The 72089-nt window shown below is 35.2% G+C and overlaps 1 protein-coding gene across 1 annotated transcript; it reads left to right on the top strand.

The window, feature by feature from the left end:
- The first annotated feature begins 8929 nt into the window (after positions 1–8929).
- On the top strand, positions 8930–55826 carry LOC129253503 (cytochrome P450 4c3). The gene is made up of 7 exons (XM_054891914.1): positions 8930–9456; positions 42360–42475; positions 45265–45381; positions 45720–45879; positions 45991–46060; positions 54562–55124; positions 55184–55826. The coding sequence occupies exons 1-7, from the start codon at positions 9222–9224 to the stop codon at positions 55522–55524; spliced, it is 1602 nt and encodes a 533-aa protein (XP_054747889.1). The 5' UTR covers positions 8930–9221; the 3' UTR covers positions 55525–55826.
- Positions 55827–72089: the final 16263 nt, after the last annotated feature.

The following is a 72089-nucleotide window of genomic DNA, read 5'->3' on the forward strand; positions in this document are numbered from 1 at the left end:
GTTCACTAGTAAATCCCATCTTTTGGGCGAGATGAATTTTTCAATTCACTGAAAAAAGAACAACTAAAAAAAGTTTATCCTAAAAAATACCAAACTTATCGATTCGAGCTGGTCGATCGAATTACAGCTCATTACAAGTAGTGCTGCAAAGGTGCAAAATATATAATCAAATCGTTTAATCAAACAACGATGGCATTGAGCTAAGATCATATTATGAATGGGAAATAGCAATCGCATGTGCCCTTGACTCATTTCATTTCAAATTGCTAGATTCGGACCAGTTAGCAATACGAATGAGATCTTCATGAAGCCTAGCTATCAAATCTTTAACAAGACCCTTGACAGATAGATTTGTGTGTCATCAGCACAGAGATGAATCGATGAATTTTGGTAACACTCAACAATATCATTAATAAATTCGTGCAAAAAAAAACTACTTAAACATGAGTCGAATTGCCATGAATTTTGCGACCACAACTGCTGCGATGGGAGCTGGTGCGTTCTCGTGATGGAAAATGAAGATCACTCGACCTAACCTCGATACGCACCAGTAGTGCCATCGGACTTTCCAAACTTGCTTTCTATTGTGCCTTCAGGTGCACCTGATGTGAACGGCTTTAAGCAGACTTCTGAAACCCGACCAAATTACGCAGCAAACTATTCTTGTCCAAGTGGCAGGTAATTTTACGTGCCGAATATTTTTCAAATACTTTCGATAGGGCCGCTAAAATGCTTATTGGTTTAAAATGCTGGAGAGCGGTAGGACATCTTGTTTTTTGAACAGGTACTATATTTTTCATCTTCCAAACTCATGGGAATGTAAAGGAAGCTAGTGAAAAGTGAATTATACGCGTATGTGATGGTATTACAAATGGTAAGATAATTTTAAAGACTGCATCATATCCGCCTCTGTTGCAGATATAAATTCAAACTCACCGTTATCAGCATGCTTTCGTAGAGGAACTTTTAGAGGTATGTCGAGTGTAGCTCTGTTAGGCGCTAGAAAGTTGGTATTTAATATTTCCAGTCCTGAGATACCTAAGCAGAGTCCAAAAGTTGACAAATTTACGAGATTGATACTAATAAAAAATAATACTATACAAAATAAATGCCGGAAAAATATAAATTAACTTTGTTATTGCAAATAAACGAAAATGTTGCATAAAATTTGCTATTATTGCTAAAAATATAATAAATTGAATTCGAAGTAAAATGAGTTGCAGAAGCGTCGGTGTTATTCTACTGACTATGTTTTGGTACTTTCCAATGAGGTAGTCACTTCCTGCAGCTAAAATCGTTAGAGTGGCTAATAATTGTACTATTGAGACACCGCTTCAGAATCTGTATAATTTATATTGAATTCCACCATAATATACTAGAAAGCCTCTTTCAAACGAAAACGTTTCAAATCTGGAATGAATGATTTATAAATAAACTTTCTTATCTACGAGGCGTTTAGCGCATGCGCATCATGTAGCTACATCGGTTGGGAAGCCACAGACGCCATTACGGAACCATCCGATCGAGTCTGCATCTGTTTGCGTGATTTTAAAAGGCTACACTTATTGAGAATCCCGCCTACTGTGAAGTGCGTGCTGTAATACCGTTTCTCTGTGCTCAAGGCTTCAAACCAGTTGACATTAAGGCCTATAAAGATGGCCGCATAAGCATTCATGACGAGGAACGAAGTGGGAGACCTTCAGTCATTACCGATGAACTGATTCAAAAAGTGGACTGTAAAGTGAAAGAGAACAGACGATTCAGCATTTCGTCCTTAGCTTAAAAGTGTCCTGCTGTCTCAGGAAGTTTTTTTTTACGAAATTGTGTCCGAACGTTTAAATTATCGGAAATTGTGTTCACGCTGGGTGCTAAAAATGTTGACTGATGAGCACAAAACCGAAAGATTGGGCAGTGCATTGAGTTTTCTCGAACAACAATTGGACTACCCTCCATACAGTCCCGATCTAGCCCGAGCGACTACCATTTGTTTATGCACTTGGAGAAGCATCTGGCGGGGCAGCGCCATTCCGATGACAACAAATTGAAAACGACTGTGAAGCAGTGGTTGTCTAACTAGGTGGCAATCTTCTTTGACGATGGCATACAAAAGCTGGTCCCAAAATACGAGAAATGCTCAATAGTAATGGGAATTATGTAGAAAAGTAGAGTAAAGTATGGCCTTTCAAGTGAATAAATTATTTTTGGAAAACATTTACTTGTTGTTTTTTTATTGTTTATATTTTATTTTTTTATGTCAAAACGGTACTTACTTTAATAAGACGCCTCGTCATTTATAAATTGCGATCATTCCAAAGGATTACTACTATTCCTCAGCCGCTTCCTTATTTTTCATCTCCTTCGTTTTCACTTGAACTCAAAATTTAGTAGGAAAACAAAGTTCGGTCCATGTTCAGTTTAGCTTGATTAAAGTTATTTCTATTTTGATAATTCCATATTTATTGTGAATGGGAAATAAAAACCATTGTGAACTGAAAAGGCATTGGTATGTCTTAATTATAATATTAAGATAATAATATAAAATAGGTGTATGAAGATTTCTCTGAAGAAAAGCGACCCAGAAATTAATTTTCTCTAATTTTTCTGTCAACAATAAAACCAAATCTTTGTGGCATAGTTTTGACCTACGTAACGCGTGTAAATAGTAAAATTTCAGATTTTCTTTTTTTGTATTTTTTTATTTTTTAACATTTATTTAATTATTTCAGACATTTAAATATTTGAACATTTTTGATTATTATCACTGCGTAAAAACGCATGAAATTTTTGGGAACTAGTAATTGTTTTCGCAGATGAGAATCTCTCCAATCAAAAGAATTTTCATCCCTGCCTGTAACATATCCACGTACTACTACTTGCCGTTTACGGAAGTCATATATTTCTATGCTAGTTAAAAAAAGTAGATATAGAAACATTTAAATGATTTCACAATTTTAATTCTGTTGGTGTGTGTTTATTGCGCCTGCGCTTAGCTATGACTTTCAGCAACAAGAAATAACACTTAATTACAGCAGCTACAACAGCAATTCATACCGGGAGCCAAACACAGAGAATTACCAGCAGCTTTCGACTGCTGCTTATGTCTATTTGACTTGTATTGTGCCACGGATGGCACTTGTTGCGCTTTCCGCATTCTTGTACACACATTTTATTTAAATTGCCAAATTATTGTTTGTGAACTTAAGCACATACGTATGCACATATTTATACCTATATTTTTAGGTGTGCACGCTGTTCACATTAATTTGAAGCTCTGCTCACTTTTGGTAGTTGATGAGAATTTACAAATTGCAATCGTAGTGCGCAGATCTAGAAAAGAGATTCGCTATGAATGTTTGTTGTACAGAAAGTAAGCACTCATAATAAACTATAATGTTATGGGTAATTTTTCTTCTTTTATGGTAATATTCGTAGCAAATTTATGAGTTTGTTAAAAACATTTGAATAATAAGTATGCAAGATTTGGTGGATAACATTACTTTTAACTAAGTACCTATACCTCTACCTGCTGATACTCGTCATTCCGATGCACACGCCGTACAAAGTATAATTTCAAAGTTAACTATAAAGTTGGTAGCCTTATGAAAATATGATTTTAATAGAGGTTTAGATTGAGAAAGTATCTTTCAACTGGTTTAATTACTTAAGTCTTCGGAAAAGTTTACACTGACGAGGATGAGAACTTTTTATCGCAATTTTTAGCTACTTATACTGACGTAACAGTCCTTAGTCGGGAACGGTGAACAGATTCTTCGGTTTGACTCCTGAGTCAAGTGTTCCAAGTGGGCCAGTTGATTTTTCGAATTTTTGTGTGCCATTAGGTGAATTTTGAAGTCATGTTAGCATGATGTGAGATATTGTCACGAAAATGTTTGAGTTAATTTTTACTGTCTCGTGTTGTACTTAGCAGTTATCACTTGTCAACTGTGGAGCATAACAAAGGCTTGCTAAGAACGGCGGAGGAAAAAAAATTCAAATATTTTATTATTTGAGAAGTAAGGCCCGATTTTGTTTAATACGTTTTGCTAAATTATTTGTGAAATACCAATCTTATTTTGGAGCTGCAAGAATGGGGTATGGAAACCACTGTTCCAAAGAACCATTGCACATTTTTGGAGCCTCAAATCGATAGGTCTGCATGGCGACTTATCTTTAAACATACATACACATAACTTTTCAGATTAACATTTAGTTGGGTTGATGACCTACACAAATATTTGCTTATAAATCCCGAATGTGTACCCACTCTTCCCCTTATTCTAAACTGAAGTCCATAGCAAACATTACAAATTAACTGAACTTGTCAAGTGTATCTCATTAGCTCCACCTCTTCTTCCGCCATTATCGGTCACATCTAGCACTTCAAGTTGAATACTATTCCCGCTTAGTATTAAGTAGAAGACTTCAAAAGGTTGCGTTTTCATTTTAAGTCCGTGCAACCTTATCAAGATAACAGTTTCCAAATGTCGTCACTAATATTACATATTAGATCTGGTATCTATTCTCAGCAGATTCAGAGAAGCTTGCAGGTTTTCGGATCACTGCAGTGTTTAGCAGCGAAGTTGGTTCAAGGTCGGTTCAACAATGTCAAATATTTCTTTAATCCGTACTGGGTCAGAACTTCTGAAATCGGATTCAATTATTCAAGTTCCTCTAAGTTTTTTTTATTCATAAGCTGAGAAAAAGTTTAAAACAGCTGCGAACAGCAGTTGGACTAATCTAAATTCTAGTTCCGCTAAGATATTTCCAGACAGAAATATACGTAGTACAATGAAAATGTAAGTAAAAATTGTAATAAAAGCTCAATAAAACAAAGCATTTGAAATACTTCAATACTCAGTTGTTTTATTATTTTCTAATTATGTTATAACAGTAAGTTTGTAACAGTAACAGTTTGTTTTTTTTTTTTTTTTTTTTAAATAAATGTTTTACCAAATTTTTATTTTTGCTTGTCTGTTTGTATACCGCAGCTATCTAGTTCACACGTGTCAAATATTATTGATATACGAGGCCATTTGCAAAATTTATAAACTTTTTTGGAGGGTGATAATTTTCCGCCCCCTTGAATAGAAATATATGAGTTATTTGGCCGAGGGTTGGTTCCATATGTAGAAGTCCACGCAAGTGGGGAAAGTTACTGATCGCCATTCACTTGGGAGTGATTAGGAAGATTCTTCACATATGGTTCAAACAGCTCACAACTTCCGGGATTAGCCCAAGTATGCTCTGGGTAGCACCCGTTCGAGAACGAGCCAACGTGAGAATCCGCCAAGTAAAACACAAGGAGGACAAGGAGGGAATTTTTGGTCCCACTGTCGGAAAATTCCCCCTGCACAACGAAATATATCGTAACGGACAGAGGCTGCTCGACTTCACCGGTGCCCGAAATATGGTAGTCTGAGGCACCAGAATCCATCATAGAAAGATACACCGAGCTACCTGGCTGCTCCTGATCCAAAAACGCGAAAACAAATCATGTTGTGATAGATGGAAGACACACTTCTAGTGTTTTAGATGTACGTACGATTCGAGGATCCAACATCGACTCGGATCATTACCTTGTTGCAGCCAACTGCGCACACGCTTCAGTGCATCTAAAAACGTACATCTACCTACGCAAAGAATGTCCGACATCGAAAAGCTGCAATCACAAGAGACAGCCAGAAGATTCGCCACTCAACTCTAACTCCTGCTCTCAGAGAATACTTCCCAACAATCCGGCATGCATGAGCAATTTACCAACAGAGAGAAAAAAAATTAATAGAGACGTATTATCAGACAGAAAAACCGAGAGACCGAAAAACGATAGTACGAGGAGCTTAAGATGCTGGCCCGAAAATTGTACCTGAAAGTTCGGTCGTTTACAGGTTTTAAGACCGGGGCGTTTTCCTGTAAGAACAAAGACGGCGATTTGGTGACTGACATCCAGAGCATACTTAAATTATGGAGGGAACACTTCTCGAATCTGTTAAATAGTGATAGCTGCGCATGTCACAGAGAATACGAAGATGAATTGTCGTTCCGCTACCCGACCATGACGAGGTGAGAATAGCGACAATGCGGCTAAAGAACAACGAAGTCTCGTGTGCCGACGGACTGCCGGCTGAGCTATTCAAACATAGCGGCGAGGAGCTTGTAAGCTGCACGCATCAGCTCCTATGCAAAATATGGTGCTCTGTCTAATCCATAAGATCCTACAATCTGCGCTAATTACCGCGGGATTAGTCTTCTAAATATCGCCTATAAGGTTTTAACAAGAGTATTGTGTGAAAGACTGAAGGCCACCATCAACCAACTGATTGAACCTTATCAGCGTGGCTTTAGACCTGGAAAGTCCACAATCGACCGCATATTTACAATACGCCAAATCTTGGGTCTCGAAAGGAGAATCGACACACACTATCTTTTCGTCGACTTCGAAGCTGCATTCGACAGTTCGAAAAAAAGTTGCTTATATGCTGCGATGTCTGGATTTGGTATCTTCCCAAAACTAATACGGCTATGTAAGATGACGTTGCTCAACACCAGCAGTGACATCAAAATTAGGAAGGACCTCTCCAAGCCGTTTGATACCAAACGAGGTTTCACACAGAGTGACTCGCTGTAGTGTGACTTCTTTAACCTGATATTGGAAAGGATCGTGCGAGCCGCAAAACTTAATCGCTTAAGCACAATTTTGTATAAGGGCGTACAATTGTTGGCGTATGCCGATGATATTGACATCGTTTATTTTGTTACTAGTATTAACACCGATAACAATGTCAGCCTTGAAATCCAACATAGAATCTGTCTTACCAACAAGTGCTACTTTGGACTAAGTAGGCAAATGAGTAGTAAAGTCCTCTCTCGACGAAAAAAACTAACAAGGCTCTCATCATGCCCGTCCTACCGTATGGCGCAGAAGCGTGGACGATGACAACGTCCGATAAAGCAACGTTTGGAGTGTTTGAGAGAAAGATTCTGCTTAAGATTTTTGACCTTTGCACGTTGGCAATGGCGAATATCTCAGGCGATGTAAGGCTGTATGAGCTTTACGACGCCATAGACATAGCGCAGCGAATAAAGATCCAGCGTTTACGTTGGCTGGGTCATGTCGGCCAAATGGATACAAATACTCCGGCTCTGAAAGTATTCGATGCACTATCACCTAGTGGTAGTGGAGGAAGAGGAAGGCCTCCTTTGGGTGGAAAAGATCAGGTGGAGAAGGACTTAACTGCACTTGGTGTGTCCAACTGGTGGCGCGCTTTGTTAAACTCAGCCAAAATCGCGTAAGCGATTATCGCGCAAATTAAGAAGAAGAAGATTTGGCCCAGCTTTTCCTCCCATTTATGGTGTGCGTCTTGATGTTTTCCACTAATGTTTTATGCCGCTTCTGAACCGCAGATGGGTTTTTATGCGCAACTCTTTCATGACAGAAATACACTCTGAGGTTTACCATTGCCTGCCGATAGGCAGACACTATTAAAAACCTTTCGGGGTTTCGAACCCAAGCACCACCGAATGGTACTCCCGCACCAACCCATTCGCCTGCAGCGGTTGCTATAATTTAATAATTTACACTTTGATAAATATTCTTCGAGTGGGGGGAGCCCCCAAAACACCCTTCAATTCTAGCCTTTAAATTTATACACACGCCAGCAAAAGAATCAAAATATTTTTAGAATAGAATAAGAATAAGAATTGCCTGGGGCACGCAAATACCTACATAAGCACAAGCATCTTTTGGCTTTACACATAAACTTTGTAGGTTTTTTTATTATAATTAGATTTAATATTTGCATGTTTTGTTTTTGTATTTTTTTTGACTTGTTTTATATGGATTCCGGTTTGATAATTTGATTAATAAAATTTAAAATTTGTATAGGGGTTTTATGTTTAAGCTTTCTATACATTTACGTCACATACTCATAATCTAGCGAATTAGTAGAAAAATAAATTTGAACTATTAAAGTAAACGAATTTACAGACATGTTCTATTTTTATTCCAAGCGACGTGACAGGTCGTATGATGAATTTAACAAAAACAAAATTGTAAAATGCGTATTTCCATACGACAGTAACATTTCATAGGTTTTTTATTTAATCGTAGGAATTAGCTTTTTCTCACAATTAAAATTCAGTTAAATCTTTGTCATTGACGCAACTTAAGAGATGTACTACTGCTGTCCAAGAATTGCACATAGGTAAATAGAAAATTACACATCAAATTTCAAAGAGCAACCGTCAAGGGCAACCATGCAACATTAACAATAAAATATAGACGCGCTAAAAACGTCACAAATAAAAATCGGCTAAGACATGCTTGTATTAATGTCATTCTTCTTCTTCTAAACAATTGCGTTTGAGCTGGGCCGAAAAGCGCAGCATCACCCAGCATGGCTCAATCGTTCGCCCAGCGCTACGTGAGCAGCATCATTACTTCTACGTAAATACATACATACGCATAAATAAAACCACAATAAGCGACAGTAGCAGATTTTTGCTTCTATTTTCGGCTAACAGCAGCTATTTCGTGAGTAACCCTTCATTCAAAGCCACAACAAACGGCCGCTCCACGTTCCGATGTGAACTTCAAATCTCCGTCGAGATTCAAACAAATTACGATCGGTTCGACTCACCGGTCGCAACGGTCCGTCGCAGCCGATTGTGTCAGTTGGTGTGTGCTACGCTAAGCCGCCCAGCATTGTTAGGGGCGCAGCTTTACACATTTCGGCGGCATCGATTGTGTGCCCAGAGACCGGCATAAAATTTGTGCCATGCCGCTCACTGTACTCTGCTCACTGCTCTACGATAGCTGCGGCGGTACGGTACAGTCACGGCAAAACCATTAGGCTCAACCAATTTTTAATCACTTCTTTTAAATCTTTATGCATTCATTGAGATTTTGTTAGTTGACATTCAACTGGCGACGCATTAACATCTCTCGGTATTGGTTTAGAAAAAGAGGCTGGTGTTTATTTGGGAAGCTGAAATTTCAACGATTTTTTTAATTCAAATTGCTTCGGTTGGTGGAAAAAGTGTTAACTAGATTGCTATTGTGTAGAAACAATTTCTGGAAAAGTGAAGTGCAGAAAAATAAAAATATATAAAACGAAATGATAAAAAGTTATTGAAAAGTAAAAGCGTATTTGTTTTTTATGTTTAAAAGCGATTAAAAAATAAGAATTTATTTCCGAGTTTATTAAAGTGTTTTTATTCTCAAAATGCCTGATAAAGTACTGACCACTCTATTGGCCGAGAGCGTCTTGCTCACAAAAGTCACAAAGATTATAGCAGGATACTCGCCCATTACCATTATACTGGTAGGCGCCATCACTTGTTTTCTGGTAATCTACAATAAAAGGCGCGCTCGCATGGTGCATCTAATTGAGAAAATTCCAGGACCTGCGGCAATGCCATTCATTGGAAACTCGATAGAAATGAATGTGGATCACGATGGTAAATACTAATATAAAAATACTACGCCTTAAAAAATAAAGTCATAATTAGCAGATAAACAAATAAATAAGAAATTTAAATATTAAAATAAAGGAAATCCCTGTTAGAGTGAAATAAACCAACTACTCAAAAATAATTTATTTTATTTTCAACTAATTGAATTAATAAATGAAAAAATATATGCACAAACGATTATTAAACAAATATGTAAACATAGGGTGCCAATATATCAGAACATTTAATAATAATAATCATTAATTAAGCCCGATTTGTAAGAAAAGAATATTTGGGTTCTTAAAAAGTATTCAACTGAGCTGCTAAACGTGAAATTGTATTCAGTTTGTGAATCATCCTTATATTGGCTGTCAGTGGATGGATATTTAAAATATAAACTGTGTAGAACAGAGACTTATTGACATGCTTTGATAATTTTTGATTTATTTTTTTCCAAAAGTAGAATTCAATCTCTTACAAAAACATAAATATTTGCAACCTTTGCGCAATTAAAAAAATCCAAAAAACTTTCATCTAAAGGTTTAATCACAATTTGCAGAAATATAACATTTAGAAAAATGTTTAATCAGAATGTTTAGAAAATTTCGGGTAAGCATTTGAATAATCAATTAAACTTGGTATAATAAAATGCAAATTTTAAGTTGCTCAAAAATTTGCATAAAGTTTAACAACTGGATTTATGTACGTATATGGTTTTTGTCGGGTAATGAACTATATTTTCATTGAAAAGCTATTAAATTTAAATAAAAAACAAATAAATTGCTAAAAACTTGTTAACAAGTCCGAGTATTACAGTTATTTAACGCAGTGTGCGTGTCGGATTTGCAAATTTACCTACACAAATACACATTTAGAAAGGTGTGATTGGGATGGTCGAATTAATTTCCTAATCACTACTCAATGCTAGCCTTTAGTATTACTGTCGACTTTTAAGTAAGAATATTACATTTACAAAAATTTTAACTTAATGATTTTCAAACACATAAACTTTTTAAAACACGTTGTTTTCTACACTTTTCATTTAATGGCAAATTAGCTAGTTGGAAATATTTAACTACTTAATAAAAACTTCGTCTAATTTAAGACTAATGACACATACAACTTATTGCACGCTATTAAATATATATATTTTCCTACACTAAAACTAAACTTAATGTTCAAAGAGAGATAACAGTAGGCAAAATAAACTTTCAATTCGAACTGCCACTATTTTTTTATATGACTCGTTCTTCAAGCCAAGCCATTAAAGCCATGCAAATTTTTTTTGAGTGGTAATATTTTTTCTCGAGAACATCTTTAAATTTTCTTTTAATTTTTTAAGATCCAATATATAAGCGTAAGGTATTTTTAACTTAATATGATGGCTGAAAAGTCAATCGATAGGTATAATAATAGCCTTTAGTTTATGCTTGAAACAGTTTTTCCCCACATCAATAGTGTAAATAGAATACGCAACAGTTGGTCTAATATATTACTTTTTTATAAAAAAAATTTGATTTTGCTATTCAGCAAAAAAATTTGGTTCTGAGCTAAGATAATTAAAATTTCAAGTAGGAAGAATGACAATTCCACAGTATTTTCAAAATATGTTTTTTTTGTTCTGAAAATGCGAAAGATTTATCAGAGAACTGAAGAAACATCAGCTGGTAGCCTTGCGCTAGTGCTGTTGTTTAGTTTTTATGTGTATGGATATTAGGCTGGGTCAATTTGTGGGGAGGCAAAAATATCGCCCATTGCTCTGTGAAAATCATATTCTAGGGATCAAAATAAGAAACTTTGCCGAAGGAACCATACCTCTAAAACGAATTCTGATGTCCCCCAATTTGGGTCGAACTTTTTAGTTTCTTTTCTCATGTAAAGGCCAAAAATGATGATATTTCGAAATGATTGTATGGGGAACTCCCCAGGGGAGTTCCAGGGGGTGTACCACTGGCATGGGTGCATCGGCCGTCCAAAGTTAGTGGGGGTCGGTCATACATTTGGACTCGATTGGAGCACTCTAAATGGGTCAAAGTGGGATTTTTCGTTCGAACCGAAATGGGGGACATCAGAATTCGTTTTAGAGGTATGGTTCCTTCGGCAAAGTTTCTTATTTTGATCCCTAGAATACGATTTTCACAGAGCAATGAGCAATGAGCGATTTTTAAATCGACCCGCCCTAATATACAGTCTGTCTAACAGAAGCGTACTAAGAATAAAACTTTTTTTTAATTTTTTATATTTTTTACCGATTTCGATAATACTTAGCTACATTTAGTATTTTTAGGCTGTATTTTTTGCTTTTTATGGATATAGTATTATTTTGGTTTATTTATTTACGGAATACAATTTCATTCAAGTGGCTACCTCGAGTGGCTTCGCAAGAGCGCATCCTGTTAACCCTGTTTTCCATGGCCTCGGTGACGGTTTCTGGCTCTATCTCAGAAATGCCTTAATGCCCTTTACGATATTCGCCTTAAAGACCTAAATCGGTAATGGAGTGTTCGCATAACATTGAATTGTTCGCAAATAGAAGTTTAACAGTGTCAAATATCAGCTTCCAGGTAGCCCAGTAACCCGCCGAGATGACTGATCACACGATCACCGAATTTAGGGGGCGAAAGATTGTTTATGTAATTACCATACCTTCAATTATCGGCCATAAAAAAATAGTTCACCGTGCCTCTGTAGCGCTCACTGTGGAGTGAAATGCCATTTCCAGAAAAATTAGCAAATGACGCCACCGCTGCAAAATCAGCACCAAATTGTCTCTCCTAAAAAAATAAGGAAAAATAAAATAAATTCTAGTGAATAAGTACAACTTTTCTAATTTTTACTTAGTGATTTTCATGTTTGGAGATCCAAATACATAATAGATAAACTGCACTAAATTAGGTTATTTTGTTCCTTATTGTGTTTATTACCCGAAGAAACATTTTTCCTTGTTTTAAAATATTCTTGGAAAAGAGTTATGTACATTTGTCTTTTTGCATTTTGCGCAAAGACTAAAGTCATGGGAAAAACAGATGTGATTAGAAACCGCTTAAGTCGAAAAGAGTTTTGCAGTTGAATTAACATAATTTATTAAAGGTACTTCTACATTTTATTTTGAAATAAAAAACAACGAAATTTTCTCGTTTTGAAGAAGAGATTTTGATTTTATGAAAAGTTAAAAAAATAGGACTATGAATAAGTTCGTGCGGGTTTTTTTCGAAATTTGAAACTTTATTGACGTAAAATGGTTACAAATTTAATATTCAAAGTATTGTCCATCGCTTACTACTACTTTTTCCCATCTTTCTGGCAATTCACGGATTCCCTTTGTGAAAAATTCGGTCGGTTTTGCCGCAATCCACGAATCGATCCATTTTTTGACTTCATCGTAATTACGGAAGTGCTGGTCAGCCAGGCCATGTTGCATCGATCGGAAGAGATAGTAATCGGATGGCGCAAGGTCTGGACTATACGGCGGGTGGGGTAGGACATCCCATTTGAGCGTTTCTAAGTATGTTTTGACCACTTGTGCAACATGTGGCCGAGCATTGTCATGTTGCAAAATAACTTTGTCGTGTCTATCGGCGTATTGCGGCCGTTTTTCTCGCAGTGCTCGGCTCAAACGCATCAATTGTCGTCGGTAGACATCCCCCGTAATCGTTGCATTCGGTTTCAGTAGCTCATAATACACAACACCCAGCTGGTCCCACCAGATACACAGCATAACCTTCAGGCCATGAATATTCTGCGCCGATGTCGATGTTGAAGCATGGCCAGGGTATCCATACGTTGCCCGACGTTTTGGATTGTCGTAATGGACCCACTTTTCATCGCCAGTCACAATTCGATGCAAAAAACCCTTTCTTTTGTGCCGTTGAAGCAGTTGTTCGCATGCCATAAAACGGCGTTCAACGTCTCTTGGCTTCAATTCATACGGCACCCAATGGCCTACCTTTCGGATCATTCCCATGGCTTTTAAACGTTTGGAAATGGTTGATTGATCAACTCCCAAAGTTTTTGCAACCTCTTCTTGCGTTTGAGCCGGATCTTGATCGAGCAATTCCTCCAATTCGGTATCCATGAACTTTGGCGGCGCACCCTCGCGTTCTTCGTCTTCCAAGCCAAAATCACCACTTTTAAAGCGTGCAAACCACTTCTGGCACGTTCGCTCAGCTAGAGCATGCTCACCATAAACTTCCACCAAGATACGATGACTTTCGGCTGCTTTTTTCTTCATATTAAAATAATGAAGAAGAATTCCCCGCAAAAACACATTATTTGGCACGAAATTCGACATTTTCAAGTGTGGTAAAAATATTGTTGTTTACGCTTCAAATAAAAAACTTATACTGACGTTTGTGCCTTACGACAGTAGCTCTCCAATGAATGTTTGGAAATGTGGATCGATGGAATAATAATCAAGTTACGCGATCTGTTGTAAAACCGCACGAATTTATTCATAGTCCTATTAATAAAATTAAAATTACGAGGAATGTTGCCAATTTCAAAAAGCCAATAACAATTGAGGTGAATTTATTAAATGGAATTAAATTATTTGATCCTCTAAATATTATAGGGGCACATATATAGAATATATAATAATTGAAATTTGAAAGATGGATTTAGAGTATAATTCTACTTTAGATTCTGCGAAGATGGTGCGTTTTGAATGCAGGTATAAACACTGCTTATCCTGCTAGGTCTCGAACTCAATGCATTTTGATGCATTTTAGTAGCGTCATATTTTATTGATATGCCAGTACAGTTTTGTTTGTGTCTGACGAGACCTTTTTCACCCAATTGTGTTGTCTTCCAATGTGATGACCATGTTTTTTTCTCTTTAATGTTTTCTCTTTCAATTATTGATTATAAATATAACACAAAAATAAAATTGCGCTTACTTTAACGTAAATAAGTGTGTGTGCTCTTAAAGCGTGTTAAATGTTTCGACCGGTGATCGAAAGCACAACTAAGTATTTTACGTTCAATACACCGACTGTAAAATAAAGTGCTAATTAAAAGTTCATTTGAACAAAAACATGTGTTTACTACTCAGTCAATGCACCGCTGAAGTATGTGAATCACACGTATGTAAGTTTGTATATACGAGAGTATACAAGTAACGATTGTGGGGATAATATCGGAGTGATCTTTGTTTTGTTTACTTGTGACTGATAAATATATATACATAAATTCCACGTGCTCGTTAAACTCCAGATTTTATAATAGTAATACTGAACAATCAGTTTTTTATTCCTTGATTAATATAAGTTAAAAAAAAACATTAAATTTTCAAAGGACTAAATTTTCAATATTTACATAAAAATGTTAAAAAAGCTGTTAAAAAATTGTTCGCTAAGACAAATCTTGATTTTTATATCTACTGCGGATACTTTAAGAGGCATTTTAAATTTTTTTGTTTTTTTGAAAGAATAAAGCTGGAAATATCATCTATCGCTAGCCATCCACGTTAATATCATAGGCTGATTAGAAGTATATTAAACAATTTTTTTGAAATTTAAAACCTGTAGCGGTCATTTTTTCTAGTATAATTTATTATTAATTTAACTGTAATATTTTCTACTTGATTCAAAAGACTAAAAAATAAGGAACAAATTATTGTATATTCGTTTCATTCGTACTGTGAACAATATATTCCTCTCGTCATTTACTGAAATATCTTGTCGTTTTATTTTGTTGGCCATTGTGTTTAACACAACTTAGGCGCAAGTTGACTGCATTGAGTTTAGTTAAATCGGAGGTATAACCACCATAGGGAGCAACCACCTTCCTACAAGTCCTTTTAAAAATCAAATTCATGAGAAAATGGAAAGCTGAGCATGCAGCATTACTATATAAAAGCAATAGCTAAACACTAATATGAAATATTTATTGAATAGATTTTACTGTCGCACGGTGTTTCACATAAATTATACAAAATTAATATTTTTAAGTTAAATTTTAAGTAAAAAGTGAATTACCATCGCAAAGTGTCAAACACTGCATTTTCTAAGTGACTTCAAACTCCAGGCTTCTTCATTAACTTACTCTTCAACTGTTATCTTATGTATGCCTAATATGATAGCAGTAAGAAAGCACAGCTTTTAATTTTAAAATTTGTATAGAAAAATATTGTAGCATATTGTGGTACACATACAACCTGAACCAACAAACTTTTTGTATAACAGAGATTCTCCTCAGACCCCAAAAACCATCACGAAGGTCTTCAGGTAATGTAAGTCTGATTTCTCTCAAGTAATTAATTTAAAATTTTATCTTAATGTGAATGCTAATAATAAAGTTCAACTCGAGCGCCTAGACCTTCATCAATATCAAAATTAAAAAAAATTAAATATGAAACCAAAAAAAATTTAATTTGGTCTCTAAAATTTTTTTTATTAAACATTAAATTTATTTCCCAAAAGTTTTTTTTTAATTAATTTTATCTTAAAAAACTAAGAAAAAAAATAAAAATCTTAAACAGAACCTAAGATATTTCACTTTAAAAAATTGTACACCCAAATTACAATTTACAAAAATATTATGAAATTACAACAAAAAAATTCAATTTATTTCGTCTTATGCTCAACCCTACAAATTAACCAATTTGTAGTCGGAAGAATTGCCAAAATGCTTAGATAACTCACATAGAATCGGTCTGATGTTTACTTGAAGTATAATTTTGTAGGCTTCTCTCTCTCAATGCATGCAAAGAATTTATATTAGCGGTAGATATTTTCGTAATAGGGTTTACCCGATTAAAATCGTTAACCAGTTTTACAAAAGAAATTTTTGTTGTCTTTCAACTTTGAGTAAATATATTTTCCAGTTAGTTAGAAAAAAAGTTGCAATGTTGTGTTAGCAAAAAATAAACAACGAAGCAAGTAAAAACATTTTGCGGCTAGAGCATAAAACTCTCGAAAAGGGCTAACAATTTCAAGCTGGGGCAAAAGTATGCAGGTGCCAAATGCCAGGGAATACCAGCTGTACGAGGTGTGTTCAAAAAGTATCGGGAATTCTGAATTTTCGCAGGTTACGTATATTCGAATTTCGATTTTTTTGTGGCGATATGTTGGTACTCATGTCTCTCACTCCCTCTTAATTGTTGACAGCTGCTTTGCTTGCACGTGTTTCGGCTCGTCTTCGATTTTTACCTATTCATAAAGATGGATCAAAGAACCTGCATTAAATTTTGTGTGAAAAACGAAAATAAATAATAAATGCGCGGATGCATTCCGAATGTTGACTGTGTCATACGGAGAAGCTACTTTGGACGTTTATCGGTGGTACAAAATGATTTCAGAAGGCCGAGAAGATGTGAACGACGAAAAGCGTACCGGACGCCCGAGCACTTCAACAACAGACGAAAAAATTGATGAAGTGACGAAAATGGTATTGACCAATTGTCGAATCCCCGTTAGAGAAGTTGCTGAGGTCCTAGACATATCGATTGGCTCGTGTCATTCGATTTTTTTCAATGATTTGGGCATGAGACGGGTCGCCGCAAAATTCGTACCAAAACTGCTTAATTTCGACCAAAAGCAGCATCGCATGAACATTACTAATGAGATTTTGGACTCTGTCCGTGAGGACTCTAATTTGCTCCAGAGAGTCATAACTGGTGACAAATCGTGGGTTTATGGTTATAACGCGGAAACCAAAGTTCAATCATCTCAATGGAAGCTGCCGCACGAACCAATACCGAAAACGCGCTAAGTTCGGTCGAATGTAAAAGTTTTGCTTACTGTTTTCTTCGATTGCAGGGGCATGAGTTCTTGCCACAGGGTAAAACGGTCAATAAGGAATATTACCTGCATATCACCGCAATTTGTGCGAAGCAATCCGACAGAAACGCCCAGATTTGTGGAAGTACAAAAATTGCTCTTGCATCACGATAACGCCCCTGCTCACACATTGTGCGCGACTTTTTGGCCAAAAACAACACACTAATGATGTATTCCCCAGATCTGGTCCCCTGTGACTTTTTCTTGTTCCCGAAATTGAAGAGGCCCATGAAAAGTCGATGCTACGCTACGATTGACGAGATAAAGACGACATCGAAGCAGGAGCTGAACAAGATAAAAAAAAATGATTTTTTGAAGTGCTTCGAAGATTGGAGAAAACGTTGGCACAAGTGCATAATATCTTATGGGGATTACTTTGAAGGGGGCAAAATAGATATTAATGAATAAATAAATAATTTTTGAAAAAAACACAAAATTCGCAATACTTTTTGAACACACCTCGTATAGTCTGAAATATTATCTTTGCTTCTCCAATTGCTTCTGCAAATAAATCAGTGAAAACCAAAGCATTCGTTCGCATTCGAATTTTTTTTCTTTCGCCGGATAAAGTGTGACGAAAATTCTTACATTTAAAAATCAAGAATCTTGCAAACATTTTTGTACTGACCTATTCGACGCTATTAGTAATTACCCAAGTTTATTGAAAAAGCTAATAATACGTAAAGAGTCGTGAGTTTTTACTTATGATTCTTAAACGAATCATCAGTCCATGCTGATTATTTGTTCATGCTGATTGTTTGTCCATGGTGATTCTTTTTTCGATATTGAAGGTTAAACTATTGGTCAATATTACTTCACGCACTAACTGACCTCTGTGAAAAAATAGAAAAATATTTCCTGAATGCGGCTCATTTCTTTGCAAAATGTATCTTGCTCCAGTACTTGTATTTTGATTGATGCACCAATTTTACTACTCACACTGGAATCAACATCTACTGAAGGGCAACGAAAAAATGTATATATTATACATATATTTGGCATTTACACCGTTTATCGGTTGTTTGGCGAAGCTCCTTTCCTCTTCCTATTTGAGGAGTGCGTCTCGATTTCAAGATTGGGCCGAGACAGTCTAAAACCTGGATCTCTGGTAGCCTTAAACTATTGTACATATGCACATATCTATCAACATATTAAGTATATATGTACATATATCTGTACGTTATATCACGTACATTAAAAAAGAAACAAAATTTACTCCAATTATCATAGATGGGCACACTGCATTGTATGTATATTTACTGCCTTACAAATAGCAGTAATCAGAAATATTTTTTTCTCTAATCAGTAAAAAAATATTTTACTGCAATTTTTTTCCAGTAATGAGTAAAAGTTTACTGGTAATGCAAAGTGAATTGCAGTATGAGTAAAAAATTATATTTACTGCATTTTTACTGCTACTGCAAAGTTCCCATCTGCGCCAATTATACATAAAAAAAAGTATTATTCCGTTAGAAAAACCACCAACACGCCCCAACCCAATACTTTCATGAATGCCATGGCTAATAAGTAGAGGAAAAAACGAAAAAAATAAAAAAAAAATGAATTAACTTGTTTCATGGTTTTGTTGGCATTAGACTGACAAAAAATGCGACAAAGACCTTAATCTTGACATTTAAAAATTTTAGCTTACTTTGCATCTTCCGCACCATCTAAATTAAAACGACAAACGACAAATTTGCATTTCTACTAATCAATGACCTGGTATACGTATTGATTGACCCGCCGTACGTTGATCTCTAAAAATACAGTTCCAATTTTTGGTGCAAGTATGCCCATTTGAAAGTTATGTAGACGAGATAACTGTAAACCCAGTGATACAAAGTATAACAAAAGTAAAAAACAGCAACACTCCTTATTGGTACGTAATGAATTCAAACACTAAAATGGCTTAGAAATTGATTTCAAAATGTAAACAGTGATGAGTAATAAAATAAATCAAAGAATGCGTTATCAAGGCATTGGATGAAGGCGCTGTGCGTTAACGCAGATCCACAGGTTTTAACATTGATGCGTTAGCGTACCGTACGCATAAATTATATATTTATATATACAGACTCAAGCATACACATACATACTCCTAAAAATACGTCGTCGCTTTTAGAGCAGCAATGTATTTGATCTGCCACAGATTCATTATTAAATACTTTTATTGTGCGAGCTTGCAAACAACACAAAAAGGCAGCAAAAAATATACAACGTCTTAAACCTATCGAAAATTATCTGCATTAACAAATTTTGAAGGTCGCAATTTGAGGAAGACAAGTTGTCTTTTCGTTTAGATAAGAACGCTGGCTGCTGGCTCAAAGACACAAATAAAATACAATTTAATAAGTTCCGGGTTAATCAAATGTTAAGCGGCCGCAACATTTATTTATCAACGACATGCGAATATTCAAACAAACATTTGTAATTAAAAGTGTGTGTATGTGTAGCTGAGTAGTTAACTGTGGATTGAAGCACCATTCTTAAGAACAGCTTACCATTGCATAATAAGAATTTAAGAACGACTTCAATTTAAATCTAATTTTTCAAACAGAGGCCCATACAAAAGTGGATACTTATGTAAATTTGAAAATCTTTGAATTTTTTCTTCCGCATTTCGTTGTTAATCATAATTTTCCAAGTCATTAGTAAATGCTACAAATCAAGAATTCGAGGGCTTAAGATCGGTTGAAACGGAGCTTTGTATACCCAGCGCATGTTTCAGAATAATATTTTATTTTTACTTTTTATTTTGCAAGTGGAAAACTTTAATTGAACTAAAGTAATACTTACAAGTATACTAAATATTTGATATAAGAAATGCATGAAATTTAACTCTGCAATGAGGACAATTCTTGGAACAACATTAAGACGCATACCACAAATAGGAGAAGAAGCTCGGCCAAACACCCAAACAAGGATGTAAACGCCAATTGTATATACATATATATATATACATATATATATACATATATATATGGCCTATAAAAAAAATGTTCGGAGGAGTTGACAACACTAGTTTAAAGCAAAAAAGACACAAGAGGCAGACCACCAATTTCCTACGTAAGGACGATCATAATTCAAATTTATTACCCTCAGCAATTTATTACTAGGAAAATCAATTAATGATATCCAAAAATCGTTTTTGAATTGGCCACTTGTTAAACTTTACTTATTGTCGAATGTATCATCAATCCAAAAATGATTATTTCATTCTCATGCGAATAAAATTTATATTTACTTAAGGATTTATACATTTATATCTTAAGTCTTTTCTAAATATACTACTTTTAAGAAATGATCGTTTTCTCATTCATATATTTTTTACAATATAAACCGAAAATTTACATCATCATCATTTCCTTTATCTTCCATTGGAGTATTTCCACCTAGTCCTGGTATTGGCTAGTAATTTTAGTGCATCCCGCATTTTTCCGCATTCATCGACTTCTTTTTGTAGCGATCTTCTCCATGTAATCTACGGTCGGCCACTCTTGCGGCTTTCTTGGAAATTCCAATCAAGAGCTTGTCCACAGACTTACGTTGCATCTTTTCGCAATGGGTGGCCTATCCACTTCCACTTTCGTAATTTTATATGGTTTTCCATTGGCTGCAGGTGCACTTTTTATATAACTCATCGTTGCTGATGAGGTTTGGCCAACAATGCTTGAGAATACATATATATATATAATTGGCACGTACACTTCTGTTAGGTGTTTGGCCGAGCTCCTCCTCCTATTTGTGGTGTGCGTCTTGATGTTGTTCCACAAATGGAGAGACCTACAGTTTCAAGCCGACTCCGAACGGCAGATATTTTTATGAGGAGCTTTTTCATGGCAGAAATACACTCAGATTTGCCATTGCCTGCCGAGGGGCGACCGCTATTAGAAAAAACATTTTCTTCATTTTGGTATTTCACCGAGATTCAAACCTACGTTCTCGGTGAATTCCGAATGGTAGTCACGCACCAAACCATTCGGCTGCCCACCTTGAGAATACGCCGGAGAAATCTGTTTATGGTAGAACACTTTGAATTTTCCCGTATTGATGGTTAGTTATAAGCCGGGTTTCGAATCCTGTTTTCTTATCATATACGGAATTGTGTAGGATGTGAATAATAATCAATAACCCTAAGAAAGAGGGTGGGCGAAAGTAATCATCCTTGTCGAACACCTGCGCTGTGAACCAGTTGTCAGAAAATTACCATATTTTTGGTAATATAAATAAAAAACTATAAATATATTAAAATAACCTATTTTTTGAACTTTGTAAATATCTTGAAAACGTTTGATTTCACTGATCTGGTTTTTGCCTACAATTTTATAGGAATTGGATGGCCTGGTTTTTGGGTAAAAAAATCATCAATAATTTGTAAGCCTGTGTAATTAATCAATTTACTATATGGAATATAATAAGGTGCTGGCATTCCACGTCACATAAGGTGTATATCAGATTAAACTTAATTTGTGAAAATTTGTGATCGGTTCCGGGATCAGATATTAATTATTTTGCAATAACTTACTTCGAAATAAATTGCATGGATATTGTTTGAGAAACTCTACTACCGTATAATAAATATAAATAAAATGTATTTATGTATTTTTCAAAATATAAATTATTAATAAAGTATTTAATTATATGTATTATTTGCTTATAAGGCAATAGTTAAATTTATAAATATTAAAAAGCTGAAAAAGTGAACAAACTTTTTTGTGGTTAGAAGAAGTTCATATGCTTTTTAATCTCGAGTAATTTAGGCGGAATAAGTGGAAAGGAGTAGGCTTTAATGCATATTAATTCGTGTTAGGATAAAGAGGCAAGTAAGTCAGTTGAACTTTTTTTACATCAAAAAGAAAACAAAAACGCTCAAACATATATTTATACATACTTATTATATATAACATATTTGCTAAACAGTTAAAGTAAGAATTTAACTTAAGAAATTACATTACTGGACATTTTCGGGACTTAAGTTATATTGTTCACGAAAACCCATCACAACTAGCCTGTTACAAGTCATCAATAGATGAATACAGTTATATGTATGCAATACCTCAATGTGGTGCGGCAGGGGTATAAAAAAATTACTGCAACCCTAAAGCGGAAGTATCTACTTCTGAGGTATTCATAATGAAGCCAACTCTTTGTTCGCGATAGTGTAACAGTTTCGGTTTACCGATTACTCTTTATATGAAAAATAAAAAACAGGTTCTTAGGTTTTGGAGTAGTTGTTAAATCTATGGAAGTTTTTGGTATCGTTGTTTCCCTTTCACTTTAATTTTCTTCATTTTGTTTAAGTTGTATTCGTGCATCGTTTGTCTAATCAAATGTTCGACTAGTTATGCATCCATTGAATCGCCAGAACCTTTGTATGCGTAATAAGGAATTTATTGGTTACTAGATTTCGAAGGCTTGATTAGATACACTTACGTAGCAGCGTTTCGGGTTTATAATCCAAATTAGACCAAATTTCAAATTAAAATTGTTATTGTAGCTCTATGCTGTATTTACCGAATCTAATTTAGATAATTAGCTCATTATATTGCATGTTATTATTAAACTTACAAGTTAAAGCTTTATGTGGTGTAATGCTATTGTGACGAAGTTTCTTAATTAATCCTAGTAGCAGCCCTAATTTCAACCCATAGCTTTTAGTGAAAGTAAAAGTTGTTCATAGGTCTGCATTGTCTAAGATTTTATATTATTTTACATGGTTTTTCTCACTTGGTATGATGAGTACGTCGATTGTGCGTCATAGTTTTGGGTAGTGGTCTGGTAATTTTGTTACACTCTTCACTAATAAGGTACACAAGGGTTTCCCAACCAGTAATATACAAGATGAAAGAATGGTTCTATTCATCAAATTTCTTCAAACTCTCATTGCCATTGTACATACAGAGCTCATAAGATATTATAAAAATAACAAATAACTGCGAAGAAACTGAAGTCAAGGCAAAGAACGAATTTCGCCCAATACTCCCTTTGAATTTTTTATCTAAAGTGGTTGAGCGTATTCCGCATAAGCAGATGAGTTCGTATGTGCATGATATTAAACTCCTAACTGATAGGCAGACTGGTTTAAGGTCAAAGAGAGGCTGCACTACTTTTAAACGTTACTAAGTGCTTAGGTCAAAAATTGAGGAAAATTACATTGGTTTTTGTTATTGTTGGAGAGAGAAAGTCTAGTTCGATGTCTGTATTTAGAAGAGTACCTCAAGGTTCTAGTCATGCTGACAGAGTGCAATTACGTATAATATTAATTGCACATTTCTTCGTACGCATGATTACTTAAATGGACAAAATTGTGATTTAACTACAGGGTAGGCCATTTAAAGCGGGCCCATTTGTTTCTGAAAAAAAACATTGAAAAAAACATTTTTTTTTGTGTTGATATGAAAAATCATTTATTTTGATTCAAGGAGATTTGTTCCAGCTAGTTTTTGAAAATGATATCCTTCAAATGTTTGCCTCTGGCCTTGATGGCCAAATGTGTCCTTTTTTCGGCGTTTTCCATCGTTTTGGCCAATATTTCGGCCGGTATGGCGGCGATTTCGCGTCGGATATTGTTTTTAAGTTGAGTTAGAGTCCTTGGCTTGTTGATGTATACCTTGGATTTCAGATAACCCCACAAATAAAAGTCCGGTGGCGTCAAATCTGGTGATCTCGGTGGCCACGGAAAATCACCATTTTTCGAAATCAACCTTCCAGGGAATAATCAAGCCGTTTCGGGTAATCAGCCGGGTTTAATTTTTGTGCCATTTGAATTTTGTACGGAAACATTTTCAAATCGATGCGAATTATGCGCCTGAGTGTTGTCCTGGCGATGCCTAATTCCTGAGAACGACGATAACTCGATGTTCGCGGAGCCTCCTCAACACTGGCTCGTACAGCCTCGATATTTTCAGCAGAACGTCGTGTACGTTGTCTGGATGCGTGGCTGGTATTGCTGAGACTACCGTGGTTAATAAATTTTGCGTATAAACGCTGTAAAGTGCTTTTGGATGGCGCACTTTTAACTTTATTTTTTTTTTTAAACGCACGTTGAGTTTTCACAATTGAGAAGTTATTTTGGATGTAAAGCTGAATTATTTCAGCGCGTTCTTTTGGAGTGTACTGCTCCATGGTAAAAATTGTCTTGGACTGACGCTTCCAACGCGCTATGTCATTAGTCGATCTGACGTTCCTGTCAAAAGTTATAGGGTTGCCAGATGGGCCCGCTTTAAATGGCCTACCCTGTATAAATGGCTTATGCTTTAAAAATGAAAAATCTAAATGTATCTTAGCTTGTAGAAAAGTGTTCAATATGAGTAGTTTATGTTGGAAATGGTTATTATGATGAAATATGGTAATTAGACCGGAACTGTTTAGACTTAAGCCTACTACTGAAACGATGCATTTGCTCAGAAGGCCTAATGAAAACTGGGTTTTGACAGCTAGACCACTAGGATCTAGGTTTCCGTTAGCAGTTGTTCTGCTCACGACACAGGTACACCCATGATCAATATAATAGAAACGCGTTATTTTGGCCATATTTCTTTTGTTTTTAGTTTTCATGCGTTTTTTTACTACTTTATATAACAACAATACAAGATTTATAAAAGCTCGACAAATTTGAACAAAATCTTAAACTTTTTAATCAAATATGGCGCAGGAACCAAAGTTAGTCCCACAATTTTGCTTCTTGCTTTCATTCCATATTGGACTGGTTTAGTCGGGGTGTCCCACGTGAACTTTGTGCGCTCATCCACGCTCAAGGACGCATATGGAACATACAGCCAGCGAAAATTGTAGCACATCAATATTTTGACCAATGTTTTTTTTTTTCTTTGAATATGTGTGTATGATTTTTTCTATGAAAATTTAAATCATTACAAAAACTATATAAATCCAAGTTTCAAACTTTATACAAAAATTAGAACAATTAAGCAAAGTTTTCATCCCAATTCCACGATTTTTTAATAGAATTTCCAGAAAAATTGTTGCTAAGTAGTTTTATAGTTTATTTAATGTTAGTACAATAAAGTGCAAATTTGGAGATCCGATTAAATTTTGTTTCTTAACAGTGTTGCGGATTTTTTTTATACAAGTCCCACAGTCTTTTTTGTTTTAAAAATTAACAGCCGTCGTAAATGAAATTTTATTAAAATGAGCGCTGGTATAAAAAGTTCAGTAAGGACCGAATTTAGCTTTGCTTTGTTGTTTTTGTTTACACATAATCAATTAGGATTCTATTAAAACAAATCTACCAATAATCTTTCTGTTCAGTTAGTGGAACTGTCATTAGTAATTAGTACAACTGTAAAAGTAACTACGCGTGCCAGGCTTTTTTTTTGCGTTTTATTTTACGTTCAATAATAATGAAAAAATTTTAATTTAAATATTTTAATCGTCAACACTTACTTATTAGTCACCAATGTTCGTAGGTCGGGGTTTATCTCCATTTATGTGAGCCCATATGTTTAAGTGGCGCTTGTTCACGTCTGTAACCATATTTGGCATTTTACTGCATCATTAACTCAGAAAACGTGATGAAGCGCACACTTCAGACCAAAAATGAACGAAGAAACAATCAAAACAAAATCGGAGACTTTTGAATGCACGTATTTTAAATTAGTATTTTTCCCACGTCACATGTGATTTAATGCCATAAAAGAATAACGGTAACAAAATTATGCACGCTTACGTCCACTTATGAACGGTTGGGATTGTAGGGACGGAGATAAGGGTTTTACTTTGTTTTGTTCAATAGCTTATAAATAATTTACGTTTATGGGAATCGAACCATTTAAGGTTTTCATTTTATCAGATAATCGTAGAAAAATCTAATTACTGAAATTTTTAAAAGGTCTAAAAGTATTAAAGGCAAATAAAAACTTCATTTACATAGCCAAATCTCCTTTTAATTATCCTCAACAAAGAGATTTTAAAATTTGTAGGCAATTGCTACTTTACTTTAATTACTCACACTCCAGAGTGGAACGAGGTACAGTGGGCAGCCAAGTTGGACAGCCTATTCAGATGCTATCTTAAACAGCCAAGACTTATCTATAAATATATAGTATCAATATTTACCGATCCTACTTATTTGAGATGATACAATTTTCAGATAGAAGAAAGAAGGAAAGTCCATCCTCCACTTTTTACTCATTAACCATAGATTTTGGTTACTCCCTGACTGTCCTGACCCTGTCTACTTATATACTCTGGATGGTAAAATACCAGCCGCAGGGGCCTACTATCTAGTTGTATTTTTGGTTTCGAATGTCTTATTTTCGCCGATATGCTCATAATGAACGAGTTAGTTGAAAGTAGTATTTGTTTATTGTCTCCAGTTCTGCTTAATTATAGCTGCTTACGATTTAGCAACATCTAGCGAGTAGTGAAAGGAAAACCAATTTCTTGAGTCCAACGTTGCATATGATTTGGCAGAACTGCATTAATTTCATTCTGATAGACTATTATGTATGTATGTCGTTTCATTGCTTTTTAAAGCTTTGCGTCTAAAATATTTAAAATAAAAAAGGATTTCCTATATTATTTCCGGGTGTTTTTAAGAGCGTAAGAAATTAAAACACAAAACAGAAATATTATTGGAATGCATTTTTTTTATTTTAATCTTGTAGATAATTTCATGATATGTATTTTTCGGATATGAAATACGGGATATATCCGCCGCGGCTACGAGTTACTTGGTCCATTCGATCAGACGAACGACGAACCATCATTTCGGGAGGCCTTTGGTCTAATTAGGGGTCTTTGGCAATACACTTTTTTAAGTTCCACTAGAATAATTAAAATACTTCGTTAACAAAAGTTTAATGACTTTCGGCGGGTTAATTTACTGGCATTAGCGATAGAGCACCCACTGAGATTAGGTGGCTAAGTACTAGAATAGAGTACTTGAGGGCAATGATCTTTGAAATAAAAAAATTGCCATTGAGACGAATACACCGGTATATCATGCTTTAAGATCCGATTGTGCATGCCGAAGATAAATCAGAAATGTAAAAAGGCGAACCCTACGGTCGGCCAAAAAAGAAATTTTTTTTTCGAAATTGTCTTCCAGAAATATTTTAGACTTAGGCGCGAACTTTTTTTCTTTTAAAGGTGGTGCAGTCTAATATACAGTTCATATATAATATTTTATTTAAATACTGACCATTGGTATAAAACTAGTAAAGTTTATCATATTTTGCTTTCCGTGATAGAATAACAATTATTAATAAAGAACAAAAAACGTTAAGAAGTAAATTTGTAAACTTTATCAAGTTATTATTACATTATAATTTCGATGCTTTGCCTACAAGAATTCAGAATGAAAAACGTAATTTCTACCCATAGCTGGTATTTCCTGCACAGCATTCTCGTACTAAATTTTTAGAAACTCCTCCATTTATACTTTTTCAGTTTCAAATAAATATTATTTACATATAAGCAACGATTAATAATCGATCGAAAAGATACCAGTCGCGAATTGTAGACGAAGAACCTGTTTGTAACAATTTAATTGAGCATTTGACTTTGCTCTTAAAAAGAAATAAAAATTCTGACGTTAACTGATCTTCACTAAAATCAATTTCAAGGCCATAATATAAAAAATTTATGCACATGTACGAGTGTACCTACGTGTACGCATGTATAAGTGATGAGTATTTAAAACTGGAAAACAAAATATTGGTTAAGAATTCGAAATTTCATAGCACCAAATCATTAACAGAACTATTCGAATTTTAGCGAATAAAAAATTTTGCAATGGCAAAATTCTAATTTAAAATATTATTTGTATATTGGAAACTTGCCTTTGGCATTTAGTTGTATATTAACGTATTCATGAAGGTGTGTAAAAATCTATGAAAATTAATACAGCATTCAATATTTTGTGCGCGTGTGAGTTTGTGCCCATTTTCTATGCAACGCGTATTTTTCAGCACAAAACTTGACTTCTGCAAAACTTGTTACTTATTTATGTTTTTCCACCTGCAGCGCACTGTGCACTTGAACGCCAAATGCTTTGTCTTGTTATGTGGCATTTGTTGGCAATGACACGGCAACATTTTTTTGGGAGAATCTGGTGGCGGCTGCTGTCGCTGATTTCAAGGTTGGCTAGAATGGTTGAAGCGCTAAGCTAAAATACGAAAGTTCATCGTAAGCTACCATTGGGAAAATATTTTTATTGTTTTTTTTTGCGCACACATACATTCGTGCACATAATAAATATTCAAATTGGTAGCTACCATAAATTTTAAGGATTTTTTTGTTCGACTTTTAATTTTTTCACTTAGGTGTTTTGAAAATTAAGTGTGCCTGGCAGTGGAGTTTTGAATAGAGTTTGAAGCATTTGCAGCTGCTATGCATCTGTCATCACGCTTTATATGTATGTATGTATGTATGTACATATGTATGTGCTATTCAAATCAATTTTATTGTTTTCTGTATTTTTGCTAATATGTACATATTAGTTTCGTTCTGTTGTTTTGTCAAAAAGCCTCAATGCTAATGCGTAAGAATTAAATAAAAAAAAACGTGAAATGTTTAAGTGTCTTTTAAGCGGCGAATGGCGACAGAATAAAGAAAATCAAATTATATCATTATTTTTAAATCAGCTTTGACATTGAGCTTCGCTTAGATACGAACATTTACTCGAAATCTATTCAAATTAACTACGATAGTGAGTATTTTTGCAGAATGGTTGGATATGGTTTGTATCTATAAAATGTATGTGTGTATTATAGCGTTGAGGTGGTTAATTATGTTGGTCTTTTAAGCGGCGAATGGCGACAGAATAAAGAAAATCTAAATATGCAGAATAAGAATAGAAATATAATAGATGAAAATAAAATTGTTAGTTTCGTTTTTGTTTTTCTGTGTTAAAGTTTTGGGATTTTTATAATTTTTTTGCGACTCGTTGTTATATTTACTGGCTGCTCAAGCGAAGTTGTTTTAGTTTGTTTTGTTACCAAGTCCTCAAGAGAGTCAATTAATATTTATTTTTAAGTATTTTTGTATAGTATTTTGCGTAATAATGAAATGGGAATTACCATATCAAATAATAAATTAAGATTAGAGACGTCAAGAAATGCCAACTTAGCTATGCCCGATGGCACAATATCTCCCTAGGCACTTAAATCCCTTAGATGTATATTTTGTTGATCGATTATGATTGCGTGACATAATATTTTACTGCAAGTTGAAGACTCAAGAACTCGTTAGAGGCTTTTAACTGCAAAAAACTCGTTAAACTAAAGTCGAAATTAAGTTTAAAGGATTGTTAACCCACTTTGATTCAAATTAGTTTTTTTTTTATGTAAACAGCACTGAGTAAATCGCTCTACACAGATGCATATAGCAGATGAAGTTAATGGAACTTATTAAAAAAGAATTGACCAAAATTTTCGATGTCATTGAATAACCGAGTGCGCGCTTAATTTCAAAAGGTGTGGCTTTAGCATTTTCAAATTATATTGTATTATATTTAGACACATGGAACATGGGTCGCACTAAGAGTCTACTTAAAGTAGGAGCGATCTAAAAATCACAGTAGCTGTCCTACCTGGGTACTTACTAATAGAAAGACTTGCCAGTACATTAGGGGCACTATCCAATGACTATTGCAGAAGCTGTTAGAATATAGAAGAGACAGTCGAACACAATCTATTCGGGTGTATGGCTCTGTGTGGAATACATTAGATTACTAGATAAATAAATAATTGGCGCGTACACTTCTGTTAGGTGTTTGGCCGAGCTCCTCCTCCTATATGTGGTGTGCGTCTTGATGTTATTCCACAAATGGAGGGACCTACAGTTTCAAGCCGACTCCGAACGGCAGATATTTTTATGAGGAGCTTTTTCATGGCAGAAATACACTCGGAGGTTTGCCATTGCCTGCCGAGGGGCGACCGCTATTAGAAAAATGTTTTTATTAATTTTGCTTTCACCGAGATTCGAACCAACGACCTCTCTGTGAATTCCGAATGGTAATCAGATGCAAAACACTTTTTCACGTGAGAGCGCTGTAAAAATGTGCATTTTTTATAACATTCGTCAATAATGCTACACCGGCAAGAAACATTGAATGGGTATTTTTTAAACAAAAATTGGGAGGTTTTAGTTTCCATACCACCACTTAGTGCGTGGTTGCCCAGCAGGCTTATATCACCCATATAAACCTACATACCTATAATAAAAATAAGCGTAATTAGTATAAAATAAATAAGAAAAAAATTCAAAAATTGATATTTCAATGAAATTATTCAAAACTGAAATACGAAAAAATATATATGGTATAAATAGATTATGTATCTGTTGTGTTGCAATTTTTTAATATAACACAAAAAGTGGGTAACAAAAAAAGTAACAGAATTGTGAAAGAACAAACAAAATAAGTTAAAGGAGATAACCTTTGACAAAATAATGTTTGTAAAATATCTCAAACTCAAATTCAATTCTCTTATAGCTTTTCAATCATACATACATACATATTTACAGACATAAACCCTCTTTCAGTAAAATTACACGTGTGTAAAACGTATGAAGACAAAATGAATTAAAAGTAGAAGCCGAAAAGGCTATAGGAGTCTTTAGGAAATTCTAAAAACACACTTTAATTGAAATGATTACGTTTCAATTGAATTAAATTTAAAATATATATGTAAGTAAAAATATTGAAACGCGAAAAACGAACAGTTTTCGCCAGTTATTTCTGGTGGCTTACTTCTGACAGCTCGCCATTTCGACTATCTGCTGTTCATCATCGTCGAGCTCCTGGGCGCGCTCTCACAGAAAATAACAGATTTGCAGATCTTATTACCTATGTAGAAGACGAAAAATATGCATGTCAAAGCAACATAAAAGTTATTGAGCAGGATTCGCCGCTAGCGATGCTGGTATAACTCAAGAATGATAGAGAAATAGATTGCGCCTTCCGAATTCGCCGCGTCGTAAGAGTCCATCAGTAAACAAACAAAAGCAAGGGAAACTACTTGTTTGTGAAAAAGAAGAGTAGGTGAAAGCAATAGATGCTTTCCATTTCAATTCAACCGGGCTATTTGGGTCATGTTCTTCGATTTCGATGTAACTGAAATATGTTGCTCTCTGGTCAAAATAATGAGACACGTATTTTTTTGTTCGCCCGAAGAGTTATCGGCAATTTTGTTTTTCGGCTCAAACTCGATTTTTTTTAATTATATAAGAATTTTTTTTTTTTAAATGCCCATAACTTAGTCAAAAATGAACCGATTTTAATAATTATGGGTTCAAAATGATCGCAATTACCTACACGAGCGACTTCATGTAGAAACAATTGCAAAAAAGTTGTAGAAAATTTTTTATTTAGCAAAAAAGAAAAAAAATTAAAATTTTTTCGAAATTCAATATTTTTAAAAAAGTGTATTCTTTTTTTTTTTAAAACTCTTTCCAAATCAAAAGGACATCTCAAACTTTAATTGAGCTGAATGCCTAGTAGCTAAAATGAGTTGTTTTTGAGTAATGAATTTTTGAGTAAAAACCCTGTTTCGCACTTTTTGTTTTTTGCAAAATAAAAAATTTTCAACTACTTTTTTGCAACTGTTTCTACATGAAATCGCTCGTGTAAATAATAACGATCATTTGAAACCAAAGTTATTAAAATCGGTTCATTTTTGACTAAGTTATGAGCATTTAAAAAAAAAGTTTCTTATATAATTAAAAAAAATCGAGTTTGAGCCGAAAAAAAAAATTGCCGATAACTCTTGAAAAATTTTTTTTTCGGGCGAACAAAAAAATGCGTGTCTCATTATTTTGATCAGAGAGCAACATATTTCAGTTACATCGAAATCGAAGAACATGACCCGAATAGCCCGGTTGAATTGAAATGGAAAGCATCAATGGAAACAACTAAACACAAGAAATTGTACGCACACACACATACCTTCTAGCAACGGCATCTTCCGCATAAAAAGTTAACCTGATATGATCACTTAATACTCATTAAGTGCTTCCAAACAAATGTAATTTTTGGGAGCTGTTTCCCAATGTCGCCAACCTACTTTTTTTATATGTTACGATTGAATTAATATTGGTTTAAAATAAGTTTTCAAATATTGTAAATGTTAATTAACAGAAGCAATAAATAATGGACTGAAAAAAACACACACACAAAAACAAAAATCGTCGAAATTGTAATTTGCGTCAAAACTCGAAACACCTTCCGATTTGCCATTTGATATAAGAAAAATAAGTTCTATTGGGGCACATTTCCAAAGAACTTTATGGGCTTGAACTTAATATAAGTACCGTTTCATCGAGTACCCTTAAGGCAGAGTGCTGCTATAAATAAAAGCTGCATACAAATTTCAATCTTTGTGTTACATAACATCCATACACAACTGCATAAATAGTTATGTGCACACAGATCAGAAAATCAAGATGTAAACAAACTAATCAAAACGATAACCACAAAAGCAATAGCAAAAAATATGCAAATGAAGAAAGAAATTGCGTTTACATACATACATACATATGTATGTAAACAGTAACAGCGAAGATGAGGTAATGAACCGCCTCGCACTTTCTAATAACTTTATGCAAAATTATCATACTTACATTCATAATTTTTGCAGAGTTATGTCTTTCTCATTAATAAGTTTATAAAAAATAGTAAAAACTAAAACAATTTTGCAAAACGACAGAGGCTAGGCAGTAATGCTAGGAAGATCAACATTCAAAATGTGAATCATCATATTATATTTTGAAAAAATGTGCCGCGACTCTTGTGATTACACATTTTGTCATTTGTTTATTTTTCGTTTAATTTGAACTCATTTTCAGAAAAAATGCTGTTCATTTTTCAACGTACGCCATATGAACCAAGGTTCCAAACTTTATACAAAATTCAGAAAATTTCATAAAATCTGCAGCAAAAATTTCAACTTTTTATGCAGGTTTGAGGTGCTTTAAAAATCGCGCTGATTTTTAGCAATTTTTTTGGTTGATAGTATTCTGCATATTTTATTGGAGGAAATACTCAACACCCTAGTCAAAGTTTTTTTCCAAAATAAACACGATTTTTAATGCCCTTCAAACCTTCACTAATTATACTAGAAATTAATGTGATATAAACCTGCGTACTCAAAATTTTCATAAATATTACAATATTATTAAAAAATCGGAAACCTTGATGAAAATTTAATTTTGTTTTTTTAAGATTTGAGAATCGGTATTTTGAGAACTTTGGCAATTTTTAAACAATATCCGTTGGAACTTAGCGTAGCTGCTGCTTACCTTCTCCACTAAAAAACAAATACGAGTATATGTATGAGTAAATACAAGGTGGCGCAAAGTTAATCACCTTAAAGGTAGGCTTATAAATAATGTTATCTTATGTGAACCATATTTGACACTTCTGGCCTAGACAGCTGCAGTATACAAACAGAGAAGAGTAAAGAGCAAAATAAAGAATTTCCTCACTGAAAATATTTTTTTTAATTTAGTAAAAAAGTTATTCAAAAACAAGATTGGATGATTAATTTTGCGCCACCTTGTCGAACCACAACTGAGTTATTTTTTTCAGAAGCCAAAAGCATTCAATGATTGAAGAGGCAGATGGTTTCACTGCAATTAGTTCGGTACGTTAATGAAAAGCTGTCGCTAATATAATCGAATTTAAGAGGCTCATATATAAGGTGAAGTTCCGCCTTTTCTGTTGGCTTTACGAGTATTCAAGCCGTGGAGCAGGTAGCGAACTGCGTAGGTAATTTCCGTATTTTAACAATTTCATTTCATTTCATAATTCCTTAGACATACATTAACATCTATACATCCCTATGTAGATATGTACATACATGAGCACTTATTTATTTAATTAGTCTTTATTCAGTTATTTGCTTAATTTCTTCCGTTGCCAATTTCGAGAGAAAATTACTGACTAAGACCTTAATGTTTTGCCATTTGTTCCATCGTCTACAAAAAAAAAAAAACATTAAAAAAAATTTGAAAGAAACTTAAATTAAATAACATACGATATTTTTAGTGATTATTTTACTAATACAATTTTACGCTCTTTGCTTATTGCTAGCCTTTGATTTTCTATGTCTAGAAAAATAGCAACAAAGCATAATTTTGATTTGTATTTCTTTTATACAATTTATATATTTACCGAATCCGCTTTCTAAAGCCTAACAATAAATTTTAAAATCTTGCACCTCATTTTTTATTTGTTTATTTTTCTAATAAGCTTATTTTTTTTTTATTCTGAAATCAATAAGAAAATTGTTCCTACTGACTACATACTACAAAAATATCATTATCAAAAGGTTTAATTAAATTACAATACACCGTTCAATTGAGCAGAAAAGCATAGTGAAATAAAGTTCCGTAGAAATCGAGATCTCATTGAGTTCATGAAGAAAGCGAGCAATAAGCATTGCAGACATAATTTGTTCTGTACCTATTCAAAGGAAGGAATATTTATTACGTAAAGACCTGGTAAGGACCAATGATGATAAATTACCAGGTTTGGTCATCCAATATAATGAAAAACCAAGTTGTGAGAAAAAAACCAGCTGCAAAATCGATCTTCTACTTTCTAGTTGTTTAAGATTAATTAGAACTAAGCGGGACTCATATGATGGGGCAGGCTTAGAGAAATTCAAAGAAGGCGAACCACTTTTTGTACTCGTTCAATTCCGACAATGGAGAATTGGTGGTAAGGTCTCCAAATGTACACGACAGATTCCAATGTAGATGGAATAAAAGCAGTAAGTAGCAACTTGAGAATTTAAGGGTCTGCAAAACCCGACATATTTTTTCTTATAAACTGCAGTCGGTTCAAGCTTTATTTGAAATATGCGGCGGAATAAAAATGGGAGTAAAATCTGTGGATTTATTAAAGACACGTTCATAACCTTTTTTGAGTAGCTTTCGTTAAAAATGCGCACTTAGGCTTAGTTATGTATTTTCAAGTCATTAGATTACTCTAATACGAGGGGTGCCTTTTATATTTCGGGATTAGAGAACAAAAAAAAATTTTAATCATCGAAAATCACTTTATTGTTTTTCAAAATATTCTCCATGAAGATCTATACACTTTTGCATGCGTTTGAACCAATTGTCGAAACACTTTTGCCACTCTGAATGAGGTACCTCCAAAACATGCATTCTGAATGCAGGTGTCGAAAAACGTTGACCTCTCAGTTTGTTTTTTACGTACGGGAATAAAAAGAAGTCATTCTGTGCCAAGTCAGGACTATACGGCGGATGACCCATTAATTCGATGTTTTGGGTGCTCAAAAATGCAGTTGTTTGAGCCGATGTGTGAGAGCTCGCATTGTCCTGGTGAAGAGTGATCCGTCTTTGGCGATTGGTTTTCCTAATTTCTTGGAAGACAACTGACAAACAAATGGTTGTGTATTACTCAGAATTTACTGTTCTGCGTTGTTCTAGTGGTACGGTTGCGACATGTCCAGTTTTTCCGAAAAAACAGGCGACCATTTGCTTGGAAGTGTTTCGTGCGCGAACAACTTTTGTTGGATTTGGCTCATCTTGAAACACCCATACAGTCGACTGCTGTTTACTTTCGGGCTCATACGCGTAAATCCATGATTCATCACCTGTCACGATGTCATAGACGTGCTTCGAAGCCCCGCGATCGTATTTTTTGAGCATTTCCTTCCACCAATCGACACGAGCCTTTTTTTGAGCGATTGACAAATTGTGTGGGAACCAACGCGAACAAATTGTTTTGACAGTCAAATGTTTATGCAATATTGCTGGTCCCACTAATGCCTAAGATTGTCTCAATCTCACGATAGGTCACATTTTCGGAACAACAACTGATTTTGGACGACCTTCACGAAATTCGTCTTGGAGTGAACTACGACCACGATTGAATTCACCATACCATCGATAAACACTGGTCCTTGATGGAGCTTCATCGCCAAAAAATGAATTAAGTTCATCCATGCAATGTTGCTGAGTTAATCCAATTCGAAAGTTGTAAAAAATAATCGCACGAAAATATTTACGATTTAATTCCATTTTTGGACCGAGATGAATCTTTTAAGTTACTGTAAACAACACAAATAGCGCTGGTATTTCAAAACGTTCTGAGTACGTAAAAGCCAAAAAATATCCAACTTTGCGATACAGCTGTCAGTTGCCAGATTGCAACACCAGGGTTGCCAAATCCCGACATATATAAGGCACCCCTCGTACACCGAAAAAATTGTGATGAAAGTCAAAGGAAGTAGCTATAAAAGCCTTCAAGAGTTGTCATTAATTTTATAAATATTTATAAACAAAGTGCACAAAAGTAAAATTATATATAAGCAAATACATACACATATAAAGTTGACGACAATAGCAAAATTTCAAAAGTGGTAGCGTGATTGCGCTCCACACTTAAGGTAACGGTAACAATCACAACGGCCAGTACCCGCATTACTCGTAAAAGCGAACATCTTTGGTCTTATTTCATTGCAAACGCAGCTTGGTTTGGTGACATTGGCCGAATGAAATGCCATTTAGGCGTACTGACGAATGCTAAGCAATTCACAGCTCAAGGGGATTGCTGTGAAGACAATGGAAGTAAAAAGAAAATAAGAAAAAAACTCACATATGAAGGCGGGCATGCATGTGGTAATACGTATTGTAAAAGTAAAAACACACACAGACACAGCTGCGTACAAAGAAACATTTTTTGGATATATGTATGGGGGCATCTGCCCTCGAATATATACGAGTGGCAAAGTGAAACGGTTTTCACACGGGAACTCCAATATTTAATTAAAAAGGTATTAGTTTTTATGACGCATGGACATGTAACGCAATTAAGTTATATCCAATTTAAATAAACAAATATATAACAAAGCAATTTTTCAAAGAATCACGAAAATTTCATTGATATTGGGGCAGATAAATTAATAATTAATTAATAAAAATATTCTTAAATCGTTTTCAGCCTTTTTTTGTAAAATTCTAAGGTCTCTAAACGGTTTGAGGCCTTTTGACTTGTTGAACCGGTTTGTGGCATTGTCATTTTTAAATAAGTTTTGAGACCACAAAGTAAAAAAATTTAAATTGTTAGTTAATAGGGAATTATTTAAATAAATAGAAAGAGTTTGTAAAAAATCATCTACATATGTTTTTATTATTTGAAATATCAGAGCTTCGAAATTGAAATTGAAAGAGTAAGGAATTTGAACCCTAAACCCCCCTCATGTCGCGTATGTACGCAATTACCTATGCGTGTACATCAAATGTGGGCGCAATTATAGCATTCACACTTTCTATCTAAAAAACACAACGCACCCTATATAAAGTACATATTTACACTATAATAACGGTTAACAGCATGAAAATTCCCTTTCGTAATTATGATGTATTTTTATGACTTGTTGTGTCTGAAAATTACACACACATATGTAGGTACATATTCATATGTTTGGTAGCAATAGTTACAGCAGCCAACATGTGTACCACTAGCCGAGTTATCACCCATGACGGCGCAATCGTGATTTGGGGAAACGTTAATACACTTGTTGATTGCGCATGCGTAACCATGGAGGAATGTACATATGTATGTATGTAAGTATGTAAACGCAGTGTACCATTATGTATTAATTGAAAACATTGAATAATGCCGGCCAATTCAACTACATAAATAAAAAAAATATTATTATGGTGACGTATGCTTTACTATGCATTACATACTACATATTATATAAACGTATACTTATATATTTATTCAAAATTATTGAAGTGTTAATAAGCAACTGGTACATTAGAAATGTTAAAATGGGGCAGGGAGCTCGCCTGAGCATCAAGCGAGTGTCAACACAAACTTGTGAATATCGACTAGAGCACATACGCGTTTACTTCTATATATACTCCTACACATATAACATATTTTCACACAGTAAAGGACGGATATTTTTGTTATGCGTATACATATACAGAAACCACCTTAATCAAAAAGTTCCCGGAAAATATTCAGAAAATTTAAAATACAAGTTTATTCTGCAGAATTGGTATTATCGCCTTCAAAGTACTGCTCATCAACTGAAATGCATTTATGCCAGCATTTGGTCCAGCACTCGAAATATTTCTGGACTCTATTTTCGGTGTAGTCTTATGGCCGTCTTCGATTTTTCCATTACTTCCTTTCCGCTGTTAAAACGTCGAAGTGGCTCCCCATGTCAGGTGAATTCGATGGCTTTTGGATGGTGTTTGCTTTGTTCTTGGACAAAAATTCTCGAATAATGATCGCGCCATGCGACGGTACATTATGATTGTGAAAAATCCACGAGGTGTTTCACCCGAAACCTTTCTTTTTGGGCGCATTGCTTCACGTAAACGTTTTATAATGCCCAAATAATAGCCTTCGTTAAATGTCTGACCTTCTGGCAAAAATTCGTGATGTACAATAATTTGTTGTAATCACCGATGTCTGGATTGTGTGTCGTACTCATAAGCCCACATCTCGTCTCCACTAGTGATGCGTTTGCTGAATGTTGGGTCGGATTCAGCCTCGGATTCATGTCTTTAGCGATATTAACTTTTTTTCATTTGATTGATATTTTCCTCAGTTGTCCATGCCCACTGCCTGCTTCTACCGTCGTCACCCTCGATGTACTCACGATGTCTTTTGATGCGTTCATGCCACTCGTAAATGGTTGTTTTCTTTAGAGTATCGTTACCGAAACAGTTTCCTAATATTTCTAAGATTTTCGACCATTGAAACCATTTTTAACGCAAATTTAATATAAACTCGTTGTTGCGACTTCCAATCCATTTTTAAAATTGTAAGAAATAGAAAATTCGCGTAGAGGTAGATTTGGCTAAACTCGCAGTTGTGGGAATCTAACAAAATAAAAAACAGATCTCAAATCAGTTGACTTAGAACGTAAGCGTAGCGTAACCATTCCAATATTCTTTCATTCGAACCCACAAATATTTTATTTCTTTATCTGAGCCTGATGTTATTAATTTCTTTTCTAAGGACAGCTTTGAAAAGTGGCATTAATGGTTTTTGCTCTTACTTTTTAAGCATCTATTTTTGTATCTTTACGCTTAATTTTTCACATCTCGGTTTTCAGGCGTGTTTATCGATCGGTTAAATTAATCGTAGAATCTCACTATCATGGGTTCGTAGATCAGTGGTAACTAACCTTACTATTTTTTGCTGAATATTGTGTATCAGCGTTTAAGTGTTGGTTTTCAAGAGCTTTTGATAAAATTTCATGTTATATCAATTATCATATTTTGCTCCGGAGGTTTCCCTCTGTCTTTTCTACCTTTCTAATGGATTGTTGTTTGCTAAATTTAAGAATTGCAAATAATACTTCTACCTCTGATGTACTACAAGATACTACCCTATTATTATTTATTTTTTTATTTATTATTTTATTTTTATTATTAATTATTTTTTATTAACGACCATGGGCCCGGTTTACTTAACTTAACCTGTTATAATTTCCATAGGAACTTATAAGCTATTACGTAAGTTTTCAGTTCTGCTTTTTATCGCAACGTTAAATGGTAAATTCTTAATGGTATATGGAGATGCTTATCATCAGCCATCGGCCTATTGGGTCAAGACATATTTTAGCATCAAAAATGACGAATTAGTGGGAGTTCTGCTATATGGTTTAAAAATCAGTAGATCAGTAGTGTCCAAAGCACGCAACAAAAGGCAATGATTTCTTTTAAACACACCCTTTTTGATGATATTTATTCGTGATGGTGCTACAAATTCCAAATATAAATTTACTGGTATATAAAATTGTGAATTTTTCGTCACTACACTATCCGGATATGAGAAAGGAATATGGGCAGATGTACAAGTAGATTGAAGGTACTCGCAATTTAATTACGGAAGTAAACCTTTTTAGATCTAATTTTGGATTATGCCAAATAGAATCACACTTTTGTTTGGAGGGAAAGGTACAAAAGTCGATGAAGAGAACTCCATTATAACTCATTTTAACTCAAATTAATCAGCATCAGTGAATGACGATGCAAATTTAGCAACGTTACACTTCTGGCTGTTCATTTGCAAACATTGCAACAACCGATTTGAATGAAGTACAGTTCACTTAGTTACTATGACTATCTTTTTATTTCAGGCATTGGCAGGTTGTGAAGTAAATAAATATCTAATACTTATAATTTCTAGTTGTTTTTGTTTCATAATTATGGGTTTTTGTTTTTTTTTTGGCAGAAATATCCTAAAACATTAACATTAAAAGTTTGGAACATAAACTATATTTGTTCGGTCTTTTAGTACAAGGTCTCTTTTAGCTGCATGAGAACTATCGATTTCGATAACTATGGTGTGACAGCTGACAATGGCAAACTGTGTTGACATTTCTGTACAGTAAAGTTTGGCAAGTCATCACGAATCGTTTAACGCCAGAATAACGCCTGCAAATAGTGGAAATTTACTTTGAAAAAAAAAAAAAAAAATCTTTTCGCCAAGTTCATAGAGCACTGGCGGCATCGTCGGTCCTTATTTTGTCGAAATGAGGAAGGAGCTGCAGTTACAGTGAATGGCGAGCGCTATCGGTTGGTTTCAATAAGACGGCGTACTTTGGCATACAGCGCGGTTATTAATCTGATCGAATGAACCACAAAAAATAAATACTATGAAACTATCTACCTGATTATAATAAAAACAATTCATTCGAACAATATTTCTATTATTATCATTTTCAGTTCTCAAGCTCTTAAAAACACCCGGTATATTAGTTTATTCTAATAAGATTGAAGCTAACATGTGGCATTCACTGCTCACTCAATTATGTCTGAGCAAGTAACCATTTCTAAGGAAAACGCACTTATACAAGGTGGCACAAAATTAATCATCCAATTTTTTGTTTGAATTTTAATTTTGAAGGGCGGAAATCCTTATTTTGACCTTTACTATTGCATGGACCTAATGGAATGTATTATTTGCCTCTTTGTCTACTACAACGCCATTTATACAACTCCAGGGTTATACAATTTCCGCCACCTTATATAAATACATTTGCCGCTTGTGTGAGCTATTTGACTGAACTCCTCTTGCGTACGCCTTGTTGTTTCATAAATTGAGAGACCCATAGCTTTAAGCCGACTCCGAGCGGAAGATAATTTTTTATGAGAGTTTTTTCAAGGCAGAAATACACTTAGCGCTTTGCCGTTGCCTATCGAGGGACAATTACTATTAGAATAAACTTTTTCTGTCATTTTGGTGTTTCATGCACGGAGATTCGAACGTGCGCACTACGCGCCACCTTATACTTACATATGTAAATGATAAATTCTATTACTTACGATTACATTCAATTCCTTTTACTCATCAGTTGCTTATTCAGAATATAAGTTCATTAGTATTTATTGTCTGTAAATATTTGCAGATTTGTTGCTTGCAAATGTAAGAGAAGGGGAAGCTTTCGAGAATGTGTTTTCAAATAATTAGTGAACCACCTTTACACATTTTAACACTTTGCACTCGAGAGGTGAGACTGTCTCCACACTTTGTTTGGTGCGGAAATTGAATGCGCTGTGTAAGCTATTAATGTTCATACAAAGAAAAATTATAAAGACTAATGTTTAAGAGAGCGACCACCATAGCCGAATGGGTTGGTGCGTGACTACCATTTGGAATTTAGAGAGAACGTAGGTTCGAATCTCTGTGAAAGACCAAAATGAAGAAAAGTTTTTTCTGATAGCGGTCGCCCCACGGCAGGCAATGGCAAACCTCCGAGTGTATTTCTGCCATGAAAAATCTCCTCATATCTGCCTTTCGGCTTGAAACTTTAGGTCCCTCCACTTGTGGAACAACATCGAGACATATACCAAAATGGGTGTATGCGTCCATTATATAAAATGTCAACGTTTTATGTGCTACTTTATGTGTGTAATCATTTTAAGTTACCATAGAGGTAAGAAATTCACTAAAAGCGTTACTCACCCGTAGAGTCTAACAAATTATTGACGTAAAAAGAGTTTTATTAATAATTTACCACATTTCACATTATTGAAATGCTTGGGTTGTTTCTAAACCATACAATAAATAAACGAAAAAATTTAAGTAAGCTAAGTAATTATTAAATCCAGCACTTCATTTAAGGTTAAATATATTTTAAAAATTTTAACTTTCGTATCTTACAGAATTATTCAATCGGCTTACGGGCACAATAAAGCTGTGGGGCCATCGCATCGGCTTCAATAAAGCTTGGCAAGGCACAAGCCCTTATGTGATGCTGTTCGATCCAGAAACCGTTGAGGTAAGAAAAGAAAAACTAAAAATAATTTAGTGTTCAAGTTAAGATGGAGGATAATTATTGATTCGTGTGATGTCACCACTTCGTGTTATCATATTAGAAGAGTAATACTAAAGTTTATTAAGCATTGTTGAATTAAGTTATTCGAATTTTCTAGCCTTTTTCAAGAAATTGTAATGGTATACTCACTGCCTTACTTCAAAACTACGGGCTTCTTAGTTATCAAATATTCAATTAGTTATTTATTTAAGTCTATGAAACAAAAATTCTTACAGACTGATTAATATACTCGTTTGTGTATGAAGACTTACGATTAGAATTCAATTAAAATAATAAAGAATGTTAGCTTCAAAAGAACACAATCTTTTAGGAAATTTGTGGCAAATTTACAAAAGCTGTCTTTGGTAAAGTAAAGTCTTGCAACATATTGAGATATAATATTAAATTCTCGCATGGCTCTTGAGAAGGGAGTATTGCTTGCAAACTTGGTTTGAACATTTGCTCAGACTGCATTTCGAAACACTAGAACTAATTCTTTCTAAGATAAGGGTGGCCCACTATTTCTTGAATAACATTGTAGACAAAAGTTATTGATAAAGTCGTATTTTGACGTCATGTCCGATGACATAGCAGTCTCAAATTCAGGAACCGACGAGAAAATTTCAAAAAAACTGTCTGTGTCTACTCTATTCTTGCTATAGGGAGTTGGTTGTCAGTTCTCCAAGCAAATACAACATATTCTAGATGAGAACGGGCGAAACTCGAAAACAAACTTTTTAAAACTTTTTTTTTCTTTTCAAATACATTAAAATTGCACCATTTCGAAATCACATTACGCCCATGCCTTTATTCGACTTTTTAGTTTAGACTTCTTTGATCCATACAAATGATTCTAAATGAATTGCATAACTGCATTCTAAGTACTTTCTAATACCACCTTGATCAGAAAGCTTCTTTTTGTTTTTTTGGTTAAGTTGCCACATCTGTGGTTAACATTCCTACCATAATTTTATCGGACAAATTTTAATAAAGAATAATAGGATCGTTTACGTGAACCAATTCGCCAAAGGATTTGTGGGAATACAACTCGTGGCTGTTGTACCGTCGCACAGTGCCATCAATATCCATGAAGTCTTGACCAAGGCGCCCTGCGATTTTTTCTCTTTGATCGATTCAAAAAATCAATACGAGGAACGCGTTTTAACACCCAAATTTCAGGAAATGTTTCAAGAGGTGGATCAAACGCTGCATTAGTGGGTTGCAGTTGCGGGGAAGTATCATACTTTGAAGCCGATAACATCACTTTTGAGGAATAAACTTGTATATAAATGTTCTGAATATATTCCGGAAACTTTTTGATCAAGATGGTATTCTTTCTCTGTAAGCACTACGAAGTGTCTCATTAAAATGATATAGCAAAGTATAAGTTTAATTTACTTTTGATTGAATTGTTCAGCATTAATCTGTTTTTCATAGTCTTTAGAAAATACTGCACTTCTTGATTGTTAATAATTAAACTAAGAAGTAAATTTGTATACTTAACGCTCTTTTTGCCTTTCGTTTGCACATATATTAGTTTTAAGTTAAAGCTTTCAGCATCGAAGATTCGTTTTACAATTGTAAAATTATAACAAATATTCACGTTACCCCGTTGCAGATTAGATTTAGCTGGAATTAACCTAACTTTGAAATGGCGCCGGTTCCTATTTTTAAAGTAGTTCTTGTTGTTTGAAAACACTAACGTTCAGACTTTTGATACCTACTTATTTGATCACTCGGTACCTGCTTGATTTTATAAAGAAATGCAGCTATAGAAAGCGTTTATAATTAAAAAAATATATGCACTCGTATCAACTTTAATGATGTAGAGCTTTTCCTGCCGCATGTGCCTCTTTAATTTTTATCATACATGATTCGTAGAATCTTTTAAACGTAGGTGCTAATTGCTACAAACATGCAAGGAAGATGAGTATTTCCCGGTGTACTTTTATATTTTTTGGAGTGTTTAGAGTTGCGAAGGTTAATTAAGAGGCAAATCGTGTACCATATGCAGAACAACTTTGAACATCGAATTTGAGATGATTGCAGTTCCCTTTTCAAAGTAAGAGATGGTCATCAAACTCTAAGAATTTTTGAGTCGCTGACTACCCTCATTTTAACTTTAAAACTGCGGCTTCAAAAACCACCAAATGGTAATTTTTATGTGCTTAACCCAAAAACGCATATTTTTGGTATTCGGTTTCCGGTTTCAAATATGTGTGTATTAGAATAAATATTGTATATGCTTGAGCTTTGGCTTAGTAAAATCTAATACAAAATTTATTGTATTCATACTAAGCTTACATAGACATATGCATCATTACACGATTAGAAAAAAAGAACGTATAAAAATATATTTTCTAAAACTATATTTAAATAAATCAAAAGTCTAGAAGTTGTATTATCGAAAAGTAAAAATTCTGGCGAACGTAATTCACCCAAAAATCTAGCCTAAATTTGTTGCTTGCTATTACTTCATTAAGGTCAAATATTACTTAAGCTCTAATGCTTTATTTGGTTTTGTTCAAAACCTGCCCGTAAAAGTTGAGAGATTATTAGTATTCAGCTACGTAGACATAATGAAATGTGTATGTATGTATGTAGATACGACACAGTGCCTCAATATGCATCTACTGTTATTTCATATAAATCACACATAACAACGTGGGAACTCTTCTCTGTTATCGAAGCTAAATGGCCTTTGGTTAAATACACTGCGGTAATTAAAAATTTACTACACTCTCTAATTACAGCCAATCTTGAATAGCCAAAAGTTCATAGATAAAAGTCATGATTACGATTATTTGCGACCATGGTTGGGCACTGGATTGCTGACCAGTTTTGGCCGGAAATGGCATTCGAGAAGAAAGGTAAGCGACAAAACACTTATATATGTAGATATAAATTAAACAATACATATAGACTATATACTACATACTATAGTTGAGTGTCTGGTGGCACTTACACATAAACATTTATATCCAAAAATACATATAAAAATATCTGGTAAAAGTTTGCTTCAGGTGCGCTTCCATTTATATATGTATGCATGTGATAAAAAACGAGTTTCAGAGATACTTTTCAAAAATTCGCCTATAAACGCAAACATCTTCTCATTCATCAAGTTCAAAGTCAATATGATGGCGTAAATTTACTGTACCTAAATATATTATATTTTTTACATTTGCTTTGATTTTATACTCTTTAGATTTTGACTCCCGCCTTTCATTTCAAAATTTTGGATGATTTTATCGATGTGTTCAATGAGGAAAGCGCTGTATTGGCACGCAAACTGGAGCGCGAAGTGGGCGCCGAGGCCTTCAACATCTTTCCATATGTGACGCTCTGTACACTGGACATTGTATGTGGTAGGTGGAGGGGTCATTGCTGCAGTGTGCAGAAATAAGACGCCACGGCGCATTTAACTGAGTGTAAATTTTTATTAATGCATATTTTAAATATTCGAATATTTGCTTTAGAAACGGCTATGGGCCGCAGCATTCACGCGCAAGACAACAGTGATTCTGAGTATGTGAAAGCTGTTTATGGGTGAGTGTTGGACTTATACATATATTTTACATATAAAAATTATTACTTAGTACTGCCATAAGTTCTGTTACAAGTTAAACCCGTTATAGATATAAAACTGTAATACCTTTTTAAATTTAGTTTTATTTAATCATGTAAATATCAAAGCAAAATTGTTTTTAATTTTCATTCGAAATGGTCACCATTTGCTTTTACGCAAGCCTTTAAACGATTAGGCCATTCAGATTTGCAGCACGCACGATTTCCATGGATATTGACAACGCTGCTGGAACCAAAGATTGTTTGAGACCCTCCGAATTTTTGTGAGGTCTTCGACAGGGTATGTTCTTCAATTCTGACAACAAACTTTAGTCCAATAGATTCACATCTGGACTTCCATATGGCCAATCTTCTGCGGCTATGCACCCAGGAGTAATATTTTTTAGCCACTACTGGGGGGTTTTTGCCTTATGGGGTGGAGCGGAAATAAAAGCGAAATTTGCTACGAAACTGAGTATAATTTATAAATAGACAATGCATACGAACAAAAGCAAATATAACTAGGGTGGGCCATATAGCGTTTGCTTTTTGAACCACCTTTTTTTTTAGAATGGTAACACAAATGACATGTTAAATGTGTTCATAATTTACTTAAAGGTTTGACATTTACGAAATAAGACGCTATACGCTTGAACAAAATTGGGAAATATTGAAAACCTATTTCCAAAGTGAGTCTTCTTCTTCTTTTCTTATTTTCACATCGGTGGCTACGTCAATATGCAAAATTGTTGGATTTGGGGCTCAGAAAATCCACACGTTACTGAAGAGAAGCAAATGCATCCACAACGAGTCGCTGTTTGGTGCGGTTTTTGGTCTGGCGGCATCATCGGGCCATTTTTTTTCGAAAATGAGCGAGGAGCCGCGGTTACAGTAAATGGCGAGCGTTACCGTGACATGCTCGACGAGTTGTTTCCAAAAATTGAAGAGGATGACATGGACGACATTTGGTTTCAACAGGACGGTAACTTGTCACATTGCCAAAGTTACACTCGAACTTTTGGCTACCGTTTTTGAAAACCGAATAATCAGCCGAAATTCCAATATCAATTGGCCGCCTCGGAGCTAGACAAATGCTATGCGAAGCATCCAGAGACGAGTGATGCTTTAAAACTCGAAATCGAAGTTGCCATTCATAAAATTGGAGCCCAAACAATCGAGAATGTGCTTAAAAATTGGGTTGATCGAATGGCCTACTGTAAAGCCAGTCATGGCAGTCATTTGAACGATATTATTTTTCATTCATAAATGACAATGTTCAGTTTTCAAAAAAAAAAAAAAGTTTGAAAAAATATTGATTAGTTTTTTTTTTTTATAGCCGATTCAAAAAGCAAATTTTACATGGCCCACCCTATAAATTGCTCGCCTTTACCTAAATGTTTATACAATACATAGTTGACTACTCAAGAGAATACGATGCCTTTTGTAACCAAACACAACATTTTTAATATTATATTGTATATCACAGATGATATTTTAGTCGTCAAAGTAAACAAAGCGATATTTAATATTCCCAATACTGCATGGACCACACCTTTTTAAAGTATGAGGTGGGAGGGACGTCTTCGCTTCAAATGGGATTCAATGAAATTTCACACACTTTACCCAAGGTAAAGCAATATTGTAAGCAGATGATCTGTGGGCCCAGAGCCATAGACTTAATTCAATTTCGTCAAAATGTTGGTTACTTTCTACTGATGCTTTCCATTTCAATTCAACCGGGCTATTCGGGTCATGTTCTTCGATTTCGATGTAACTCAAATATGTTGCTCTCTGGTCAAAATAATGAGACACGTATTTTTTTGTTCGCCCGAAAAAAATTTTTTTCAAGAGTTATCGGCAATTTCGTTTTTCGGCTCAAACTCGATTTTTTTTAATTATGTAAGAAACATTTTTTTTTAAATGCTCATAACTTAGTCAAAAATGACCCGATTTTAATAATTTTGGGTTCATAATGATCGCCATTACTTACACAAGCGATTTCATGTAGAAACAGTTGAAAAAAAGTAGTTGAAAATTTTTTATTTTGCAAAAAACAAAAAGTGCGAAACAGGTTTTTTACTCAAAAATTCATTACTCAAAAACAACTCATTTTAGCTACTGGGCATTCATCTCAATTAAAGTTTGAGATGTCCTTTTGATTTGAAAAAAGTTATAATATATATAATAGGACTATGAATAAGTTCGTGCGGTTTTTTTCGAAATTTGAAACTTTATTGACGTAAAATGGTTACAAATTTAATATTCAAAGTATTGTCCATCGCTTACTACTACTTTTTCCCATCTTTCTGGCAATTCACGGATTCCCTTTGTGAAAAATTCGGTCGGTTTTGCCGCAATCCACGAATCGATCCATTTTTTGACTTCATCGTTATTACGGAAGTGCTGGTCAGCCAGGCCATGTTGCATCGATCGGAAGAGATAGTAATCGGATGGCGCAAGGTCTGGACTATACGGCGGGTGGGGTAGGACATCCCATTTGAGCGTTTCTAAGTATGTTTTGACCACTTGTGCAACATGTGGCCGAGCATTGTCATGTTGCAAAATAACTTTGTCGTGTCTATCGGCGTATTGCGGCCGTTTTTCTCGCAGTGCTCGGCTCAAACGCATCAATTGTCGTCGGTAGACATCCCCCGTAATCGTTTCATTCGGTTTCAGTAGCTCATAATACACAACACCCAGCTGGTCCCACCAGATACACAGCATAACCTTCAGGCCATGAATATTCTGCGCCGACGTCGATGTTGAAGCATGGCCAGGGTATCCATACGTTGCCCGACGTTTTGGATTGTCGTAATGGACCCACTTTTCATCGCCAGTCACAATTCGATGCAAAAAACCCTTTATTTTGTGCCGTTGAAGCAGTTGTTCGCATGCCATAAAACGGCGTTCAACGTCTCTTGGCTTCAATTCATACGGCACCCAATGGCCTACCTTTCGGATCATTCCCATGGCTTTTAAACGTTTGGAAATGGTTGATTGATCAACTCCCAAAGTTTTTGCAACCTCTTCTTGCGTTTGAGCCGGATCTTGATCGAGCAATTCCTCCAATTCGGTATCCATGAACTTTGGCGGCGCACCCTCGCGTTCTTCGTCTTCCAAGCCAAAATCACCACTTTTAAAGCGTGCAAACCACTTCTGGCACGTTCGCTCAGCTAGAGCATGCTCACCATAAACTTCCACCAAGATACGATGACTTTCGGCTGCTTTTTTCTTCATATTAAAATAATGAAGAAGAATTCCCCGCAAAAACACATTATTTGGCACGAAATTCGACATTTTCAAGTGTGGTAAAAATATTGTTGTTTACGCTTCAAATAAAAAACTTATACTGACGTTTGTGCCTTACGACAGTAGCTCTCCAATGAATGTTTGGAAATGTGGATCGATGGAATAATAATCAAGTTACGCCATCTGTTGTAAAACCGCACGAACTTATTCATAGTCCTATTATATATATATAATTTCGAAAAAATTTCAATTTTTTTTCCTTTTTGCTAAATAAAAAATTTTCAACTACCTTTTTGCAATTGTTTCTACATGAAGTTGCTCGTGTAAGCAATTACGATCATTTTGAACCCAGAATTATTAAAATCGGTTCATTTTTGACTAAGTTATGGGCATTTAAAAAAAATTTTTTCTTATGTAATTAAAAAAAATCGAGTTTGAGCCGAAAAACAAAATTGCCGATAACTCTTGAAAAAAAATTTTTTCGGGCGAACAAAAAAATACGTGTCTCATTATTTTGACCAGAGAGCAACATATTTGAGTTACATCGAAATCGAAGAACATGACCCGAATAGCCCGGTTGAATTGAAATGGAAAGCATCTACTTTAATTCTTATTTCCTAGAAATACTTCTGTATATTCGTACTCTTAAATAATATTGCATTAAAAGCATCCGAAGTTCAAGCCTTCCCTAATTGTGTGCTGTAAAGCTGAGTCTGTGGCCAAGCTGGTAAACATGATACGCTTCGCTCCTTCGAAATTGTCCTTATTTGTAGACAATCGGGTTATCACGATTCTGAAGTCGATGTCGAGTAAGTCGAAGCGTGTTGAGAAATGTCGAAGATTTCTACAAACTTTTCAACAGAACAGCCTCAGTTTATATTATATATCGACAATATACAGATACTGCAGGAGTGAGAGGCCTAAGCATATTTTGGCCTTTTTTCCAGCGAAATCGTTTTGAATTCTTTTTGAGAGAAAGTGTCGCGCGCTTGAAATATTTAATTTACTCCTTTTAAGAGTAGTCCGGGCAACGTCGTGTCTCTAGAAGGCTAATCAAAAGCGTTAAAGGCTTCTTTAAACAATTTTCTCCGATTTTGAGAAAATTTTCCATACTTTACATGCAAGCAGATTTCAACAATCTTACCTATTTTTATCGGTCAGAAGTAGTGGATGTAAAAAACCATAGAAATCCAAGTGTCAAACTTTGTGCAAAATTTACAAAATTACATAATCTTAATCATAATTTCAACTTTATTAAGAAATTTTCGATTATGCAGTTTTATAGTACATGGAAATTTCTTTTTTCTTTATGTGTTCAACATTTTTTATATGGAAGAAAACACCCAACAAGCTTGCAAGCAAGCAAGGAATTCGCATTAATTTTTTGCTGATTGACTGTCGCCGGTACTTTTATCTTATAGTCGGTTAGAAACAGTTGATCTTTTAGAGTATCATACAATCATGTAGAATTTTAGCACAATGTCGACAATTGAGTTCACTTTTTTCTTGCTTCTAATTGAAGCTGAAATTGACTTAATTTGTCGCTTGAATTCAAAGTCAAGTTGTGAAGAACATATGTGGGGTTGCAAGGTTTGGTTATCATTTTATTTTAGTTGCTTGTCTCATTACTGCTTCAGTGCTAATTTTCGCAGCTTCAGTGGCAATAACAGTTTGCGGAAAGAACTGCTAAATAATAAGTTTTCGAATATAAAAACAGAAAGTGTTTATTTTTATGAAAGTCGTATATTCAAAACCAGATTAATTAAAACTCAAAAGAATAATCGTGTTTTATATTCATTAAATTACTATCTAAAAACCAAAAAGAAATAAATTATATATGTACTTGCACATGCACGCTATATAAATACGCATATTTTGTGTGGTTGTGTTTATTTAATTATTATCATTTGATTATTAGCATTTCGACACTAAGCTCGCCATATCATTTACTACTGTACTTAATTTTTTTTTGTGGCCTTGCAATTACTTGAGAGGGAAGAAAACGAGACCAGTAAGAAATATTAAATTGTAAATACAGCGCTTTAGACTACGCGCAGTATCTTATTCAATATATTTGAGAGCAATTTGAAAAGTTCTTCATTTGACATTCTCCTCTTACTCTGCCACTAAAGTTAATTTTCAATAAATCGGGGGCCCCTGGCATCTTGATCCATGAGTGGAAAAATACATTTGTTACTGCTAATATACTTTAATCCATGATGGAAAGAATAATGAGATGGCGTGGTCCCGTTACTTTGCTCTCAGCGAATTTGACAACGAGTTACGTAATTTTAGCTCCAGTATGGCCAGATTACCATTTTTGTAACTTGATTAGCATTTTTTTTGTTATTTAGTCTCGGAGCCTCAGTTCTTTCTTCATGACATTTTTTTAGCCTGTTCTAATTAAAATGTAATATTTATAATTTTGTAAAATATACATTTTTTAATAATTAGTTAAATAATTCACTCAGTTGTATTTAGCTTTACTTCTTTTTAAAATCTGGTAGCATTGCCCGCGATTGCAGTTGTTGTGGGTGTTCTTCTGCTTCCAGCAGTCAAATCTCTCTCTCGCTCTTGCAGTGTTGCCTAGCTTTGGATATAAAAACGCACTAAAATGTCCATTTAAAGAAATAAATTACCAAATTTTTATTCAGTTACTTAAAGAACTTTGTATGTGTGACAAATTGTCATTAGAATGTGCGTTTTTTTTAAATAAATGTGTCTGCCGCTTTTGCGAAATGGATATAGAAAGCTCAGAACATGTGCTTTGTGAATGTCCTGCGCTGGGCAGACAAAGACTTCACCACCTTGGTGGTATCGTAGTATCTCCATGTAATCTTTGGAACAACAAACCCACAATAGTGCTAAAATTTATAAAAAGCCTTAAACTCTAGGGTTACAAAAATAGGTCTTGCACAATAGATCAACTCTGGTCGCAGTGCGTAATGGCCTTCTAATAATAATTATGCTTATGTACAATTTAATTTATGAGTTTTTTTTTTGTTAGCGGGTCTATTTTGTTAAGGGAACGACTTATTTGCTATATTTGAGGTTATGTAACTAGATAAGGTACTCTTTTTGTAAAAATGTCTGTATGGTTTCTTTAGTATTTTCTGGTATTTTGTGGCTTATTTTTACAATGAATACACCTCTTGATGCCCTATGTCCGACTAAGGGTTGATGGCCGGAAGAAACGATTACACCTCTGTGGTTTTAATCCGCATTCAGTAAGTTCAAACGCTTTTTAAAATGTGTAAAAAGGTTTTCAATCTTAAGAAGAGTTGAGAAAAGAAGATTTAATATTCTTGCATAACCTTAAAAGGAGCAAAAAATTTAATTCACACAAATATCAAATTTTATAAGAACCAACTAATTTTCATTAGCACTAAAATCTTCTCAGAGTGGCCTTTATTAACCTTCTTTTATCTTTTTTATCTTAAAGTTTCGGTAGCTTTAAATTGAAAAAAAAGAAACATATACGAAACTTCAAAATTTTCGCATTTTCGGTAAAAAAAGCACTAAATTTATTGCGGAGAGCAAATGGTTGGCAATACTGCACAACTCGGAAAGACGTGACGTCACTCACTCTCTGATAGGCGCAATCTTCTTTCTTTAATCTGTTGAAAAAATCAAAGATCACGTAATATTTGTCCTTTCTCATAATATATGTATGTATGTATCCTAAATATGCAGCTTAATGTTAATGAGTCTTGCCAATTCTTCGATACTTCCGCGTTTATCACTCTATCTATCCAATATTTCCTGCCCATATTTTTAGCATTCCGCGAGAAATGCACATTTCAAATGCTTCTAATTTGTTCAAATCAATGGTTTTGACTGTCTATATCTCCGTATCATAAGGAAGATCATTCGGAATTTAACATTTCTATACTTATAAAATTTGCTCTTGAATACTCTATTGTAGCTCTTATTCCTTTAAAAGGATCCCAGTTTTCAGCAGCCTAAGAATTTGAAATTTTGCATTCGTTGTATATTGAAGTTGCCAACTGTTAAGTTTATATTAACGTAAGTGTATCTTCTGCTAACTTTGTACTTTGTATTTCGTTTTGTAGCCTCGATTTTCAAGCCATAATTTTTACTCCAGAACGCAACACCATTGGCTAGTGCTTGTAATCCACTCAGACTGTCTGCTAAAGAGGTAGTGTCACCAGCATATATGATGATTTCTGGAAAATTCTTTCAGAGTAGATGGTAAACAGTAAAGCTGAAAGAACACAGAGTGTATTCCTGACTCCTCTTCAAGAAGATATTGCGTCAGTGCTCTCATTGCTTACATTTAGTTCTGCTGTTTTCCTCACATTTTTTGTATACTCTGTTGTAAATAATTTTTAAAAATATTTTGAATGAGTGACTCATTAAATTTATCAATCTGTAATCACAGCATTAGTCAGGACTTTGGTACAATACTTCGACAAAGCGCTCCGCAAATTAAATCTGTCGAAATGAGCAATTCGAAAAGGTTTAAAATATTTTTACATATGTACATAGATATATATATATATATAGGTATATATGTCTGTACATACCAATCCATAGCATATGTATGAAATTCGATAAGAATGCAGACAATATATAAGTATTTGTACCTATGTACATATGTATTTATAACCATATGAACTGACAGATACGATCTTTGACTCTCAATTGCCACCACCGCCCCACTGCATACAATTCAATTTAGTCAATATGAAATTTCAGAAATGTGCGAAATTCAATTTGCTATTACCCCAAATACAAAAAAAGGAAATAAAAGAATTTGTAAGTGTGTGTGAAATGAAAGTGGCAATGTGCGTAACGTTTGAGCCAAATGAGTTGTCACTGCAGTGCACAAAAGTTTAATATCGAGAGCTGTCAACTCTGACAGTGAAACAAGCTCATATTCGTTCGATAAAATTTTGTTGGGCGGTGAGCGCTCATGTGAAAAATATGCGGGATTAAGATGTCACTTTGGCGGCAACACCAAACGAACTCAACTGGCAAATGAAGTTTTCCACATTTAGGCATGATAATAGGACCACACACATGCACCCGCACACTCAAGCGTACAGGGACCAAAAGGCTCAGCAACAAACGCAACTCTTTTTAAAATGGAAACGGCGAAAAGCATAGAAACAAAAATAATTTTAATACAAATTTTCTTTAATACTTCGCGACTTTTATTCCGCATCTTTCATTTCATCTGTTTCTCTGTATCTTCTATTCCACTTTTTTAGCATTGGTTCCATTGTGCAAAATCGTCAGTCAAAACTGTGGCTGCAATTCGACAGCATTTTCCGTTTCACCGCAGACTACAAACGCCACGAGAGCTATATCAAGACTTTGCACGGTTTTTCCAATCGTGTGATACGCGAACGTAAGGCCGAGCTGGCGGACAACATACTCAACAACAATGTCAACAACTTACCGGATGCTTATGATGATTTGGGCAAGAAGAAGCGTCTCGCTTTCTTGGATCTGCTGATCAATGCTTCCAAGGATGGTGCAGTGCTTTCGAATGAGGATATACGCGAAGAGGTCGACACATTCATGTTTGAAGGTCACGACACTACCTCGGCAGCCATATCATGGACCCTTTTCCTACTCGGCTCTCATCCTGAATATCAAGAACGTGTGGTGGAAGAGCTGCAATCCATATTTGGCGATGACAAAGAGACACCAGCGACAATGCAAAATTTGATGGATATGCGTTATTTGGAATGTTGCATTAAGGATGCGCTCCGCTTGTTTCCCAGTGTTCCAATGATGGCGCGCTCTATTGGTGAGGATGTAAAGATTGGTGAGTATATAATAATCTCAATTTTTTTAACAATGCGTAACCATCGCTTTTAATGCTAGGTGACTACTTGATCCCCGCCGGCACCACAGCAATCATTGTGACCTACATGTTGCATCGCAATCCCAAGGTTTTCCCCAAGCCCGAACAATTCAATCCAGATAATTTCCTGCCTGCGAATTGTGCCGGACGTCATCCCTTCGCCTATATACCCTTCAGCGCTGGTCCACGAAATTGCATAGGACAGAAATTCGCCATACTCGAAGAGAAGACAGTATTATCGACAATATTGCGGAAGTATAAAATCGAGTCAATCGATCGGCGTGAGGATCTGACTCTTTTGGGCGAACTGATTTTGCGGCCAAAGGATGGTCTACGTGTTAAAATAACGAAACGTTCTTGAGTAGAAGAGATAGGAGAATCGATGTGCAAAAATCGAGTGTTCCATAAAGTATACTTAGTTTCATTATATTCGTATATATTTTTTTTTGTAAAGAATATTTGTATGTAAGAATTAGTGTAAGCAGCGATGAATACGTGAATTCACCAGTTATGTTTAGACTTAAGTAGTAATATGAGCCCTTTCAATTATGGGGCATTTTTTCAGTAAAAAAAAAATCGGAATTTTTTTTAGTTGTTAGCAATCGTAGCTTGTATATCTGCTGTACCAAATATAAAAATCTCGGAATGTAATTATTGTAACAGTAAGGTTTAATAATATAATATAAATATACATGATTTTGAATTAAGTAAAATATGTTCGTCTAAGTATGTACTTATGTATATTATTCAAACGAAAGCTCATAAATGAGTTATAATATAAATACAATGTGAATGCAAATTCTAAACAATTTTTGTTGACTAAATTTAGTGAGCCATTCGAAAGATGAAACGGTTGAGAATCTGTAAAATTTGTTTTCAGTATACTGAAATATCTGGTACGTAATAATGCCCACAAGAAGCCTTTTTTCTTGTTTTGAATCATTGATTATTTCCCACTCACGTCTCACAGTTATTGAAAAGAATCATAGGCCGAGGGGGAGCACTAAGCTCACCTATGGTGAACAGCCTTTGCAAGCAGTTCGTAAAACTAGCTAAAAAGACGAAAATCTTACGACACTCATAGACTCGTCATGGATTGCAGTTGCTACACAGATAGCGCTTTCGCCCGATAAGATTTTTGCAAAAATGTATGGAACAACTCTTTTCTCAAACTACATGAAATTTCCTTCTTGCACGAATCTCACACAAAAAAATGTATTCTAAGCAAAATACAATTCCTAAAAGAAACCTCACAAACAAAGATTTTTTTAAAGGATAGTGAATAACTATATACTGACTGATTAACAAATTTCGATAATTTTTTTTACATTTAATTTTATTAATCTTTTCATAAAAATATAATTCATTCTGCTACAAAAACCATATGAATCCAAGTTTCAAACTTTGTGAAATTTTAATAAAACTCAAAAAATATTGATCAAAATTTTAATATAATAATTACAATTTTTTATAGTCCATTTATTTTCGGTATAGTTCTTGAATTTTGTTCTTTTTTTCTCCATTTTCTCCGTATATAATGATATGATCAAAATTTGAAGAAAACACCTAACATATAACAATCAGCAATATTGATTGACTGTCGCCGCTACTTCTATCGGTTGTTTTTTTAGCTGTATGAGAACTATCAAAATCAATAACTATGGTTTGGCAGCTGACAATGGCAAACTATGTTAATATTTCTGTTAAGTAAGGATTGACAATTCATCATGAACCGTTTAACGTGAGAACAACGCTTCCAAATTGTGGAAATTTACTTTGAAAGAAAATTAAATCTGTTCGCGAAATTCATAGAGCGAAGGGTTGAAGAAGACGCCGAAATGTCGATTAATCTTTATCCACTTCGAAAATTTTATCTAAGGATTTTCGCTTACGTGCCATTAAAATACAATGTAAAAACTGGCTTCAAATGGCCATTGTCTGCGTCGCATTTTTACTGATTGGGCTCCTTTACAAGGTGAAGCCCAAAATAAACAAGACTGGCGTTATACAACTGTTTTTCATGGTGCCATCTTCTTAATGAGTTAGTTAGCTGATTTCCAGTAAAAGTTTGGTAACATTCGGTTCTGTGGAAGCGAAGTTATTGCGTCCAAAGTGCCAGTATATTTGTGGCATCGGTATAAAAATGAGTTTCAAACAACGGGCTAATTAATATCAAATTTCGATTTGAAATCGGTAAAACGTTTATCTAAATATTTGAATTGATGAAAAAAGTGTATGAAAGAGGCGAGAAAATACGAGAACTTCCTTTACAACATTGTAACTGGTGATGAAACGTGGCGCTTCCAACATAAACTGAAATTAAGCGTCAAAGTGCCGAATGGAGGGCCCCAGACGAGCCACCATCCACAAAATCGCGTTTGGAGAAGTCAAAAATCAAGTCGATTTTCATTTGTTTTTACGATTCCAAGGGAATTGTCCACCATAAGTTCGTGCCAACTCTTGTGACTGATTTTTTGACTGGAAATCGCATTTTAACCATCAATCACTCACCGTATTCACCTGATATGACGCCCTGTGACTTCTACCTATTCGGAGGAAAACGTTTTGCGTCCGTAGAGGCCATCCAAAAGGCTTTCACCGACATCCTGAAGGGCATTCCGGTCAATGACCTGAAACACTCTTTCGAAAAGCTTTTAGATCGCGCAAAACCGTGTTTCGAGGTCAGAGGGGACTATTTTGAATAAATAAACTCGAAGTTATCAGAACAAAGCTCCTGTCGTTTCTATTTTAGCTCAGTCTTGTTTATTTTGGGCTTCACCTTATTATTCAGATTTATTGGAAAAATTCGTCTGATCGAAAGGAGCATTTAACTCTTAGCGGCGGATATATAAAATGACTTTTATCATAGTGAAAAAATTAATGCTATGAAATTATCTACCAGATGATACTTCTTACACAAAGAAATTCACTCCGAGACTATTTCGTTTTTGTGTTGTGATTTTAAGATCTCAAGCTTTTAAAAAAACACCCGATATGTATTTATTTTTATTTTTTTGCACGAATGTTTGGGAGTTATTTCATTTTACGCGATTTTTTTAAAGTTGTAGAGCACGCCCCCTAATTTGCTCCTCCTACTATCCCTGAAGACATGTCGCATGTATTTTTTCACAATAGTTTATATAATATAGCTTATACAGTTTTCGAAGGAACATATCTACCGTGTAGAAAAGGAGTTGGGTCTATTACAGGAACGCTGTGATTACAAGAGTTTTGAATAAACTGCGACGATATTAAGTTCCAACAGGATAGCGCCCTATGTAACTAATGACACTAAGCTCGGCTATCATGTTATCAACAATCGATCGATTTTATTTAACCCCTAGGATTTGCAATTTGACCATTCTGAATTTCTTGAGAGATGTCGTACTATATTATACAAATGCTATGAGAAACTGTCAACAAGATACTGGTAAATTTAATCCAACAATGACACAACAACAGCAAACTGCTCAACAGCAGCTACAAAATCGTTTAGCATCAAATTGTGGCATTCCCAACGATGCGACCGGTCAAAAGAAAGCTGCTCTTGTCATTCAAGTCTTATAACTTTCTGATGACCAGATTTCGCATCGCAGATTTTGTACCGTCGTATTAACGATTTGTCGTATTCCTTTATCATCTAAACAATGCCCTTGCTAAATAATGAAGAATAAAAATGAATGAAAAAAAAACAAAAAAAATGGATTACCAGAAAACATTGTTATATAATATTTTATTTAACAGAGTAAGTAAAAACACAAAGAGTAGGTACAATATAAAGGCATGAAGAAAATTTTTTTTCTAATAGCGGTTTCTCCTCGACAGACAATGAAAAAAAGGAAGCGCAAAACTGTAGGTAACTCCATTTGTAGAAAAACATCAAGGTGCCCAAGGTGGAAGAGCTCGGCCAAACACCCAATAAAATATCAAGTTCTAATTAACAAACAAAAACAAAATGCCGAGACACGTAAATGTTTTTCATCGCCAGTCACCATCCGCTTCAAAAACGGGTCGATTTTGTTGCGATTCAGAAGCGATTCGCATTTGGATGCAAGCGTTTTTGCAAGCGATTTTGCATACGGGCAAAAATGCTTTTTTGCGTCAAGTCGTGTGGCACCCATACATCGAGCTTTTTTTTGAATCCAAGCTTCTTCAAATGGTTTATAACGGTTTGATGACTCATGCCCAGCTCTTGGCCGATGCTACGGCTGCTACTATGCCGGTCTCTTTCGATCAATTCAGCGATTTTATCGCAATTTTTGACGACAGGCCTTCCGGACCGTGGCGCATCTTCGATCACCTCTGCACCAGAACGAAAACGTTGAAACCACCGTTGTGCGGTGGAAATGGAAATTGTATCGGGTCCATAAACTGCACAAATTTTATTGGCAGCATGAGATGCATTTTTGCCTTTATCGTAGTAGTACTGTAAAATATGCCGTATTTTCTTTTTATTTTGCTCCATGTTTGCGACGCTATAACTCACGAACGACTAAAAGCAAATAACAATTAATCAAACACGTGTTAGCACGTGAAAAGAGCTTTCAAAAAGCTCTAGCGTGAACCGATGCGACGAATACAACTAGAACTACGCGCTTGCAAAGACAAGCTTACGGAAATACCGCAAGACTTTTTTGACAACCTTATATTATCGAAAACTATATGTATGTTGAAAATATATCGAAAAATATACGTACAAAATACAATAACTTATATAAATTTCGTATTTTTTAGTTTTGAAAAAATTGTAATTTCAAATGAGACTGGGATTTTTTTTTTATTCAAAAATAGACAAACTTAATGCAAACTTAAGGTCAAAGTATTTTGAGAAAATTATCTGATCCAGAAAAACGGAATAAATATCAGTAATCTACAACCCAAAATTAACGTTGCGTTTCTCGGTGCTTTTATGCCCCATTTTAGCGTCCCAACAATGTATTCTACTAAACGGTAAGGTAATTGAAAAGTAGTAAGGAGAATATGACAATTGAGAAGCATTATTGAAAGCAGTAAAACCTCGACGAATGAGGAAGGAGAAAAGAAATTAGTTGCATTAAAAAGCTAATAATGGAGAAAGAGAGAAGGAACTGAACCGTGGTGGTAGAATGCCAACAAAGGATAAATGGGCTACACCGTATCAAAAAAATACGCCCCTGTTACAATGTATTACAATGTTTTTGCCAGGAGGCTGCATTTGTTTTTTTGTTCCAAAGCCTACCAGATTATCTCAAACACAAATTCATGTTGCAAATGAAAAAAAAGGATAATCAAATAAAGATAACTTCTTAATGAAAATTTGAATAGATCAAATTTCGGCGCGATTGAAATTCGCCGTTTTTCTGGCAGCTCTCGAGTTCAGATAAAATGTGGCCCATGCGTTGTTCAAAAAAAAAGGTTATTGTATTTTCGAAACCTGCCTTCAATTACTGTACGAGTTTTTAGACAATTTGTCTTTGTGTTTCATTTCGACTAGGTATTTGATTTGCAGTGTTTAAGACAGAACATGAGTCGCGCCATTGGCTATTTTGCAGTACTTCACCACATACCTACATATGTAAGTGTAGAGCAGTTTCTTCTTCTGTTTGCGTTGTTGCTGGTCATAATAGATATTTTAAAAATCGTTTACTTTATATCAGCTATAATGAAAGCATTCAAAGCATCAGGCTACAATGTTTATAAAATTTTTTAAGCGAAGAATTTTTTGTTAATTCCAACAAACGGCGCATTTTTATTCTAAGAGTTAAAAATATATATTTATTAAGTACTTAGCCGATTTATATTTTCTGGTGAGAATGCATTGCATCTGTTAAATTTTACTGGTAATGCAAATTAAATTGCAGTATTAGTAAAATATTTTTTACTGGAAATTTACTTGTTTGCAAAGTGCCTATCTATGCAAGAAAGGAAAGTGAGTGGTGTTATAAATGAAAAATATCATACTTCACTCGAGGGAAAAATTTGCCGTACTGTTTTTAAGAAATATTATCACCAGTGATGTTCAATCAAAGCGCCTGGAGAAGACAATATAACAGCTGAGCTCCTAAAAAACGCAAGTATTAGTTACATTGAAAGAATGCATCACCTGACCACATTGATCTGGAACAATGAAACACTGCCAGGTGACTGGAACGCAGCAATAATACTCCCCATTCACAAGAAATGCGATAAATTAAATTGCAAAAACTATCGCGGGATTTCCCTACTCAACACAACGTATAAAATAATCAGAAGATTTGTTAATAAAAGACTTAAAGGCCACTCGGAAAGAGTAATTCAAGAGTATCAATGCGGATTTCGACCTGGAAGGTCAACAATAGACCAAATTTTTTCTCTCAAACAGTCCATGGAGAAATGTTTTGAGCATAACATTGGGCTGCATATGCTGTTTGTTGATTTCAAGCAAGCTTTCGATAGCATGAAGAGGAGGGCTATCCCCACAATATTTCATAAATGCAAAATCCCAGACAAACTAACCAGAATAGTGATGATGACTCTGAAAGAAACTGTATCCAAAGTAATGATACAAGATAAAAAATCCGACCCCTTCAGAATTAAAACTGGAGTAAGACAAGGGGATACGCTCTCATCAACAATCTTCAACCTTATGCTATGCTGTGCCATCGATGAAGTAAGCGACGCAAAAAGGACTGGACATATTTTAAACAGAACTACCCAATTATTCGCATACGCAGATGACATAGCAATTGTCAGCAAAAATATCCACGCCCTAACCAAAACCTTCGCTGATATTGAAATTGCTGCTAGTAAAATTGGTCTTAAAACCAATGAAGTTAAGACGAAATATATGATGATGTCCAGACAAAATAAACCAACATCAGGCAAACTGAAAATTGGCGATTTTTCTTATGAAATCGTTGAATGCTTTACCTATTTAGGCTTCAAACTGAGTAGAGACAATTCAATGAGCCTCACCATCGATGAGAGAATTCTAGCAGCGAACAGATCGTATACGTCGTTAACGAATCTCTTCAAATCAAAACTACTAAACAGTCAAAGCAAATTGACTCTGTTTAAAACCATCATTAGGCCAATATTATGCTATGCAGCTGAATCGTGGACTCTAATTGAAGCAGATAAAACAAAACTGCAAGCCTTTGAACGAAAAGTATTCAGAAGAATTTTCGGAGCAATCAAAGATCACGGCGAGTGGCGGATAAGATGGAACGACAAGCTAGATCAACTGATAAAGGGCGAAAATGTTATACGTTTCATCAAAGCGCAGCGGTTAAGATGGCTGGGTCACATCACAAGAATGGACGGTACGAGGGCGCAGAAGAAAATCGTAGAAGCCAGAGCGTTCAACACTAGAGCAAGAGGAAGGCCGAGAACAAGATGGACCGACGAACTAGAGGACGACATCAAGAAACTTAGGATAACGAACTGGAAAAAAGTCGTAAGCGTTCGAGACGTATGGAGGTCCCACGTGCAGCAGGCCCAAGCTCACAAAGAGCTGTAGAGCCAAAAGATGATGATGATGTTCATTTTCGTGTAAATGATCGTACACGATTTCAATCAATTTAAGAATCTCGGCCTATGCCAATTTGTACGTTTTTATTGTCACGGGAACGATATTCGCCTATTACCTTGCACCTGAAAACGAAGGGGCAAGCGCGCTACCAAAAAGGGCAACAACCATTTGCCACCAGTGTTAAAAGCGTAGTTACCTAAAAGTATGCAACTTAATTTGTTACCAATGCGATCTTGCGATCTTCAAAGATAAATTAGCATCAAAGCCAACGTACGGTACTGGTACGAACATTCACACATTTCAAGTAGATGTTTTCTTATTTATTTATTTACTTAGCGACCGCCGCACAGTGAAGCGCGTGTGGGCAAAACCAGTAAAACTGAAAGTGGTAAGTGCAGTAATCATTCTAACATACAAAATCGCTTCCATTTTTTTTAATTCTTGTTTTCTTTTTTTCAAAAAATACTTATTTTGTGAGCTGTCTCTAGAAGGCTGTAGCGTTTTTATTTATGAATCAAAGTTCTCTATTTTTTCGGTAATCAACTCTGCTTAGTGCTTTCTCTTCCATTCATTTCCATTTCTCTGAGTATCAATTAGAAAAGACATTAACTGCGAATATAGAAAAACGGCCAATGAAAATTTGTCCGCTGTTTAAATATTGTCGTTTACTAGACGGGAGAATGCATGCATTATAAATCAAAGTAATTTCTATGTGCTAATATCAGCTTACCTATGTTTCCAAATAATTTTTTATAATAGCATTTACTTTTAAATTTTTTGAATTATTGGGGTTTGATACTCGGAAACAAAAAGAAAAAAAAAATGGAAATATGCTAAAAAAAGCTTAATTTAATAAAACTCTAAACGATGATAATTGGTCAAAGTCCGCAAGCTCAAATTGAGGTCCACAGCTAGGAGATGTGTAGCCGCAAGTAGTAGTAGTAGTAGTAGCACATGGTGGGCCATGTAAAATTTGCTTTTTGAATCGGCTATAAAAAAAAACTAATCAATATTTCTTCAAACATTTTTTTTTTAATTTGGAGATTGAACATTGTCATTTATGAATGAAAAATAATATCGTTCAAATGACTGTCACGACTGGCTTTACAGTAGGCCTTTCGATCAACGGCCGCCGTGGCCAAATGGGTTGGTGCGTGATTACCATTCGGAATTCACAGATAGAACGTTGGAACGAATCTCGGTGAAACCAAAATTAATAAAAAATATTTTTCTAATAGCGGTCGCCCCTCGGCAGGCAATGGCAAACCTCCGAGTGTATTTCTGCCATGAAAAAGCTGCTCATAAAAATATCTGCCGTTCGGAGTCGGCTTGAAACTGTAGGTCCCTCCATTTGTGGAACAACATCAAGACGCACACCACGAATAGGAGGAGGAGCTCGGCCAAACTCCCAAAAAGGGTGTACGCGCCAATTATTGGACTATTTTTTGTGGGGAGCCGTTAAGGACAAATGCTATGCGAACCATCCAGAGACGATTGATGCTTTAAAACTCGAAATCGAAGTTGCCATTCATAATATTGGAGCCCAAACAATTGAAAATGTGCTTAAAAATTGGGTTGATCGAATATATATATATATATAGAAATTATATATATAATATATAATATATATATAATATATATATATATATTCGATCAACGTCTCTGGATGGTTCGCATAGCATTTGTCCTTAACGGCTCCCCACAAAAAATAGTCCAACGGGCATAAATCACATGATTATTCGGTTTTCAAAAACGGTAGCCAAAAGTTCGAGTGTAACTTTGGCAGTGTGACAAGTTACACCGTCCTGAAGAAACCAAATTTCGTCCATGTCATCCTCTTCAATTTTTGGAAACAACTCGTTGAGCATGTCACGGTAACGCTCGCCATTTATTGTAACCGCGGCTTTTCGTTCATTTTCGAAAAAAAATGGCCCGATGATGCCGCCAGAGCAAAAACCGCACCAAACAGTGACTAGTTGTGGATGCTTTTGCTTCTCTACAGTAACGTGTGGATTTTCTGAGCCCCAAATCCGACAATTTTGCTTATTGACGTAGCCACCGATGTGAAAATCAGAAAAGAAGAAGAAGACTCACTACTTTGGAAATAGGTTTTCAATATTTTCCAATTTTGTTCATAGGTATATGTACATATGTATATTTGTCGGTTACACCCTTTTCGAGTGTTTGCCAGAACTCCTCCTGCTGTGTTGTGTAGCTTGATGTCTTCAATAAATAAATGGAGGAACCTACAGTGTTATGCCACCTCCGAGTGACAGATGGTTTTTATGAACAGCTTTTTCATGGCAAAAACACACTTGGTGGTTTGCCATTGTCTGCCGAAGAGCGAACGCTGTTAGACAATTTTTTTTTATCGTTTGATGTTTCATGCCTGGTATTTCGAATCTAAATTGCCAAGTAAAATAGATCAGAATTTACCATACATTCAATATAACTCAAAGCTCGGAGCAAATGCGTTTTTAGCCCATAGCCCTGGTTTCACTGCGCCGAAAGTTCATTGCCTTTTCTCCGGAAGACCCGAAGAAGGAATAGGGGGTTATTTCAATAAATGAACTTTATAAGCAGTCAATAAAAAATCTGTCATCTAAAAAGAATAAATCTAAAAGTGCGTTCACATACGCAGTGATTAGCAATGGATGCACAAAAATTAATCTACCCGTTCACATACGACAGATTAGCTCCAAAATTGGCAATCAGCTGTCGAGACTGATTTGAATTGTTTTGCTTCATAAAAATTGGTTCGGTGGAATATTTTATTGTTTTTGGTTGGTTTAATTATTATGAAGAAAAGTCAAAGAGGAGCAATAATTAATTTTATTGCGCAATTTGCTACTAGTAATAGACAGTTGGAAGGCAATCCGTAAACGACGTCTGCTGTGGTTGCAAACAATTATACGCATGCGACATTACATTTTATTATCCTTTTCCTGCGTCCATTTATTTAGTTTTTACACTGGGTTATATGCAAAAAGGTATGGTTATAATCAAATATTATTTTATTACCTCAGATTTTGAGAGAGAAAGTTTGAATGGGTAATCCCGCTTTTTAATTATGGATGGAGAGTTAAGCCCGAAAAAGTAGATAACCTATATTACTTATATGTGAACCTATTATAGCGAATCTAAGTTTAACGCTGCAATTTGTCGTACATTTGTTCGCGTGTATGAAACTTTTTATAACTTTTTGTAATTTATAATCAATGTAACCTTTAGATGTTAGGAACTCCTAGAAAGGATAAAGCGCCTTAATAGATAAATAAAAGTCAAGAAGTGTTTTAATATTGCGGATTATAAAATAAGGATAGATAAATGCGAGTTTTTAGTTAGTTAGGATTTTATGCCCATACATATGTATGTACATGCATATGTATGTCCTCACATGTCCAGGCCTTGCATGTTTTCATTCCTGCCTATTTAACTCATTCATCTATGACATGGATTCTATATGCATATATACATACATATGCGTCGGCAAACACACATACATATATATGTGTGTACATAAATATTTGAAAATGGAACCATCGTAAGGGTGCATATTCCCTGCAGTTGCGAGTGGTTGGCGCCTACGCCTGTCGCAATGAGTACTCAGGCTCGACAATGTCAATAACAACAACAATGCCTATCGCGACAGTGATTGGTTTTTGTGGCGCCACTGCAGTAATGGCGCCATTGCGTTATCTTTCATTAGAGGTTATATATTTTGCGAATCACAGGCGAGAACGCAAAAACGTAACTAGAAATTTATCTAAATATTGCATATCGTACTGACATACATACATAAATAATCGCATTGCAATTCCATATTTGTCTACAGTTTTCAAAGCACACATGAATATACTAATTACATACGCACATATGTATATATGTATGTACACCATCATAAAACGAATCACAGCCCAGCAGATATCTAATCAATTAAAATGGTGGTCTGGAAAGCAGCAAAAAGAATGAAAATAACTAACTTTATATAATGCAGTCAAATCCCTGCAAACGCAAATTGACTTAGAATTAAGCCTCTGGCAATGCTGCACTCCAAAAGTTTTTGAAGCCGCACAAAGAGTGTGTGAACACACTCCAACGCCGTGGTGAGAGCATTGAATCGATCAGGTATGCACCCATGAATGTGTATATGTGTGGGTTTATGGCGTCATTGAATTGCAACACCGCTGTTGTTATTTGGCCATGAAGTGTACAAGAGTGCATTGGCGATGGAACGAGTGTAACTTTACTTAAACGAACCAACAAACGCACAGTGGTGCGAGAATGAGCAAATCCAAATCTGACGAAGCGGCAATGGTGATCGCAGGCATGATTCCGATAGATATATTGGCGGAAGAAAGAGCGAGAGTGTTCATGCAGAAAGAACAGGACCACAGTAACATATCCGCGATCATAAAAAGAGAGAAGGCTACATCCATGCTGAAATGGCAGGAGCGTTGGGAAAACGCGACAAAGGGAAGGTGGACTTATACACTAATCCCAAAAATCGAAAAATGGCTAAATGGAAGCTATGGTGAGCCTAATTTCCAGCTAACGCAATTTTTGACAGGCCATGGTTGCTACCAGAAGTATCTACATCGCCTTAGGATACGTGATTCGCCTTTATGTCGAATATGCCATGAAGAGGAAGATGCAAGACATGTATTTTTTGTATGCCCGCGATTTGTGACTATCAGAGAGGATTTAGCTTCACTATCAGATGATCCGATAGTACCAGAAAACATAGTGGACATCATGATGTCTTCAAAGTATGCGTGGGATAAGATCTCGGCCGCAATTAGCCAAATAATTTATGCATTAAAGCTCGCAGACATATCCGAGGTCAGCGGCAGATAAACAGACGATACTTGACAAAGAAACGAACTCTTAAGTCGACGTGTGACAAGTATGGTGGGAGAGGGTGGACAGGCCCAACTGGGGTGGTTTGCTTCGGTAACAAACAAAACTGGGGGAGGATTAAAGTACATGCAACTTTTGACGGACTGCATGTGAAGTGTAACTGACGTAGAGCCTAGAGTTCAACCGCCTTCCCGACGATTTACTTAACGGTAGTACCGGGAGGGGATCGGTACATGGACGGTAGGAGGTTTAGTTTGGGTTAAAGTCCTACACTGACGGGGTACAGGCTTTCGATGCTTCCTCCTCGTAAAAAAAATAAAAAAAAAAAAAGTACGGGTTTTTCTAAGGCCGTAAAAGAATACACTTATTTGCCACTCTATTTTTGGGCAAAAGTTTTAATAGTTGGCTTCACTTAAAGAGGGCTTTCTGAATTCGAGGCGTCTTTCGTTTTGGTCGGATTGGTTCTAGTTTTCCAGCTAATGACATTTGAAAATGGGCCTTGGACCACTGAAAGCTCATTTAGAACCAACTTGGCTTTATATGTTAAAGTGATTCGATTTTGATAATTGTCAGAAATAAGTGAGGATAAATTAAAAAAATAAACAGTCCTGTGCAATATTTTAGTGGCATAGCTTTAAAAAATAAGGAACTATCTATTAAAAAGTTTAAATTTAAACAAAATTGTTCAACAATAAAAAAATTAAAAATTAAAAGACTTCTCAATGTCCCGTTATAGCGAAAACTAGACCCAATAAGATTACCTTTCAAAACTTATGCCCGAATTTTCAGCTTGCCCAGTGTTATTATAAAATACACGTAAATTAATTTGTTTGAAGAATTATTTTTCATCTTTACATAAAAATAAATAAATTTAAACACAAAAATAAAATGTAAGACAAATTCTTTGATTGACACAAAGTGAAGTCCAAAATAAACAAGACTGGCGTCATAAAAATGTTTTTGGGGGCATCATCTTTTTTAATGCGTTATTGCGTTGGAAGTTACATTGCTAGCTGACTTCCAGTGAAAGCTGGGTGACATTCGGTTCAGTGGAAATGAAATTATTGCCTCTAAAGTGTCAATATGTCTGTGTCATCGGTACAAAAATGGGTTTCGAACAACGAGCTAATATCAAATTTTGTTTTAAAATCGGTAAAACGTTTATCGAAGCATTCGAATTGATGAAAAAAGTTTATAGCGATGTTTGTCTATCTCGTGTCAGAGTTCATGAGTGGTTTACACGTTTCAGAGATGGCTGTGAGGAGATAAATTACAATGAACATACTGGGCCGCCCAAGTTTATAAATTTATCAAAAATGAACCGAAATAATCATTGAAAATCATGGAATCAGAGTTAAATATCTCCAAAACATAGATTTAACGCATTTTAACTCATCATTTGGGCTTACGAAAGGTTTGGGCACGTTTCATTACGCACAAGTTAAATGAGGATTAAAGATTGCTCAGAATTCAACATTCGAAAGACCTCATTAAAAAGGCGAGAACTTCCTTTACAACATTGTAACTGGTGATGAAACGTGGCGCTTCCAACATAAACTGAAATTAAGTGTCAAAGTGCCGAATGTAAGGCCCCAGACGAGCCACCATCCACAAAATCGCGTTTGGAAAAGTCAAAAATCAAGTCGATGCTCATTTGTTTTTAAGATTCCAAGGGAATTGTCCACCACGAGTTCGTGCCAACAGGCCAAACCGTCAATACAATTTTCTGTCTTGGCGTTTTGAAGCGCTTGTTCCATTGCATTCGTCGAATTCGTCCTCATTACCGCGAAGGAGGAAGCTGAGCTTGTTGCATGATAATGCACCATCTCATCGATCAACTCTTGTGACTGATTTTTTGACTAGTAATCGCATTTTAACCATCAATCACTCACCGTATTCACCTGATACGACTCCCTGTGACTTCTACCTATTCGGAAAATTGCATTTGACAACGAAAGGAAAACATTTTGTGTCCGTAGAGGCCATCCAAAAGGCTTGCACCTACATCCTGAAGGACATTCCGGTCAATGACCTTAAACACTCTTTCGAAAAGCTTTTAGATCGCGTAGAACAGTGTTTCGAGGTCAGAGGGGACTATTTTGAATAAGTAAACTCGAAGTTATCAGAACAAAGCTCCTATCGTTTCTATTTTAGCTCAGTCTTGTTTATTTTGGACTTCAGCTAGTATTTTTTTCCATAGTGAAAATCATAGAGCACACCTGATGTTGACTGATATAATTAAATGCAAAAAACAAGCTAATTGATAGATCACGCTCAAACTCTGCGACACTATAGAGGACAGATGTACCAACATTCCAGCAAAAAAAAATTTAGACATGTGTGTAACGCGCGCTTTTTAAATGAACAATTCCCGATATTTTCTGGAACATGTATTTATATCAAGTATTTTTTTCATCGAACTACTTAAAACAACAAGACTTAACAATTTTCAAAATAAACGCTAGACACATGAAATACCTCTTTAAAACAAGATTTGATAAAAGATTTGTAAATAGATTAATATTTTCATCTTCTCCACCTTTTCCAAAATCGTGTAGTGTAAAATAATACATAAGAGTTTTCCACTCCTCAAGAGTTCTTGTGATGTAAGTCCGTCCGCTCCAAAATATTCTTGAAGTTTTTGATTATTTTGAAACTCTATTTTACTACTTAAATCATCACAATAGTGGTGAGTAACTGCTTTTATAACTGCATCCTGCGATGCCGAAGATGAAATCAAATTAAGATTGTGAAAAATGCAGCCAATAATTAAAAGGTTTGGAATTACAACATTATAACTGAGCAGTTGTCTGTATTTATAGCTTCAAAAATATTAGACGACGTTTGGTTTGTAAAGGCATCGTATCCAAAAATCTGCTTAGCTAAATTCTTCGATGCAATCAAATCGGTACTTTCATCAACCACCAGCGAATAGTCATAAGTCTGACAAAATTCTGCTATTTCTTTTACATTTTGTGGAGCTTTTACTATCAGGTCAGTCCATAAGCTCGTGCGTATTTTACCCATAATTTCACTTTTGTACGATTTTGCATACAAAAAATTATTCGCGGAATATAACGGAACTGTTTATATTTTCTTTGATATATTGTGCATTCAACAAGTGATTTTAATCGCGGATAGAAGCACGTGTTGTTACAAAGTAAAATGGAATCTTCGAACGCGTATAAGAGGCATATTTTGTATTTTTTTATAAAAGTGGTAAAAATGCAACAACTGCTGCTGCAGAAACAAACACTGTTCACGAAAAGGATACCGTGAGTGTAAGGACTGCACAAAAGTGGTTTTCAAAATTCCGAAGTGGTAACTGCGACGTGGAGGATGCCCCGCGCGTTGGTCGCCCTGAAGTCTTAAACTCCGACGCCTTGCTCGCACTCGTGGAAGCTGAGCCAAATATGTCAGTCGATATGATAGCTCAGAGGTTAAATTCATCGCATGGAACAGTTCACAAGCACCTGATTCAGTTGGGAAAGGTTTCAAAGCTGGGAAAATGGGTTCCGCATAGACTTTCTGTCGTCAAGCTTCAGCAGAGAGTGAATGTGTGTTCTCAGCTGCTGCAATGGCTTGAAAATGAAAGTTTTTTGAACCGTATCGTTACTGGTGTGGAAAAATGGGTCCTTTACAATAATTCTGCTCGCAAACGCCAATGGTTAGATAAAGATGAAACACCAGAACCGACCCCTAGTGATGGCATTCACCCCGAAAAGACTCTCCTGTCTATTTGGTGGGATATGGCCGGAACCAAACCAGACGATAACTGCTGATTATTTTCCCCATCAGCTATTAAACCAGAATGAGGCACTTAACAAAAATCGACCGTCTTTAGTGAATACACGCAAAGTTTTGTTTCACCACGGGAACGCAAGACCTCATAACGCAAGGCAAACATTAGGCAAGCTGAACGAGCGCGGATGGGAGCTAATACCGCATCCACCATACTCTCCGGATATTGCACCTTGTGATTATCACCTTTTCCGTGGACTTCAATCCCATATGTGTAACAAGAACTACTCCTCAAAAGAATCTATAAAAAGGGATATCGAAGCGTATTTTGGCTCCAAGGACAAAACATTTTTTGAGCAGCAAATTAAAAATTTGCCTAAACGTTGGGAAGACATTGTAAATAATGAAGGCAAATATATTATTGATTAATAAATACTTTAAACATCTGTTTTATTAATTTTAAAACCACCTTTAAAACGCACCCGAACTTATGCACTGACCTGATATTTAAGAACTTCCTGCGTTATATTTTTATTTATATTTAAACTTTTAGTGATCGATAAATCTGGTATGTTTTGCCTAAGTTTATGTGGTCTAATATTAAAAAAGAAATAAATTTCACAAAGTCAAATATAAAGAAGCAAAAGCATTCAGAGAATATAAAAAACAATTTATAAGTTTTCAGATGTTTTCTGATGTTAAAATTGGACCACATATCAAAACGAACATAACAAAATACTGCCACAAGTTATGTACTTATGTACAGGGTGGTTCATGTAGTATATCTTTAACGTATGTTATTTAGACAGTAACAGCTCTTTCCCGCTGGAAGTCAG

The sequence above is a fragment of the Anastrepha obliqua genome, chromosome 1, assembly GCF_027943255.1.
Source record: "Anastrepha obliqua isolate idAnaObli1 chromosome 1, idAnaObli1_1.0, whole genome shotgun sequence".
In the NCBI taxonomy this organism is placed as follows: domain Eukaryota; kingdom Metazoa; phylum Arthropoda; class Insecta; order Diptera; family Tephritidae; genus Anastrepha; species Anastrepha obliqua.

What these genes read in the sequence shown, in the direction of transcription:
- LOC129253503 (XM_054891914.1), top strand. Translation starts at nt 9,222, where the DNA reads ATGCCTGATAAAGTACTGACCACTCTATTGGCCGAGAGCGTCTTGCTC. An exon ending in AATGAATGTGGATCACGATG is followed by an intron (nt 9,457 to 42,359) that starts GTAAATACTAAT and finishes CGTATCTTACAG; the next exon opens with AATTATTCAATCGGCTTACG. An exon ending in TACACTGGACATTGTATGTG is followed by an intron (nt 45,880 to 45,990) that starts GTAGGTGGAGGG and finishes TATTTGCTTTAG; the next exon opens with AAACGGCTATGGGCCGCAGC.